Below are 69560 nucleotides of genomic sequence, written 5' to 3' on the forward strand. Positions count from 1 at the left end.
ATTTCACGTTTGGAGGGGCCCCCAGCAGCATTTTTTGTTGGGGAGGCGGCAACCGGGTTCAGCCCTAAACATTTTCTCTGCTTCTCAAGTAAAGCTTCATTTCCCCCCCCCCCCAATTTGTCTCAGTAAACCTTCCAGCTAGCTGCAAGTGGGCTTCTCCCCTCCCCCAAAATGCCAACCTGAAGCCCCTACAGTAGCAATGCTGCTTGTTCAGAGCAGTGGTGAGCAAAGGGGGCGGCCCTCCAAAGGAGGTCTGAATGGAGGGGGCTGCCCCGCCCCCCCAGGGCTGCACTGTAGCTATGGGCCTGCCATGAGCTCTGCCGGGCACCAGCTCACACCCAAAAGCCACATGGGGATCCCCCCGCAGGAAGGCAGTTAAGCCCAGAATCCCGCCACAGCCAGAGAGGCTTCTGGGAAGCACCAGGTGGTCTGCATGGCGCTGGAAAGAACGGTGGAAAGTGTCAAGTCTGTCTATAACTCTGGCTCAACCGTTGAGCATTCTGGGTAAAACCAAAGTGTAACCAAATGCTGCTAGCACCCCCTCTCCCTCTCCCCTCCTTTCCTGTAGAGTGTAACTTTGCTTTGAAATGGAAATATGTGAAAGTCTTATCTGTGCCTTCTCAGGCCTGGCTCATGGAAGGCAGGCAAGAGCCTCCGGTGATCAAGGCCATGCAAGTCTAATCAACATGAGAACGAGTTTGTAACATCTATGTGTGAATGTTCCCTGCATAGTCCCCCCTCCTAAGGAATCCCTTTGAAGTGTCCCTTATATGCAATGTATCTACAGTATATTCTTTAGTCTTTTCAAACCCTGGCTCAGGCCACAAGTATCAGTATCAATAAAGTAGTTTCTTTGTATCAACAACGACTTGTTATTGAATCTGCCAACTTGACAGAAAGCACCTGGCCGGGAGAGGAGAGTTACAGACCCCCCTTCTCGCCCTCCAGCTACGTCAGCTGTGCTTTTCAGACAACAGAAGTGGCAGCCAGACAAACCTATAACCAAAGCCTTTTAATGTATATAAAAAAAGAAAGGGATGGGGGAGAATTACAGCTCTGCATGGGGGGGGGAGCATCAATTCTTGCTCCTTTTGCCCTTTGACCCTTCAGGGCTTCTGGGTGTCTGGCGGCTGAAAGCGGTTCAGCTTCTCAGGATTATTGGACGCCATTTGGGAAAAGTCACGGAAGATGTCCTGGTAGGTTTCATCTCCTGCAGGAGAAGAAAAAGAGGTTCAGGGAAGGCCATTCCCAGCAGCCGACCAGGAACACCCTGCCCCCCTCCCCTCCCCCCCCCACTGCACCCACACAGCAAATTCTGCCTGGCCTAGAAAATGCAGCCAGGTTTCACCTGCTGAAAACTCTTCTTCCCCCCCACCCCCGCCCATGCACTCTTTGTACTAAATGCTCTTCCCTTTCACAGCACTGCGGGAGGGAGAAATGCTTTAATTCCCCACAGCCTTCAGAAAAAGGACCATTTTGTTGCTGGGAGCTCCTCCCTCCACCACGCAGGCTCTCTTCCCTGCCCCCCCCCAGCCAATATAAAAGGGCAAGAGTCAGGAGACCCTAAGATTGTCCAGCGGCCAACAGTTCTAGCTCTTGTATGGTTATGCACCACTAGGTGGCGACCAAGACTTGTTTCTGAGGCAGGCGACCTTTTGAAGGCGGTTTTCCCTTGCCTGCCTCTGCCCCCCAGCCTGGGCCTTCCCTGGCAGCCGCCCACCCACAGACGAGAGCCAGCAGCTGGGCAGGGCAGGCAAGTGGCAAAAGGAGGGCACTCCCCACTGCCCATCCGTCAAGGGGAGGCTGCCAGGCCTGGCACCAACGACACGCACCCCATCCCCGACACGCACCCCATCCCCCCAGACAGTCCACGGGGTGGGGATGCCTGAGCTGCACGCAGCAGAGGGGAAACAAACCAGAGGCAGATTCTACCTGAAGAGAGCACCTCGAGGGCAGCCAGAGTTTGGGAAAGCTCAGAGTCAGAAAAACAGAAGGCAGAATTTCAGAGCAAGAATGAAGAGGTCCTTATCGACACACTGCAGGCAGAAGGGGGAGGGGAGAGGACAGGAGACAGAGAGAGGAGGCGGCTGTGGGGGGGGGGGCGGAAGGAGAGAGCAGCCTGCACTCCCAGCTCACAGGTCAAGCCCCTCCCATGACTCTACCCTCTCCCCTTCCCAGGGACACTCTTCCCCACTTATGAAAGAGCAGAGAGGCTGCAGTCTTTCCCCTTGGCCTTTAGAAGGAAGAGAGTTCCCAGAAGAAGCAAATCAACAACTGGGGCACAAGAGGGCTCCCCCCACCCCGCTCAGTCTCCAACCCCACCTCCCCGCTGTGTCTTCTTGCTTGCATCCCACTGCCCAGAAAGCCACTCTCTTCTCTCTGCAGCTGTTAATGCACTCAGGCGAAGTAGCCCAAGGCCCCTGCGGATGCCATGATCTGCTTTTCGCCTTCTTAGCAAGGGAGGGGAGAAAAACATTTATTTGAGCTGCTCAAAGTATTGAGCAGAATCCCTGCGAGAGAGAGAGAAGGGAGTCCCAGGAGTCTGCGTTCCCATCCCGTGTTCGAGGCACGCAAACGCTTCCTGTATGAGTTTGGATTGCAGGCTCCCCAAACAGTAGCTCAGTGCCTTCCCCTCCCCCCAACAGAAAAGGCTCAGCACAGCTTTGGAAGCCCCGGGGAAGGAAGAGGATGGGCCGGGCAGACCCAGGAGGGGAGACTCCAGGCAGCAGCCTCCCCCCATGGCAGCCCCTCCATCTCGCCCCTTCCCAAACCATGGCCAGCTCTGCAATGGGGCTGGCAGCAGGGCCCCAACCCCCCCCCCCCCGCCTCCTCCTGGCCCAGAGAGGGGGGGCTGCTGTGGAGGAGCCGACAGGTCCATTCCTCTTGGCCTGGAAGACGGAGCCTTTCTCCAGCTTGGGCGGGAAGCCCCAACCCAGCTCTTCAGGGCTCTGCAGAGGGCGCCACCACCTCTGCCAGCAACGCCTCATGAAGTCTGGAGCAAGGCGCATGTGGAAGCGCCAGTACAACCTGCGCACGGGGGGGGGGGGGAGGGGGGCGCCTTCAGTGTGCAGACGCAGGTAAGTTGTGTCGAGGTGCTTCTTGGCATCATCCATGCAGCCTTTCTGCGCTCAAAAGAGAGAGCTGACCGGGCTGTTCTGATGCGAATAATCCCTCCCTCAGATACCTCACATAGCAGCCCCATCCCCCCAGCCTCCCCTTCCCGCCTCTTGTGCCCCACACTCCCTGCCCGGAGAAGCAGAGCGGAGGGGAGGATGGGGCTCCTGCAGAGGTCGCTCGGGGGCGGGGGAGCCCAGCCCTTCCTGGCTGCCCACCAAGGGCTCCTACCGACTGGCCTGCTGGCCCTGCCTTTATAGGCAGTCCTCAGCGGCCCCTGGGGCCTGCCGGAACTGCGGCGGAGAAGCCTGCTCTGAGCTCCAAGCACTAGGCCTCCCTGAGCTGCAAGCAGATGAACTCCTGGATGCATTTCCTGTACTGCATCTCCGTGTGGCTGTCGGCAGCAGGTTGACCTGGCTGGCCGTAGAGTCCTTCGGATTCCCGCATCTCTTCATTCATCCTTGCCAAGCGCAGCCTGCGAGGGGAAGGCGGGAGAGGACACAAACGTCACAGGAGCCCAGTGGCCCCGCTCTGTCTCCTGCCCCACAAAGACCCACCAGGCCTTCGGAGGGGATGCCCACATCTCTGCTGGCCTGCCTGGAACATTTCATGCCATCTGGGCCAGCCCAAGGAGTTAAGCTAGCCACTGTGTAAATGGCTGGGGGGGGGGGGGGGGGAGGGAAATGCAGCTCAGAAGGGAGCTCAGAGTCCCACAGAGACATCCTATCAAATTGGGGAGTGAAGCATCTTTTGACCAAAGGAGAAAAATCCTTGGCTGCTTTCTGGCTGTTCCTCTGAACTCTTATGGAAAGAAACAGGCATGGATGGATGGATGGATGGCCAGCCCTTGGCCTGAGCAGGAGCCTCCTCACCTGCATCCGGCCAAAGGCGGTCCATGTGCCAAGGGAAGGGAAGCACCCATCAGCGTTTGACCCCCTCCTGGGAGCCTCAGAAGCCAGAAAGCAGCCATGCCATCATCTAGTGCAGCTCCCTCTTCCCAAGAGGGGCTGGTCGGCTCGTCAACCAGACATAAAGGCCCCAGCTTTGCCCCAGCCCTGGCCCGAGGGGCACCCAGGGAAGGGCAGGCCGCCCAGACCCTCCTCTTCTGAGACCTTTCCGGGGCAGAGGATTTCAGGACAAGAAGTGGGTTCTGAGCAGCCACTGCAAAGTAAATTCTATGGGGCGTGTGGGGAGGGGAGGGGTGCATCTAGAACCACAGGGCTCTCCAGGTCAGACTTCAGCTGAAGGCATGGAACATGAAGCTGCAAGATCCAGACCAGCCTTCCGGCCTCCGAGAAAGGAGAGCAGAGCACTGGCCGCCCACCCCAGATGGCCCTGAAGCCGAAGGAGAGCGAGTGTAGCACTCACAACGTCACGATATCTGCATTGGCTGCTTCCACTGCGACGCTCAGGGGGTCTTTCCCTTCTTCATCGGTGGCGTGTTGGTTGGCCCCTCGTTTCAGGAACAGACACACTTGCCTGCCCAAAAGAAACCACACAGCTGCAAGGTCTCCACCACTCATTTCCCACAATCCCTGCTCACCCAGCCCTGCCATACATACCCCAAATAGATCCCTGCACATGCAACTTCCTAGGCAAATATGAGCAACTCCTTCCTTGGGCAAAACGCAAGACCCGCTGCCTGCTCTCACACAAACAAGCATGCCGCCACCTACCCAGTGTGGCCCAGCACCGTGGCGTGGTGCAGGGGCCCCCTGCCGTGGGCATCCCGGAGATTCACGTTGGCCCCGTTCTGGAGCAGGAACTCACAGCTGACCAGAGAGCCCTGGGGAACAGAGACACAAGACCACTGCAACACGGCAGCAGCCTTCAGGCCAGCCCCCCACCTGTCCCGGGGGCTCCAGTTGCCTGGAGGACGGGCCCGACCCCTGCAGCCACGCTCACCCCACGGACGGCCTGGATTAGAGGCGTGGACCCGTTCTCCTCCACGTTGACCCAGTTCACGGCTGCCCCGTGGGCCAGGGCCTTTGCCATCTGAGGGAGGCTCTTCTCATAGGAGGCCCAGGACAGCTGCAGCCCGGCGATGGACTCTCTGCTGGAGTTAGCAGCGGCAGCAGCCTCCTCCTGCTTCTCACCTTCTGAAAGAAGACAGATGGTCAGAAGAGCACCGCTAGATCCAGCCAAGAATGTCTTCAGGACCAGATGAAGTGTATCCATAGGCACTAAAATAACTTCTGGACATCATTTCTGAGCCTGTAGCCATTATTTCTGAGAATTCTTGGAGAACAGGAGAGGTGCCAGAAGACTGGAGGCAGGCAAATGTTGTCTCCATCTTCAAGAAGGGGAAAAAGGAGGAACTGGGTAACTATCAACCCATCAGCTTAACATCTATGCCTGGAAAGTTATAGAATAATCAGACAGTCCGTCCTTGAGCATTTAAAAAGGACAGCTGTGATTGCTAAGACCCAGTATGGGTTTCTGAAGAACAAGTCATGTCAGACTAACCTCTCTCTCTCTTTTTTAGAAAGTTATTACCTTGCTGGATCAGGGAGCAAGTTTATCTTGATTTCAGTAAGGGTTTTATTATTAATGAATTTTAAGAGGACAAATGTAAAGTTCTGTATTTAGGTAGGAAAATCAAATCTTCCCTTGGGGAAGCTTGGAGGCTATTTAAAACTACAATCCTAGAAGCTCAGATAAAATATATACCACAAGTTAGGAAAGGCACAAGTATCCCTTATATGCAATGTATCTACTGTATGTACCTTAGTCTTTTCAAGCCTTGGCCTAGGCCACAAGTAACAGTATCAATAAAATAGTTTCTTTGTACCTACATCGACTCATCATTGAATCTGCAGACTTGACATTTTGAAAAGACTACATTTGGAGCTCAACTGCCCTGGCAACTTTGTAACCTGATGGCCGAAGAAATTCCAGGAGACAGAGAACACCCCACCTTGGAGGAAGAGCCAGCGGCACCTTGGCACGTCCTAGACGCCAGGCGAGCCGCGGTTTCCCCTCTGCAATTCCAGCTCGTGGTAACCCCCCGGCAGTGGCAACCGCGGACCTCAACCACCACCATGGACGAGGCACCCGCCCACAGGGAAGCGATTATGACTCGCCATATGAGGAGGGTGCGGATGACCGAGACGGAGCCCGACAACCCGGGCACCCTGGAGCCGGGCGAGGCCGATGCCACCCTCGAGGTCTGAAAGGCAGGGGAACGCGAATGCGAGGAGAAGGGCCGCTGCCGAAGGACATGAATGAGGAAGACGCCCGCATGTTTCGGACCATGGTCTGAAAAGAAATAGATGGAGCGATCAAGGGCCTGAAGGACGAGATGCAGGCTATGACCGCCCAGATCTCCCGCGCCCTGGGACTAGCTGGACCCCAGCAACCCCCACAACCTCCACCAGCCCCACCACCCACGGCCCCACCGCCAGCTCCGGCTGTCAGCTTGTGTTCAATTGCATCCTATTGATCCTAACCACATTGCCTATACTGTTTATTTGCTTAGAACTAACCCTAGGGCCCTTTGATAGAATGCTAGGTATGCCAACCAGGGGGAGGGAAGAGCAGGGCGCCAGAGGCCATAAACGGCGGGAAGACCAGAGGGAGGCGCCGCCGCTTCCCAGCCGCTGCAAGGACATCGGCCGAAAGGGGGAGGCTGGATGGCCCAGGAAGGGAGATAGCCAGCGTGTGAATCAAACACCTTAGAGAGGGAAAATAACTTTGTTTTGAGAATGATTTAGAGGCCCCCGTCTTTGATGTGCCCCCATAAATGCTAGTGCCTTTTCAATGTATGTTATCACTCTCAAAGACCTTCTGCAGCAGTAACATTGTATATTCAATAAAAGAAACTTATTTCAAAAGAAAGAGTTCTATTATTTTGAAGAATCAATGAAGCCTGCGCTGACACCGGCAGCACAGCGGCAGGCGCTGCCGGCCGCCCCACGGGATGGAGGACGAGGCTGGGAGTTGGACGCCACCTTTGACGGGGATCCGGAGGAGGTGGAATACTTTGCCATCCAGGTGAACAGCTACATGTATTACTGGGGGAACACCTTCCCCGATGAGTTCAGCTGAGTGGACTACTTGGGGCTGAAGTTGAAGGGGGCTGCAAAGAGATGGTATGTGAGCCTATATGAAGCCATGAGCCCGGAACTTTCTCCAGGCTCTGTTGGCCCAGTATGAGGACCCGCTCCAGGAGACTCGAGCTCTAGCCGCCCTGAGAGACATGCAGCAAGATTCCCGAACCATAAGGGAATACGCGCAGACTTCCGGACCAACGCAGCCAAAGTCCGGGGATGGAGTGAGCTGATGAAGATCGAGCACTTCACCAGGGGCCTGAACGCCGGCGCCCTGGATCGGGCCCTTACCCAGGCCAGACCTACCACATTGGTGGTGTGGATACAATTGGCCGGAGAGGTCAAGACCAACATGAAGCGAGTGGCGATGCAGCTCCAGCACCAGTCCGGGAAAGGGCCACAGAAAGCCCCCCCTCCCAAGGCTGAGCCCAAGAAAGCTGTCAGGGGAGGGGCGCCTGCGGGACCCCGCAAGTGCTTCCGCTGTGGAGACCCGAACCACCTCGCCTCCAACTGCCCAGCCCCCCCAAGGCCCCCTCAGTGGGGCCGAAGACAAGCACCCCGACACCCAAGAAACCGATCGGCCGCCCTAAGGAAGTGGTGAAGAGCAGCCTCACTGCGGTGGAGGAGCCGGAGGAGGACGTGCTGCTGTCAGCGGAGCTGAGTGACCTAACTTGGGCGTCCGAGCCGGCGGGAAACGAGAACGACCTGCTCTGAATGGTGCCAACCAGCAGGTCGAGGAGGAGCCGGCACCGCTAAGGGTGAGAGTAACGGGACGTTTGTATTTTGCAGTAGTAAGACTGCTGAACACTAAACTGAAAAGGTTCATGCAGGTCCGGGCCCTAATAGAGTGCAATCGGGAACTGATCACCCCCAACTTGGTGGAAGCTCTGGGACTCGAGAGCTCACCTTTACCTTGCCCGATGCAATTCGAGCAGATGGATGGGTCAGTGATGCAAGGGGAGCCGTGCAGACTAGAGACCCAGTTCTTGCCCATGGGGATTGAGGAGCACTGGGATCAGGAGTCCATCATTGCCACCTTGTGCTCCTACCCGGTAGTACTGGGGGTGGGCTGATTGGCGAAGCACGAACCCCGCATAAGGTGGGGGGCAAAGACTATCAGGTTCATAGATCCCCTCTGCAAAAACCACCTCTGGGATCCGGCCTGGGGTCCACAAGCTCCGGTGGCTAAGGAGAGGGCCTGCATGTTGGTGGAGGAGATCCACACAGTCCCGCAAGCGTACCGGGACTTAATGGCGGTGTTTAGTGAGCAAGGAGTGAACCAGTTGCCTCCCCATCGGGACACCGACTGTGCCATAGAGCTAATCCCGGGGGAAACCCTGCCCAGAGCCAAGCTGTACCCCATGGGGTGGGCGGAGAAGGAACTCCGCAAATTCTTAGACCATAATCTGGAGAGAGGATTTATCAGACCAGCAACGGCCCCCCCACGCCGCCCCGGACTTATTTAGGAAGAAGAAGGACGGCTCGCTTAGACTTTGCACGGATTTTCACGGATCTTTACCAAATTGGACTTGAGAGATGCATACTTCCGAGTGCGCATCAAGGAGGGGAATGAACTTTATAAATGATGTACGGTACTTCGAAAGTTTTTGTTTAAGTGGGTAGTGGTGTACCTGGATGACATCATCATTTATTTACAAGACGAGCAGTCTCATGTGAAGTTAGTGAGAGAGGTGCTCAGCACTCTGCTGAAGCACCAGTTCTACGCCAAGCTGTCTAAATATGAATTCCATAAGACCGAACTGGATTATTTGGGATTCCAGGTGTCGGGAAAGGGGTTGGCGATGGACCCGGCCAAAGTGCAGGCGGTGCTGGAATGGGCTCCCCCGAGGACACGTAGACAATTCCAATCATTCCTCGGGTTTGCAAATTTCTATAGGACCTTCATAGAAGGGTTCGCTCAGATTGCCCTCCCCCAACTGAGTTGTTAAATACCAAGGGGAAGGGCCCAGAGGCCAAACAGCCGGGAGCCCGTCTCAATTGGAGTCCGAAGTGCCAAGCGGCCTTCGATAAACTGAAACGCCTGTTCACCAGCGAGCCGGTCCTGAGCCACCCCGATGAGCAACGGCCCTTCATTGTGCAATGTGACGCGTCCGATGTGGCCGTCGGAGCCATACTCATGCAGAGGGATGGGGAAGGCCGACTGAAACCCTGCGCCTATATTTCTAGAAAATTCTCAGGCAAGCAAAGAAACTGGTCAGTCTGGGGCAAAGAGGCTTTTGCAGTAACTTTCGCCCTAAAAACGTGGCGGTCCTGGCTAGAGGGAGCCAAAGTGCCTTTTGAGATCTGGACCGACCACAAAAACCTCGAAGCCCTCATGGGCAAGAGGAAGCTGAACGAAAAGCAGATTAGGTGGGCGGGATTCTTCTCTAAATTTGATTTCACTTTAAGACACATCCCGGGAGCAAAAAACTTCTTGGCGGACGCTCTGTCGCGCCTCCCACAACACGAGAGGCTGATGGAGGAGGTAGTGGACTCTTTAGTTCCCCCCTCGCAGGTGGCCGCCGTAGTAAACACGCAGTCGCAAAAGAAAAGGGACCTAGAGGGACTAGGAACCGAGAAATTAGCCACGGAAAAGGAAAGAGAGGGAGATGACCGCCCAGGAGACATTCAAAAGAGGGGGGACGGACTGTGGTACAAAGGAGATAAAGTATACGTCCCCAAAAGCCTAAGGGCAGAAGTACTGCAGTTTTGTCATTCCAACAAACTGGCACGGCATTTTGGCTACATCAAAACGCTCTACCTAATTAGTAGGCAATTCTGGTGGCCGTCCCTGAAAAAAGACGTGTCGGAGTTCGTAGCCTTCTGCCCCATATGGCCAAGAGAAGGGGAGGTAAAGCCCCGGGACTTCTCAAGCCCCTAGAAACATCCAAACGCCCTTGGTCAGTGGTGTCCATGGATTTCATTGTGGAGCTACCGCCCTCTCATGGGAAAACAGTGATACTGGTGGTAGTAGACACTTTTTCCAAACAAGCCCATTTCATTCCCTGTGCCCAATTGCCCACTGCTAAGAAATTAGCCCTCCTCTTCTTCAATCACGTGGTCCGGCTCCACTCCTTCCCCAATAAGGTGATTAGTGACCGTGGCCCACAGTTCGTTGCTACCTTTTGGTGGGAGTTTTGCAAACTGGCCGGAATAGAAGAGGGATTGAGTTCTGCCTACCACCCACAGACGGACGGACAGACGGAACGCGTGAACGGGGTTTTAGAGTAATATTTACATTGTTTCATTAACCACTGACAATCTGATTGCGTAGATCTGCTGCCGTTTGCTGAATATGGGTACAATAACAGCATGCATAGCTCCACAAAGGCTTCCCCTTTTTCGACGGTAAATGGGTATGAGGGGAAACCAATTCCACTGCTACCAGGGGGAGATCCCTCCACAGACCCAACCTCCTTTGAACACTGGTGGCAGGGGCCGAGTGGAAGCTGGAAAACCATCCAAGAAAACTTGGAAGCAGCCAAAGAGACTTATAAAAAGCAATATGATAAGTCCCATGTTCCAGCTTGGGACTTTAAAGTGGGAGACTCGGTATTTGTGTCCACTAAGAACTTGCCTCTGAGCCAGCCTTCTAAGAAGCTGGCGTATAAGTTTCTGGGACCTTTCAAAATCAAGAGGGTTATCAACCAGGTGACTGTGGAGTTGGAGCTGCCCAAAATGTTTAGTAAAGTGCACCCTATATTTCATTGCAGCCTTCTCCGCCGAGACCCCGGGGCTTCAGTCTGGCATCCTCGAGCACCCGCCCTGCAGCCGGTCCTGATTGGGAACCAGAGTCACCACGAAGTCCAAGAAATCCTGGACTCTAGGGTCAAAAGGGGGATCATGTACTATCTGATCAAATGGAAACACTTTCCTTCGAGCGAAAATGAGTGGGTGGCTGAGAAAGATATATCAGCCCCAGACCTAATAAAAAGGTTTCATTTAAAACACTCCAACAGGGCGGTGGAGGCGGCTTAGGGGGGTCAGTGTGTCAAGTCTGTCTATAACTCTGGCTCAACCAAACAGCATGCTGGGTAAAACTAAAGTATAACCAAATGCTGCTAGCAAACTCTTTCCTATCCCCCCTCCCTTCCCGTAGAGAGTGTTCCTGCTTTGAAATGGAAATGTGTGAAAAGTCTTATCTGTGCCTTCTCAGCCCAGGCTCAGGGGGAGAGGAATGAGCCTAGAAACATCAAGGCCACTTGGGCCTCTAATCAACATGAGAATGTATTTGTAACATCTATGTGTGAACGTTCCCTACACAGTCCCCCATCCTGTAGGAATCCTTTTGAAGTATCCCTTATATGCAATGTATCTACTGTATGTACCTTAGTCTTTTCAAGCCTTGGCCTAGGCCACAAGTAACAGTATCAATAAAATAGTTTCTTTGTACCTGCATCGACTCATCATTGAATCTGCAGACTTGACATCAGATTGAGGTGACAAGAGAGGAGGTCCTACAACTAATAGACGAATTAAAAATTAATAAGTCACCGGGTCCGGATGGCATCCATCCAAGAGTTCTGAAAGAACTCAAAGTTGAACTTGTGGATCTTCTGACAAAAATATGTAATCTTTCATTGAAATCTGCCTCCGTTCCTGAGGACTGGAAGGTAGCAAATGTCACCCCCATCTTTAAAAAGGGTTCCAGAGGAGATCTGGGAAATTACAGGCCAGTCAGTCTGACTTCAATACTGGGAAAGTTGGTAGAAACCATTATCAAGGACAGAATGAGTGGGCACATTGATGAACACGGGTTACTGAGGAAGACTCAGCATGAGTTCTGTAAGGGAAGATCTTGCCTCACTAACCTGTTACATTTCTTTGAGGGGGTGAACAAACATGTGGACAAAGGAGACCCGATAGATGTTGTTTACCTTGACTTCCAGAAAGCTTTTGATAAAGTTCCTCATCAAAGGCTCCTTAGTAAGCTCGAGAGTCATGGAGTAAAAGGATAGGTCCTCTTGTGGATCAAAAATTGGCTAATTAATAGGAAGCAGAGAGTGAGTATAAATGCGCAGTCTTCGCAGTGGAGGATGGTAAGCAGTGGGGTGCCGCAGGGCTCAGTACTGGATCCCATGCTCTTTAACTTGTTCATAGATGATTTGGAGTTGGGAGAAAGCAGTGAAGTGGCCAAGTTTGCAGATGACACTAAATTGTTCAGGGTGGATTTTGAGGCACTCCAAAAGGATCTGTTGAGGCTGGGTGAGTGGGCATCAACGTGGCAGATGAGGTTCAGTGTGGCCAAGTGCAAAGTAATGCACATTGGGGCCAAAAATCTCAGCTACAAATACAAGTTGATGGGGTGTGAACTGGCAGAAACTGACCAAGAGAGAGATCTTGGGGTCATGGTAGATAACTCACTGAAAATGACAAGACAGTGTGTGTTTGCAATAAAAAAGGCCAACGCCATGCTGGGAATTATTAGGAAGGGAATTGAAAACAAATCACCCAGTATCATAATGCCCCTATATAAATTGATGGTGCGGTCTCATTTGGAATACTGTGTACAATTCTGGTCACCACACCTCAAAAGGATATTATAGCATTGGAAAAAGTCCAGAAAAGGACAACTAGAATTATTAAAGGGTTGGAACACTTTCCCTATGAAGAAAGGTTAAAACCCTTGGGGCTCTTTAGCTTGGAGAAATGTCGACTGCGGGGTGACATGACAGAGGTTTACAAGATTATGCATGGGATGGAGAAAGTAGAGAAAGAAGTCCTTTTCTCCCTTTCTCACAATACAAGAACTCGTGGGCATTTGATGAAATTGCTGGGCAGTCAGGTTAAAACGGATAAAAGGAAGTACTTCTTCACCCAAAGAGTGATTAACATGTGGAATTCACTGCTACAGGAAGTGGTGGTGGCTACAAGCATAGCCAGCTTCAAGAGGGGGTTAGATAAAAATATGGAGCAGAGGTCCATCAGTGGCTATTAGCCACAGAGAGAGAGAGCATGTGTGTGTGTATACATATATATATATATATATATATATATATATTTGGCCACTGTGTGACACGGAGTGTTGGACTGGATGGGCGATTGGCCTGATCCAACACGGCTTCTCTTATGTTCTTATGCTGGTTTAAAAATCCAATAAAATAAAATAATAAATACAATAAGCTGGAAGGATATCTGGAAAGAATTGGGCAGAGAACTACGAGATCACAGAAGAGTTGGAAGGGACCTCCAGGTTCACCTAATCCAGCCCCCTGCATAATGCAAGAAATTCACAAATACCCCACCCTAAGTTCACAGAATAAACATTGCTGTCAGATGACTATTTAACCTCCGTTTAAAAACCACCAAAAGAGGAGGGTCTACCATCTCTCCAGGAAGAAGCCTGTTTCACTGAGGAACCGCTCTAACGGTCAGGAAGTTCTTTCTAATGTTGAGCCGGAAACTTTTCTGATTTAATTTCAACCCATTGGTTCTGGTCCTATCTTCTGGGGCCACAGAAAACAATTCCACACCATCCTCTATATGACAGCTCTTCGAAAGTACTTGAAGATGGTGATCATATTACCTCTCAGCCACCTCTTCTCCAGGCTAAACATGCCCAGCTCCTTCAACCTTTCCTCATAGGACTTGGTGTCCAGACCTCTCACCACTTCACTGCCCTCCTCTGGACCCGTTTCAGCTTGTCTATATCCTTCTTAAAATGTGGTGCCCAGAAATGAACACAATACTCCAGGTGAGGTCTTACCAGAGCAGAGTAAAACGATACAATCACTTCACATGATCTGGACACTATACTTCTGTTGATACAGCCCAAAGTTGCATTCGCCTTTTTAGCCAACACATCACACTGTTGACTCATGTTCAGCGTATGATCCACTAAGACCCCGAGATCCTTTTCGCACAGACTACTGCTAAGACAAGTCTCCCACATCCTATAACCATGCATGGGATTTTTCCTACCTGAATGAAGAACTTTACATTTATCCGTGTTAAAATTCATTTTATCGATTTTAGCCCAGTTTTCCAGCCTGTCAAGGTCATCCTGGATCCTGATTCTGTCGTCTTCTGTATTTGCAACCCCTCCCAATTTAGTATCATCCCTCTATTCCTTCATCCAAATCATTGATAAAGATGTTGAACAAAACAGGTCCCAGGACAGATCCCTGAGGCCCTCCACTTGTCACTCCTCTCCAAGAGGATGAGGAACCATTCACAAGCACTCTTTAGGTGCGATCCGTCACCCAGTTGCAGATCCACCTAGCAGAAGCAGGATCCAAGCCCCATTTTGCCAACCTGTCAACAAGGACAGTATGTGGGACCTTCTCAAAAGCCTCACTGAAATCAAGATGAACGGTGTCTCCTGCCCCAGCAAGGGAGTCACTTCCTTGAGAAAGAAACAGGGAAGGTGGCCAAGCTGACGGACTCTGAAGTGGCCAGAGCAGGGCTTCCACTGGGAAACAGCTTGTCTTCAAGAAAGATGTCCGAGAACAACCAGCTGTATGCCTCAGTGTATCGTACAATTTTCTTGGCACGTCCTCTCTCATACAGCTAGTCATTTGTCACTTAAAAGGCCGCGCAGCCCCACCCACGAGCCAGGCGATCCCTCCCCCGCATTTCCTCCCTCGCCTGGCTCCTGGGCGAACTCACCTGCCTCGGCCTCGTGCAAAGTGTTGGCGGAGAGGGTGGAGGCCAGATGCTCCCTGCTGTCCTCGGAGCTATGCTGGAATCCGCTGTCATTACTCCGCACTGTGGGAATGAAGAGCCACTGTGAGAAAAGGACACCCAGAGGCCAGAGGAGTAGCCGCCTATTCCCTGACAGGCCAGGAGGCTCCTGAAAACTAGCTGGACTCCTTCCCAGGAACGAGACGGCCATCACCAAAACGAGCCCAAGGCTCCCTACCACCCCCCAAACTCCGCCAAAAGCAAGGCCAGCAAGTGAAGCAGAGGAGAAGCGAGAACACCTGACGGATTCCCTCACTCACCCAAGCACACAGCAGGCAGTGGTTAGAGGAGAGGAGGGAGCAGAGGGGGCCACCACCACGCGGGGGGAGTCACGAGAACAGCTCCAAGAGTGGTACTTACTACTACGCAGCTTGGAGGAGGTATCAAAGTAGGAGAAGAGTGAGTCTAGCTCATCGGGACAGAAGAGAGACTCCCGCCTGGCCTCGTCGCTACTTACACCAGCCACTGGGGACATGCAAGTTAGCAAAGCACAGGGCGGGCAGAAGGAGCAGAGGGGGGGAAGACGAGGAGGAGGAAACAAGCTGTTAGTACCCCGCAGAAGGCACGCACTCACACACTCGCTCTTCCAGCCCTGCCGGAACGATGACACTCCAAGGCTTTCCCCGAGCAGAGAAGCCTCTCCAAGCGCCACCCCAATGGAGGGCTCTCCCGGGGAAACGGAGCCTCCACTGCAAGCCCAGCCTTTCGCTCTCTCTCCAGCAGCTTCTGCTTCTTGCCACTCGGGGGACGGGGGCTGGCCACCCACCGCCTCAAATGCCACCCAAGGAGCACCCCACTCTGTTTGTGCCTCAGACAACATGGCGGTTGGGGCCAAGAGATGCACCCCCTCGGCTCCCGCCTGGGCCTGACAAGAACAGAAGGCCGAGGGGGACAGCGAGAACGCTCCCCTCCCCCTCCCCAGGCAGGAAGGAGGGAGGGGGAAGCCACTCAGCCCCCTTTGGCCGAGCCCTTGCAGCCCCCCCACCCCCTTCCAAGTGGATGCTTCAGCAACTGGTACCTTTAGGGGAGGCAGCCAGAGCCTCCGGGGCCCCGGGGGGCTTTTCCGGCCCGCTGTGCCTTTTTGCTTCCTGGCTGGGAGGCGGGGCTTTCACTCCGGGACCCTCAGAAGGGGCGGGGTCTCTTTCCACAAACCTCCTTTCCACATACTTGGCCCGGATATAGGCTTCCTTCTCCTGCCTGCAGAGAGGAAACAAGCCAAGTGGGCGATGTCATGCTGCCCCCCCCCTCCCCCAATACTGACAGCCCCTAAATGTTCTTCCATCTACCAAAGATGCAGCTTGCAGGCAGAAAGGGAGAAGGGCTGCATTTCCCCCCCCCACACACACACCCCTCTTAAAGATTTCACATCCCGCCCCCCACCTCTCCCTCCAAAGGAATATGGCAGTTGCTGTTTCCTGCCTTGTGACTCCTGCCGCAGCCTCCGCCTGCACCCACTTCAAGACAGCAAGCACCATTTTACCTCTGGCTCCCAGGTAGAGGCTTCTTCACTCCCATTTTTTCATTCTGTGCTTCATAAATTCTGTTTATGACATCGTTCCCCAATTCACACATGAGCTGCAAGAAAACCGGTGGAGGTTTCCACAAGAGCCGTGGGGGTGTGGTGTAGCCAGCCTCCCTGGAATCTTGCAGAGGGAGGAGAAGCTTCCCTGGGGGGGGGGGGGGCAGGGGAGCCCTCCCCCATGGCGTCACTGGAAGAGAGCTTGCTTCCTTGCTGAGGGGCCAGGGAGTCAGTACCAGTAGGACTTTGGAAGAGGGAAAGGAATGGGTATCTCCCTGGGGAAGAAAGCAGCACCTTCTGCATCTGCTCCACTGAGCGAGTGGCCTGGGGGGGGGGGAGTCCCCCCTCTCGGGGGCCCTGAGCCAGACCCCCCCCCCCCGAGGCATGGAGCCCGGTCCCTTTTGCCATCTGCTTCTGGGTGTGGCCACCATTGTCAGAGCCAGACCGGGCATCCACACTGGTAGCTGTTCCCCCTTAACGTATTTTGTTGTTCCCAGTACAGGTCCATCAGTGGCTATTAGCCACAGTGTATGTGTGTATATAAAATTTTTTGCCACTGTGTGACACAGAGTGTTGGACTTGATGGGCCGTTGGCCTGATCCAACATGGCTTCTCTTATGTTCTTATTCTGCGGCCCCCCAGGAAAGAGAGCAGCAGCCTCCTTCCCCCCGCCCCCAGCACCCTCAGGCCCTGTACCTTGAGGAGCTCTGGTTCCCACGAATCGAGGGTTAAGGACCGGACTTTGGAGAAATGGACCCCCAGGCTCCTACACAGAAGGAAACACGTTCATGAGCAGAAGGGAGGGCTCAGCTGGGGACACGGAGCCCCCCCCCCCCCCGGCCTCTCTGCCCACCTGTGGATGCCCGAGCACTCGATGCACAGCGTGATGCCCAGGTTGATGCTGGCCCAGCGAGGGTCCGCCAGGCCACAGTCGCAGCACACAGCGTTGCCAGGGATGCTCTGGACCCTCTGGAAGGCGCTCTCCCCTTTCAGCAGCCTCTCTCTGGCCTCCCCAGCAGACTCGGGGCTCCCTGCCGACGGGGCTGGCTTCCGCTCCACCTTGCGGGAGAGGCACGGAAAGGAGGCCATGACAACCCTTCCCTCTGCGACACCCTCCGCTTTCCCCTGCGGCCTGATCCTCCAGAACTCTCTGCCTGCCTGCCAAGTGAGCCCCTTTCTGCGGCCATGTGCCTGCCTGACCTGTGGCACACGCCCACCCAGGGGGCTGATGGGAAAAGCAGCCACACCAATGGCAGCACAAACACAACTTCTCTAGACCAGCGCTCCATTCAACTACTGCTTGCAGAGTTCATCGGAGTGCACCTCCTCCACCAGAAGGGAGGGTCACCAACTCCACCCCCTCCCCAGTGTGAGCTAGCTCACCGTTTTTTAGTCTCAGCTCTTATATTTTTGTCTTAAAAAGGTAGAGGGAGCCCCCCTGTGCAAGCACCAGTCGTTTTGGACTCTGGGGTGACGCTGCATCATGATGTTTTCATGGCAGACTTTTTACGGGGTGGTTTGCCATTGCCTTCTCCAGTCATCTACACTTTCCCCCCAGCAAGCTGGGTCCTCATTTTACCGACCTCGGAAGGATGGAAGGCTGAGTCCACCTGGAGTCGGCTACCTGAACCAGCTTCCGCCGGGATCTAACTTAGTTTGAGAGCAGAGTTTGGACTGCAGCTCAGGAAAACTGGCCCCAGAGCAAACTAGCTGATGCAGGAGCTCCCAACCGGGATGCCAGTAGCTCAGGAAGCAGACTTTTCGCCCCCAAGACTGCACAAGGAGCCTCGGAGGAAGCGAGCCCTGCAGCACTTGCCTCGGCCTCCTCCCCCTTCTCCCGGTAGGCAGTGGCGATGCTGGCTTGCACGGCCTGGATCCACGCCTGCCGCAGCTTCTCTGAGTCGGCCTGCAGGATGCAGCTCCTGCAAGAGAAAGCAGCGGGTGCGGATGCTGGTGCGGCTGGCTGGCTCCCCCCACGGCAACAATCCCCACCTGCCTGCCTGCCTGCCCACCACACACCCCAGGCGGCTCCCTTCAGGACCCAGCACAATCCAGGGGGAAAGGTGGAGATGGAGGACAAATGGAAAGCAGCAACTGAGCACCAACGGTCGTTTCCCTCCTTCCACCTCCAAGAGGCAAGTCAGCCCGACTGCTGGTCTGGAGCTCAGATCACGGGCACATCTCAGCCCAGCTCCCCACGGGGGAAGAGGGTCTGTTCTCAGCACTGGCTGCCACCAGCACTGCCACAAATGCTGACCGGGTGAGAGGAGGAGGAAGGGAAGGGGCCAGAGAGCGAACATTTAGGACAAGAGCCCCCGGCAGAGGGGAGAGGGGGGTCCAGTCCCTCCCCTGCCCCCAAGGTTGCTGCCGGCCCAGCAGGAGGAGGAGGGGCTTGAAGGGGCTCATGGATCAAGTGTCCCCCTCTCACTTAAGACTAAGGTGGCACTGATAGCTGTAAAATGGATATCAGAAACCATGTAGAGAAATGTATAATGTATAATAATAATAATAAAAATATACATTGAGAAGACTAAGGTGGCACTTAATTTCTAAGGGAAATAGGACTGCCATGGCTAACTTTAAAATATCTTGCGCTAATATCAGAAACTGGGTAACTCTTGCCTGTCCAGGCAGTGGAGAGTTTTGGCCTGGATTTCTGCAGTCTTGATCCTCTTACATTCCTGACTGGATGCTCCACCCCGTTGATTGCATTGATTTCCTACAGAATCCACCTTGAGTCTCACTAAGGCAGTCCATAAAGGCGGCAAATAAAAAGCAAGCAATGCATTTGCTTCTCAGCGCTCCACTGCAAGGGAGGCCAGGCGAACAAGTCTAGCAACCCACACCCCCAAAACCTCGGAGGCCCTTCCAGCAGCGCCTGAGCTCTGCACCCCAAACGCCACACTTCCAAAGGGCTTCTCCTTACTTTGTTGGAGAGACCACTTCGAAGCAGAAGCGCCTCTCAATGTCCTCGCAGGGCTTGACTGTGCACAGCCGCAGATCTTCCACCACAACCGTGGGGCTATCCTAGAGAGAGAGGAGACCAAGGACAGCGCTCAGATGGAATCTACTTGCTGCTTCCAGGCCCCCACCCCACCCCCGCCACCTCATACACGTTTCCTGGCATGCAGGGTCACCCCCCCCAAAAAAAGAGCCCACTTTCGGTAGGCCTTGCAAAGAAAATGGCTCCTCCCAATTGCTGCAATTGTTGCCTGCAGCCATTCCCAGAGTCCATGTTGGGATCTCTCTCAATCCCGCAGGGCCTGCAAGACCACGCCCTTCCTTCCGCCAAACCTTGGGTGGTTAAGAGCAGACGCTGTTCCACTGGAAAAAGCAACCTGACCACCTTAAAGCACAGACCTGGATCTCATCAAGCCTTTATGGAATATCTGGATGTAATCAGTCATGAAGATGTTTTCCACCATCACTATTGTGATACATCCAGGTCATTCTTGATATAGCACCTGTATTGTTTTTAACGTCTTTAGTGTTTTAAGGTTTCTTTCCTTCCAAGTTGTCTGTGCAGTCTTTTATATCCCGTCCTCCCTATCCTAAGCCTGCTTTGGCAGGGACAGCGGGATAGAAATCTAATAAACAAATAAGGTTAACCCCACAGCAGCAGCAGCAGTCTCCAGCAGGGCAGGCAGTGCCACAGCAGGGGGGCGGGGGGGGGGGACTATTTACACTGTAGATCGATCAAGACAGGTAGCTGTGCTAGAATCAGAGAGCTGAGAGGGACCCCCAGGGTCATCTAGTCCCACCCTCTGCACAATGCAAGGAACTCACAAACCCCTCCCCCTAAATCCACAGGATCCTCGTTGCTGTCAGGTGACCATGCAGCCTCTCCAAAGAAGTGAGTCTGTCTGTCTGTCTGTAGCAGCAGGAAGGGGCCAGAGCCCAGGAGCGCCTTCAAGACTAACCGGATTTGTGGCTGCAGGGGAGGAGCTGTGGGGAGCCACTGCAGTCCCTTCTGCAGAAACCTGGATTTCCCTTTTGTATGGTTCAATATGGTGAAAGGTCAAGATGGGCAGCCATCTTAGTCCACCTGCAGCAGCAGGAAAGGGGCAGTCCAGGGGCACCTCCAAGACTCCCCCTCCCCCACCACACATTGGGTTGGTCTTTCAGGGGCTCCTGGACTCTGCCTCTCTTCTGGTTTGTGTGCTCTCTCTCCCCTTCTAGATCGTGAAGACAGAGAGAAGCCCTGAACTCCAGAGGAGCACCTGCACTGGAAGCTGTGCTTCGGAGGAGAGGGGAGGAGATGCCCCTGACCTACGTCCCTGTTCTTGAAGCTTCCCAATCCCGGGCTCTGCAGAGAAAACAGGTTTCCTACCTGTAACTGATGATCTTCGAGTGGTCATCTGTGCAGTCACACTGATGGGATATAGGCGCCCGCGCCGATCTCGATCGGTATTCTTGAAAGCTGCGGATTTCCGCGCCCCAGGCCCAGTGCGCATGCGCAGAAGCCCCACCGCGCATGCTCACAGGGACCGGAGCGGACATCCCGCCAGTTCCTTCTGACCGCTGCGTAAGCCCTTAGAGATGGACCGGCAGCGGAGGGGAAGGAGGGCGGGTAGTGTGACTGCACAGATGACCACTCGAAGATCATCAGTTACAGGTAGGAAACCTGTTTATCTTCTTCGTGGTCTCTGTGCATCACACTGATGGGAGATTAGCAAGCCAGAGTCATACCTGGAGGAGGGTGCAACGGTCCATCAGCGAGAGGCCTCTTGAAGCACCGCACGGCCCACTGAAGAACGACTACGCCAGTGCAGGTCCAATGCATAATGTCTCACGAACGTATGAGACCCTGACCACGTGGCAGCGTCGCAAATGTCTTTCAGTGGTACCCCTCTCATGAAGGCTGCTGACGTTGCTAGGGCTCTAGTGGAATGAGCTCTAATTTGTCTCAGCAGAGGTTTTTTGTTGAGTAAGTAGCATAACTTTATGGTCTCAGTTATCCACTTCGAGATCCGTTGTGACGAAACTCTAACACCTCGCGGTGTAGTGGAATACGAAATAAAGAGCCTGGTGTCCTTGCGTTCCGGCCTTACTCTATGTAGGTAGAATGAGAGTGCCCTTTTCACATCGAGGGTATGCAGTCTTCATTCCAGGTCTGAACCTGGGTTAGGAAAGTATGTGGGTAGACATATTTCCGCATTCAGATGGAAGGGCGATGTCACCTTCGGCAGGAAGGTTACATCAGGTCGCAACCTTACTCCTTCAGCATTGAACTTCAGATATGGCTCGTCACAGCGTAGGGCTGCAAGTTCTCCCACCCTGCGAGCCGAAGTTACCGCTACTAGGAAGGCTGTCTTCCAGGATAACAGCTGTAAAGAACATGTTGCCATGGGTTCAAAGGGTTTCCCCGTTAGTGCTTGTAATACAGCTGGGAGGTCCCAGGCAGGGGCTGGGTCTCGCACCGCAGGGTATAACCTCGATAACCCTTTCAGGAACTTTTTGGCATTAGGGTGTGAAAACACCGAATAGCCTTCAACCTGATCGTGGTTGGCAGATATGGCTGCTAAATATACTCTCACTGACGTTACAGTTAGCCCTTTATCCAGAAGTGAGAGTAGGAAGTCCAATATTAGAGGAAGGCCTGCCTTCCTCGGTTCTTTGTTTGTTCCGGTTACAAATCGGACAAATGTCTTCCACTTGTACTCATATGACTTCCTAGTAGATAACTTTCTGCAGTTTTGTATAACCTGTAGAACCCTGTCAGAGAGACTTGTTACGCCAGCCTCCACGCCGTCAGTTTCAAGTGGGGCACATCGTGATGGATTACTTGCCCCTCGTGGGACAATAAAAGGTCCGAGCTCGTCGGGAATTGATGGAATCTCCCGTGAGACAGCGTCATTACAGGGGAGAACCACTGCTGCCTGGGCCACCATGGTGTGATGAGGATCCCTTTGGGGCGTTCGAGGTGGATCTTGTGGGCGACCCTCGTGATTAGCGGTACCGGTGGGAAGAGGTACACATGTAAGTGAGTCCATGTTATCAACAGCCCGTCTCCCAGTGCTAGGGGGTCCGCGCCTCCTCTGCAGCAAAACATGTTGCATTTCGAGGTGCTGCGTGTGGCGAAGACGTCTACTTCCGGTGTGCCCCATTTCTGGAACACGGGATGGAGAAACTTCCAATTGAGCTCCCACTCGTGGAGCGAAGCTCCCCCGCGGCTGAGATAGTCCGCACAGGTGTTTAGAGTGCCCGGAAGATGCGTGGCTATCAGGGTCGTGTCTGATTCTCTGCAAATTTCCCAGATTCTTAAGGCTAGGGAGCACAGCTTCCTCGAGACTGTGCCACCCTGTCTGTTTACGTAAGACATGGCAGTAGTGTTGTCTGTCAGAATCGCCACCGTTTTCCTCCCAATTAGATGTTTGAATGAGACAATGGCATGGTGTATGGCTAATAATTCTAGAAAATTGATGTGGTAGCGGAGGAGATCCTGGGGCCACTTGTCCCCCACACATATGTCGTTCATGTGGGCTCCCCAGCCCCATAGTGACGCATCTGTCGTTATGGTCACCGTGGGAGTCTGTCTGTGGAACGGGGCTCCTTGGAGGAGGTTCTCCTCTTCCTGCCACCAAGACAGGGTCTCGAGTACAGTCATCGGGACGGTCAGCTGGCATAAGGGTGGATCCCTTTGATGATTGAACACGCGCAGGAACCATAACTGCAATGTTCTCATGTGGAATCTGGCAAATTTGAGCACTGCTGTGGTCGATGCCATTAGGCCCAAGAGGCGTTGTATTTGGAACGCTGTAACCGTCGGGTTTGTAAGAAACACACGCGTCAGTGAGACGATGTCCTCCGCTCTTTGAGTCGGGAGGAAAGCTGTGCAGATTCGTGAGTCCAGTATGGCTCCTATGAATTGTACCCTTTGAGAGGGTTGTAGTGCTGATTTCCGAGGGTTGACCCGTAGGCCCAGATTTTCCAGAAGGGCTAGGGTGCGCTGTATGTGTTGTAGCAACAGAGGTTTGGAATTTGCCACTATCAGCCAATCGTCTATATAGGGAAAGATATTGATCCCTTGTAGACGCAAGTGAGCCGCCACCACCACCATAGTCTTTGTAAACACTCTCGGTGCCGTGGAGAGGCCAAAGGGTAGGGCCTTGTATTGGAAGTGGGTGTTTCCGATTGTAAACCTGAGGAACTTCCTGTGATCTGGGTGTATAGTTATGTGGAAATATGCATCCTGCAGGTCCAGGGTGGCCATCCAGTCCCCTTGATTTAGTAGGGGCAAGATGTTTTGTAGGGAGACCATTCTGAATTTTTGGGTTAGTATGAATTGGTTCAGGCCCCGGAGGTCCATAATGGGTCGAAGGCCACCATCCTTTTTGGGGATGGTGAAGTATCGGGAGTAGAAACCTTCCCCAATTTGGTTGATTGGTACTTGCTCGATAGCATCTTTTTGGAGGAGAGATTGGACCTCCATCTGCAGAGTGGTGGATGTTCTGGTGTGGATGACGGTGGGAACTATCGGACTTTCCTTGAATTCTAGCTGATAGCCCTTGAGTATTATACTTAAAACCCATTTGTCCGTAGTAATTGTGGACCAAGTGTGGAAATATGGGAAAAGTCTGGTATGGTCCGAGTGGAGGGGGGAAGGGGTAAAATAGGGGAGAAGGCAGTCAAAGGCCCTGTTTGGAGGGCCTATTCCCCTTTTGCCTGGCCGATTGTGAAGAAGTCGGCGAATATTTTGACTTGGGGTTGTAAGGTGGTTTGGAGTATGATGTGGAGCCCTTGGGCCTCCATTGTTGTTCAGCTGGTTGTTTGGGAAACTGCTTCTTGTTCCATGGCTTATTCCAACTGCGTTTGCCTTGGGACTTAGCCGAGATGGGAACCCCTAAATTGCGTGACGTTCTAATGCTTTTGTCCATTTCCTGTAATACAGAATCTGTATTGGAGCTGAACAATCCATTTCCATCAAAAGGGAGGTCCTCAACATAGGATTGAGTATCTGGCTGGAGTGCTGTTGATCTGAGCCAGGAATGACGTCTCAAAGTAATCGCTGAGGTGAGTGTTTTTGCTGCTATGTCACCTGCATGCTTGGCAGAATTGATTTGCTGTTTGGCAAGAGCGATACCTTCTTTTTGGATCTTCTTTATTGCCTGTTTAGCCTGTTCCGACAGGTCCGGGAGGGATGACAACTGGTCCCATAGGGCATACTGATAGCGACCCATACATGCACCATAATTTGCCACCTTCACGCCTAACGAACCTGCAGTGTAGAATCTTCTACCTAGGTTGTCCAGTTTCTTCCCTTCTTTATCTGGGGGAGTAGCGTGCGTTTTTCTGGCCTTTGAGGAGGATGCTACCACTACAGAGTTCGGTTTTGGATGGTTGAATAAAAATTCTGCTGTGGATTCCTGCACCCGATACATGTGGTCGAGTCTTCGGGAGCTTATCGGTGTTGAGGCTGGTCTATCCCATGAGGATTTGGTCGTATGAAGCATGACCGTCGTGAGCGGTAGGGCGATAGCCGTCGAGGTATCTAGCTGTACAACATCGAATACATTGTCCGTAACTATCGGCGTCGGTTGGACCGTCGGTAGCGATAGGGTCATCGCCATCCTCTTAACTAAGTCCCCATAGGATTTTAAATCCTCGGAAGGAGATATGGGTAATTCCTCACCTACTTTGCTCGATGGGGTAGGTTCGTCCGGGGAGGAGATATCCTGTTCTTCCCGAAGGGAACCTTCGTTAGATTCAGGAGAGGCGTCTCCTGATTCAGAACGTCCGGGAGAACGTTTGGGTGTCTCTGGGACCTTTGGTGAGTCAGGCGTCTTTCGGCGATCCGGGCTCCCCGTACGTGGAGGGGTTTTTTGTCTCTTTGGAGGCGTCGCGTCCGAAGATTTCGAAGCTGATGCAGATGCTTGTTTGGGCCGATACGACGTCCGCGATCTTACCGAAGCTTCGGACTGTTGGTCCCAGTCTAAATGTTTAGGAGGGAACCACGGGAACATGGAGGGCATGGCGCAGGACCCGTACAGATACTGCCACTGCCTCTGGTCCCATGACATGGGTGGTGGTGGTGGTCTGTGAAGGGGGGAACGATCCCTATCGTGGGATCTCTCCTCCGAGTCTCGGGATCGATGACGACCCCGAGGGCTGCGCTGATGTCTATGAGGACTGTCGGAAGAATCGCGCCCGACGCTTCTCCGTCTGGGTGAGGTAGGCCGGTCTCTTTTCGGGGTCCGGGCTCGTCGACGATCAGGGCTGACCGATGGGTCCCGAGTCGGTGTTCGGGTCCGAGCGGTGTCTTCGACAGTGTGGTCTGGCGGGCTGTCCTCCGTTCCCGATTGTTGAGTCAAGTCCAAGTCTCGATCGGAGTCCGAGGAGATGGCGATTTGTGTAGACATCGATGCCAATACCGGGGGGCTTGACCGGCGGCGTGGTGAAGCAAAGAGCTTCAGAGGTGGTATTTTCGCCAGCGACTTCGATGGCGACGTCGGAAGCGAGGTTGCGGATGATGTATGTCTGTCCGCTTTCTTCTTTTTCTTTGCTTCCGGCTGAAGTCCTTTCTCCTCCCTTATCCGTTTTACAGGAGTAGAGGAGTCGGACTTAGATGCCGAGCCCACCTTAGAAGGGCGATCGGCGTCGGGGGCGGTATTGTCGGTGCCGCTTTGTCCCGATGTCGACGGCTTATGTGTCTCCGCCGCCATTTTCTTGGACGAGAGTGCCTTCTCCATTAGTGCCGCTGCCAGACGGCCCGCGCGGTTTTTCTTCGTTTGGCGGGAAAACTTCGCGCAGTGGGTGCACGTCTCCGGGATGTGTGTTTCCCCTAGGCAGAAAAGGCAGAGATCGTGCCCGTCTGGAGGGGCGATTTTGCTTCCACAGTTCTTGCACCTTTTGAAAAATCCCCACCGCTTTTCCATGCGGGGAGGGTGAGGGAGGGAGCGGGGGGGGGGGGGGCTGAGGCGAATTCTGAGAAGATAAAACTGCTTACCCCCACGCTCTTTAGTCTTTAAAAAGACTGTTGTGTGGTCTTAGCCAAAGAAAAGTTTCAATAGAATCTAAAAAGTATAGCTCGCAACTTTCAAAAAGGATTTCTACCGACCGTGGCGAGAGATCGACTGATCCAAGCGGCGGTCAGAAGAGAACTGGCGGGATGTCCGCTCCGGTCCCTGTGAGCATGCGCGGTGGGGCTTCTGCGCATGCGCACTGGGCCTGGGGCGCGGAAATCCGCAGCTTTCAAGAATACCGATCGAGATCGGCGCGGGCGCCTATATCCCATCAGTGTGATGCACAGAGACCACGAAGAAGATCCACAAGTTCATCAAGGGCCGGAGCTCCTGAGCCCAAGAGGAAGAGCCATGAAGGCCCTGCAAGCTCCACAGCCCACATGCGGCCCACAGAAGCCACAGGCAGGCTCTCCTTCAGACACACACCTGCCTGTGCCTGGGGGGGGGGAGGGAGGGCAAGAAGCCAACAGAACCAACACAGGCAGGGCCCCCCTCAAGAGACTGAAGTGGCCCCCCAAAGCAGATGAGAGCATTTACTGCTGGGAAGCTCTGGAGGTGCGGGACTCACCTTGAACTTCTTCTGGTAGACCAGCTGGTTGTTCTGTATGGAGAACCAGCGCCTGTGGGAGGGAAGCAAAGACCATCACTCTTCTCCTCCTCCTCGCAAAGACCATCACTCTTCTCCTCCTCCTCAGTGAGAGGAGCACAGCCACAAGGGAAGGGGAGGGGAGGGGAGGGGGGCGGGAGGGAGGGAGAGTTTCTTGAGCAGAGACTCTGCTGCTCAGCAGGCTGCAGCCCCTACTGGATCCATCAGCACAGCAGTGGAAGTTTCCAGCACAGATTAAAATCTGAGCCCCTGGACAGCCGGGACAGCTGAGGGAGAGGCAGGCCAGAGCCCCAAGGACTCCTCCTCAGGAAAGCTCTTGGCAACTCCCTCCTGGCCCTTCCAAACGGGGGACACAAGGCAGGCCTGCCCCACACAAAGCAAGAGCTGAGCAAGTGCTTCACAGCTGCAAAATGCCAGAGGCTGGGAGTCGGAAGAGACACTCCTCCTCCCCTTGTTCAGATCACTCCGTGGGGCTGCGAAGAAGCCATTCCAGGGGGGCTCTTGGGAAGCCCACACTGCAGGAGTTGCCCGGGGAGGGAGGGGAGAGCATTTCCCAGGAGGCCCGCCCACCCTTCCTTCCTTCCTAGCAGAGCAGCTGCCTATCAAGGGGGGACCAGGACAGGCTCTATCCTGGGGAAAGGAGACAACGACAACATTGGATTTATATTCCACCCTCCACTCAGAGTGGCTCACGATCTCCTTTCCCTTCCTCCCCCACAACAGACACCCTGTGAGATGGGTGGGGCTGAGAGAGCTCTCACAGCAGCTGCCCTTTCAAGGACAACCTCTGCCAGGGCTATGGCTGACCCAAGGCCATGCCAGCAGGTGCAAGTGGAGGAGGGGGGAATCAAACCCAGTTCTCTCAGATAAGAGTCCGCACACTTCACCACTACACCAAACTGGCTCTCTCTAGTAGTAGGCCCAGGGTGGGGGATGCAAACCCACTGCTTTTCCTGAAGAACAGAGCCAAGAGGCGCTCCCTCCCTCCCTAGAAGCTGTCCCAAGGAGGCGGGGGCACCGTTTGGGCAAGGGCACCGTTTGGGCAAGGGCTGCATGTCTTGCACAACGCATTTACTCTCTGCACTGCTAATTAAGGAAAGCATCTGTGGAGAAATGCCATTTTGGCGGGAGTTTATTAAAGGAGCTCTGGGACCTAGTCTCCTCCTCCTCCTCCCCCCCTCCTGCCTGGAACCAGCAATTCTGAGGCCTCCTAGAGAGGCAGGAAGTCTTTCAAGCTGGTCTCCCAGAAGGCTGCAGGGGGGAAAACCAGTTCCTGGGCGGGAACTGAGTTTGATATTGGAGATTTTGGGCAGGAAGCCTGCAGTTTGAGTCCAGTGGAGCTGGTGAGTCTGGCCAGGGCAAGTATGGTATAAGAGGGAAAGAAGGAGCGTTTTCCCCTAGTTTGATTTATTTCTTCTGCTCACTATTTTAAAATGCCTGTATATAGCTGTAAATATTAATTAAATGTTTTGTCTTTTTAAAAGGTTGTGCCAGTTTCCCCAACCGCCTTAGAGCACGCTACTGCAAGAGGGGAGCCCAGGGAAAGGGGAAGGCATACAGTTGGCAAGGGTGCCAATCCTCCAGGGGTCTCCCAAAGAAGGACTTGGGTCTCTGCTTGAGGCCAGGGCTCAGAACTGGCAGAAGGGGGATTGGGAGTCCCGTTCCTCTCGGCCAGGAACCCCTACATTGAGCAGGTGGTGGGAAGATTAGCTCCCTCCAGGAGTTGGCAACCCAAAAGGGAGTTGACGGGACTGGGTCTGAAGGTTGAATCGGGCCGGTTCCGTCGCAGCATCACAAAACTCAACATTGCCTTTTCACGCCCTCCATTTTGAGCAAGATGCAGCCATCGCTGGGCAAAGAACATCAACACAGCACGCCTGTTGCCCCCTTTGCAGAGGGTCCCGCTTCCGCCACGCTGGGCTGGGTCAGTTCATGCAGCAGCTGCACTCAAGAAGTTAAAGCAGACGCTTCACCCGACTGCAAACGCTGCAAGGCACCCAAGGCAAAGGTGCAGGAGGACGCGGGGCCAGACCCAGGACTGAGGAGAGGGCAGCCGTGGTGCCCGCCCCAAACCAGGCTGCTGCTGCGCGGCCTCAGCCCACCCCCTTGCCTCTCAAGCACTGAGGACAGCTGTGACTTGACCCTCTTCCTGCTCCTCACACAGAGCATCAAATGCTGCCTGGAGGGAGGGAGGGAGGGGCCCACAAATCTGCTCACCACAGTGACCCCCCTACCTGGCAAATGGGAGGTGGGGGAAGCAGCACTCCGAGAGCCTGTGAGGCTCCCTGGGGAGGGGGCAGGGCTGAAGACCCCCACATCCTCATCGGCTGGCCTTCCCAAAAGGAACATCTGCTGGGGAACGGAGGGAGGGAAGCTGGCACCCACCGCCCCCCCCCTTGCCTTGGGGGCTTCCTTAGAGGGAGAGAGGGTCCTGCTGCTCCCGCCACCCCCTTGGCCAGGCCCTCCTCCAGGCTGGCTGCAGAGGAGAGGGGGAGAGGGGCTGCCTGCTAAGTCAAAGCCCAGGGTGTGCCTCTGAGCCAGGCTTACCCACTGCGTGTGGTGCTGACCCACTTCTGTAGGGACAGTTTCGGGGGGGGGGGGGCTGCAGCAGCAGAGCTCAATCCCAGTCTGGATTTTCAGGGCCTGAGCTTTCGAGAGTCGAAGCTCCCTTCACTCGAGACCTGATGAAGACCCCCCCCCCCCCCGTCCTGGAGATGCTGCTGCCAGGACTGAACCGGAGACCTTCCGCATGCCAAGCAGAGGCTCTTCTACTGAGCTGGAGCCCCTCCCAGCAAGACAGGCAGGCCTTTCCCAAACTTAACTATGGGGAAAAGGGAAGACATGAAACACGAGAAAAAGCGAGGTTCTCCGGGGAGGCTGGAGCTTTACCAAGCGAAGGATTGTTCTGACCACTTGAGAGATGCCGACCCCCTGAGCCAGTTCCCAAATGCACACACGCGCACACACACGCACACTCTCCAGCGCAGCCACATCCCCAGGGCCAGAAGCCAGGGCAGCTGGCCGCCTCTTCCTCTCCCACCCCCCGCCCCCGGTGCCCCTACAGCCATCACACCTGTTGCAGCCAGTCTGGAGGCAGAGGAGGGGGGGGGGGCAGTAGGGGCTTCTTTTTATCCACAAGTCACCCGAGTGGGAAGGGGGGGCAACATGCAGGGCTTGCATGCTGGGCCAAGGAACTGGAGCAGGGTTGGGGGGGAGACGAGAAGCTGGCAGGTACCTGGTGCGATCGGGCCTTTTCCTGTCATGTGGAAAAAATGGGGCAGGGTTAAACAAGAGGGGAGGGAAAGAAATGAAGGCAGAGAAAGCCCAAGCGACACAACCACAGAAGCCGCAGGATGTGAGGGCACGGCGGGCGGTGGGAGTCAGGCAAAAGAGGGAAGGGCGGGCTCAGCCGAGCAAAGGCAGCCTTGTTATCCCACCTGCAGGAGGCAGGCGCACTGCTGACGGCAGGAGGCACACAATTGCAGTGCGGTCCCAGCACAGCCCCAGTTCTGCACAACACACAGGTGTTCACAGAGAGAGAGAGAGCGCGCACACCGTGGTGGGTGAAACGTGCCAAGGCCCGCGGCTGCATCACTCAGCATCACCTCTAAGGGCCACGGAAGGCAGGCTGCACCACCTGCTCGCTGGGCGCCCCCCAGTGGTGGGAGGTCATCCGACCCACATGCAAGCAGCCCTGAGGCCCTTCTGTTGGTCTTCAAGGGCAGGGGACCAAGAGCCGGGAAACCAGGGGAGGCTGGTCCGTGGAAGCCTGCATCTCTCACTTCCCCATCCCTAGAGCCGGGCAGGCTTTCTGCAGGGCCCAACAGGAGCACCACTGGGGGCAGCCATGTTGATCCGCAACAGGTCAGACCACCCCCCCACACACACACACACGCACACACAGTCAGAATGACGGGGAAAGCCAACAGAGAAGAGCTGCTTTTTAAACCCCAACCTTTGCTACCCAAAGGAGTCTGGGAGCAGCTTCCAATCTCCTTCGCTTCCTCTCCCCACAACAGACACCCTGTGAGGTGAGTGGGGCTGAGAGAGCTCTGTGACTGAACCTAGGTTGCCCAGTTGGCTTTTATGAGGAGGAGTGGAGACACAAACGCTGCTCTTAAGCACGACACCACAGCTGGCCCTGAGCATGCCCACACCAGCTGCCCTTCCCTCCAAGAGGGACACACTGGACAAAGCGCAGGCCCCCTTGGCACTTTCCTTCCCATGTGTCCCTGTGGCTGAGGTGCTGGACTGCCAGAACTGGCATGCTGTGGAACGCCATCTCCTACCCCTTCCCGCCTGAGACAGCAAACCAGAGTGGGCAGAGATGCCCAACCCAGCCGGAGGCTGAGACCACCAGAGCTGACGGCCTGAAGGGGCAGCTGTCGGAGATGGACTGCAAAGGAGGCCCGGCCTCTGAGACTCCCCCCTCCCCCATCAGACCCTCATGACCTCATCTAGCCAACTATGCCCTCCACTCCAATGGTCAGCCGCAAGCAGTCGCTGACCTGGCTAGGATAAAGGGGGCTCTGCCCCAGGAGAGGAGTCTTCCCAGAACCTGTGCCGCGTCCTCCAGACTCCCGGCCTGACCGGCGACTGGCTCTGGGCCCCCAGACACAGCCAGGGCAGGAGGGGGCACAGCCCAGGCGTGGCAGGAAAGAGGAGGGCTTGTTACCTGTTCCAGGTCTTGAAGGCGTTGCTGGCTCGCTTGAAAAGGTACCCCTCCATAACAATGCCGTTGGCTGCATCCACATTGTATTCCAACTTGGTCTCATCGCTGGAGAAATCCTAGCAGCAGAGAAGCAGAGTCCTGGAGAGGGGGCGGGGGGAGACTTCCTGGGCCGAGGCCCTCTGCAATCCCCATCCTGCTCACCCTCACAAGAGGGGGGCTGGGCATGCGATATGGGACCAGGCAGGAGTCCAACTGGGGCTCCCAAGCCACTGGAACTGCCCCTCCACAAGGCACCACCCTAACACAGAGGCCCTCAGGGGAAGGGATTCCCCCCCCCCCAAAAGCCCCTCTGAGCGCAGAGGCTAGCTGGCCACGTGTTCCTGCCCTCCCACCCTGGGACTCGATGGGGGGAAGCCCCCTGGGAAGGGGCTCCAAGGGCATAGACCCCCACTTGCCCAGAGAGCCCCACGACTGACCTGGAGGAGGCAGGCCGGGACCAGCTGCCTGAGGAGCCCCTCCCCTCCCCCCACCTCACACACACACTTGGAGGCCCCCCGCAGAGGGGCACCAGGCAGGTCGTGGGAGATGTGGAAGAAGAGCTGCCAGTCAGAGCAGGACAGCCTGCCCTCGCCAGGCCAAGAAGGCAGCTTCAGATGTGCAGCTCCCACCCCCAAGCCCTCTGGCCCTCAGCCCGGGGGGGGGGTAGGGGGGGTAGTGAGCCCCGATGGGCTGGACTGGAGAGGCAGCCGGGGGAACTTCATGGATCCAAGCCCTGACCCAGCTGGAATCCTCCAATGCCCCAGAGTGAGCAAAATGCAACTCCCAGGGGCCGAGACTGACCCCTCCCTCGGGAACCCCAAGCGGCTGTCCCCCCCTCCAGCTGAATGGAAGGAAATGCCCCTTGGAGGGAAGGCCACGAGGGCGGGGGAGCTGCCAGCACAGGGGACTGGCCTCTCTCAAGCAGAGATCCCTGGTGCTGCAGGGCAAGAGAGAGGCCCCACCTCCTCTTCTCTGCCCTCCCAAGGTGCACCAGGAAGCCTGGCTTGGAACAGGCCAAGGGGCAGCAGGCACACCAGACACTGCTGCGAGCCAGACATGGGCAAGCGAGGCCTGAGGGGCAGTTCTTCGTCTGCTCCAGCACCGGCTTCCTCTCGCCCTGCAGCCTGAGAGAGCTCAGAGACGCTGCCCAGCTCAACACCTTTCAGGACAGCTGCTCCCTCTAAACACACCGGCCTGGGACAACCCTGAGCTCCAGGAAAGGCAGTGTGGAAAGAAAGCAGGGGTGACTGGGGCTGGGCCAATCTAGCCCTCCCCTCCTCTGACCGGCAGCAGCTGCTCTCCAGGGTCAGGCAGAGAATGGAGGACTCAGGGCAAGAGAGGCGCAGGACAGACCTGGAGGCCTTCTGCCTGCCAAGCAGATGCGCCGCCCAGAGCAGCAGCCTCGTCTGGCAGAAGAGCGTGGAGGCATCCACAGGGCCCCCTCTAGAAATCCAAGACGGTTCATGCCCGCCCCTTTCCTCCTCCTGCTTTCTGCAGCCCCACCACCAGGGCAGAGGGGCTGTTGTGTGTGAAGGGGCAGAGAGCCCTGGGCCTCTCAAGGAGGGCAGGCAGGCAGCCTCCTCTCCTCCCTGCGGCTGGGTCTGGGGTGGTCCGAGCCAGCTGAGGCCAGCAGCGAGTACCTTTTGCTGAATGGTGGAGTGCTTGTGCTCCATCTCCCTCTTCTCCTTCGCAGCATCCGTGGCCAGTCGGTCCAGCTGCAGCAAGGAAGAGGGAAAAGAACTGACGGGAGCCACCAGGGGGCTCATGCAGGCTGCCCCTGTCCCCACCCCCACAGATGTACCTGCCCCCCAACTGCCCTTCACTGCTCTCCCGCCAAGGAGCTTCCCTGGTCAAGAGGCCTGCCCACCTCCCTGCCTCCCCTCCAAGCAGCCGGCAGCTTCCAAGAACAGCAGTGGTGCTAGCGACATGTGGCTGGTGCATCGCGCTGGAGAAAAAGGATGACTCATGCCCCAGCAGCTCCTGCAGCAGCCGGCCGGCCGGCCGGCCAGCCCTCCCCTCCTCCCTCCCTCCCTCCCAGCCCTGAGCCACAGGGCTCTTCCACAGCAGAGGCAGGCGAGGGGACCAGCCAGAGCAGCACCCAGGCCTTGGGCCACACCACGTGGCTCAGCTGGACAGGAGGGGAGGGAGGGGCCCTGCTCAGTTTCCCCCCCTGCACACTCCTTACAAGGCAAGGGGGGACCTCTGCAGAGGGCAGGCAGCCGTGGCCCAGGGGCAGAGCACTTGCTGGACATCCGGAAGAGCTATCCCAGAGGCTGGCTGACCCCTCACGTGGAAAGGTTCCCACAGGGGCAGGCACTGGAAAGACCCTTCTCCAGCTGAGACGGAGCCACAGGTCTGGCTTTGTAGCAGGCAGCTTCATCTGAGATCAGGCCTTTCCACGCAGCACCACGTTCTCAGACTCTGGCCCCAGCAGTGCACCCGTGCCAGCCCCCCCGAGGGCCTGCTAGCTCTCCCCCATCCCGTGTGCGGCCGGGCCTTCCTCCTCCCCCCCCCCAGAGGCCTGCAGCATCCCTCACCTGAGCGCCGAGGTCTTTCATGTAGGGTCCGAGCTCGCTAAAAAGGTCATAGCCTTGATGGAAGAAGGCCAGGTGGGCATACATGAAGGACAGCATCTAAATGCACAGAAGGACAGATTTTGGAGGCACCCAGATCCAGGGGAGTCTGCACAGGATCTCACTATGTTAGCACACCTTTGTCCTGCGGGGGCTTCCCCACTGCACAGCACAGAGGTCTCTGGCACTGCCCCAGGCACTCTGCAGTTCCTTCCAAAAAACTGGCTGTGTGCCTGCCCAAGGAAATGCACTCAGCAGGGAGAATGGCCGAACTCAGGCGCAGATCCAAGCCCTAGCAAGTAAAGCGCTCTTCCCGGGCCTAGGAGCTTGGAAGATGGGGCCACAGTCCTTTCTGCACAACTGAAAAGGGGCCAGGAAAGCCACCACCCGCCAGGCAGACCCAACGGTGCCACAAGAACCACCACAGCCAAGTGGGCCCCTCTTCTTCCCCCCCAGTCCTCTGGGCCCAGGACAACAGCAAGCCCAGTCCAGATGATGTAGGAACTGCACCAGCAGATGGGCAACTGTGCCATGAACACCAGAGGCTTCATGCAGGCCAAGGCAGCCCAGTCAAGAGTGGGCAAGGCACGCTCCCCACTGGCAGGTCTGTGGTCTTTATCAGGGGAACAGCGGAGACACCCCCCAGTGGGAGAGCCACTTCCACTCCCAGTCTCTACCGAGCTCCAGTGCACCACCCGGGGCCAACTTACGAGTGGATTCCAACTCAGTAGCATCATTAAAAGAGGGGGGGGGAGGGCATAAAGAAACTTACTGATTTTAGGATCTCTGATCTCCTCTTTGACTGAAGCACATTGATCTAGGGAAAGCAAAAGTTTGGTTCCTTGTGGCCACAGAGTGCTTCAGGTTAAACCCAGGCCTTCCCAGGACAGCACAGACACACAGCCGGGCATCACATCAGCCGGCAACCGCAGGGTGCTCAAAGCCACCGTCTGTGGAGGCAGCCACCCAACCTCATCAAGCGACCAGCTCCCCCCCCCCCCCCGCTTGCCAGTCCATCGCCTTTGGCAGAGATTCCGCCACTGCTTGTTGCTCAAATGGCTTCCCTCGGCTTCTTTGGCTTCCCAGAACCTGCTCTGCCCCCACCCCCAAGTCCTTCGTGCCACCCCCACCTGCCCCTCCTGGAATGAAGATCCTGCGAATTTAGGGGGAGGCGTTTGTGAGTTTCCTTTATTGTGCAGGGGGTTGGACTAGACGACCCTGGAGGTCCCTTCCAGCTCTAGGATTCTGTGACTCTAAGTCTGGAGGTCGAAGGGAGGCTGCCCAGCTTCCGGGAAGTCCTTGGGAAGGGGCTTTCTCAACAATGGAGGTCAATGCAGGGCAGGAGCACCCACACAACCCACCACCCCCCTGACCCCTCCCACCACGGGCCACCAGAGCCAACGTTTCCCCTGAGCAACTGTGGTGCCTGCCCCCCTTCAGAGCACCTGACTCACGACCCAGCAAGGCTACAGGGATGGTCACTGGCCCAAGAAGCCAGCAGTTGGGTGCAGAAGCAGAGCTGGATCTCTCTGGATCCCTCAACTCCTCCTGCCTGCTTCCCGTGGGGGGGGGGGGTTGGGGAGGACAGAAAAGGCTGAGATAAGACTCGTCACCAGGGACCACCCAGCTAGCACACACTCCGCTCAGGCCCACCTCTGTGTTCTTGCTGCGTTTCAGCACCATTGGATCTCCATTCCCCAGCTCTGCCCCAAGGGTGGTCCTGGAGGCGCCACTGTCCGTCAGGCGGGCAATGGCCCTCAGCACGGCCCCCCCTTTCCTCCCTCCCATCCGAGGCTCTCCCCCACACAGAGTCCCTGGCAGACAAACACAAAACTCCATCCTTGAAAAGTGGTCGCTTCCAAGGGCCTGCAGCTGACCTGGAGAACGTAGTCGAGGGCGATGTGGCGGAAGCACTTCCGAGTGGCAGTCAGGATGTGAGTGGCTTCCTCGACCTCATGCTGCTTGGTTCTTGGGACCTGCGCATTCTTGGCTAGCGCGTTCTCTTTCTCTTCACTGACTTTCTCAAACTGCTTCTTGGCATCTTTAAATTTCCTGATATCTCTGGAACACAAAGGAAAGGGGCGTCACCTCTGGTCACAGAGCAGCCCTCGCAAAATGCAGCAAAGGGGCACTCGTCTCTCGTGTGGTTCCTACAGGAGTCACAGACACAAGCTGGGGGCTTCCCTTGCGCCTGAGCAGGGTGGGCAGGCGGGCACAAGGGCCCCCATCTTCACTCCAGCCCAGAGCTGGGAGAGCGGAATTCTGAGACCTGCTGGAGACATTTGTTTGCGTGAGCCTGCATCCCCCCAGCTCAACCCACTGGCCTGATTCTCTGTCTCCTAACCATGTTTCCACAATCAGATAGATAACAGCCAAGAGAAGCAAAAGTACCATTTTTAAAAATGTACCCCGAAAGACCAGATTCTAAAACTAAGAGCAGTATAGTATAAAAACCTAACTAACCTTATGCAACGAAAGCAGAACACCGCACAGCCTCTCTCCAAGGCCATAAGGGACTGAGGAGTGGGCGAACGTTTTGGCAAGCCTTCCCAAAGACAAAATGGAGTCAGCCAGTCAGCCAAGAAAAATGTAGTCAGGGGAATCAGAGTTGGAAGAGATGTCCAGGAGCCCCGGGAGAAGAGAAACTGCAGGCGACCTGGACTGGGCCATGAACAGGACTCCAGACTCAGTGTGAGAGGCAGATCATGCAGAGTAAGAATGTTTTAACTGGCAATGATGAAATTAATGGCCCGTGGAAACGTAGCCATGTGGTCCTAGAGGAGAAATGCCAGTTCCTAGGCAGAAAGCTAAAGGCCACAGCTTCAAAGGGAAAAGCCTTCTGAGAAGGGCTGCCGGTTCCATGCACAGGGCCAGCTGGACAGGCACAAATCAGGGGTCCCAATGGATGGAAGAGGAAGTGAGGCTGGAGGAAGAAGGGTTGAGATTTGTGGGGAACTTTCTGGGACAAGTCAAGCCTGCACAACAGAGATGGGCTTCACCTGAATCGAAAGCAAACCAGGCTGCTGGCAATTAATATCGAAAAGGCAGCAGTTAAACTAAACCAGGGTGGTGGTGGGGAGCTTCTCATGAGGAACAACTTAGTCCAAAGAGGCGATGGGTGTGAACACTCCGTGGTACTGTTTGGAGCCTTCAGGAAAGGGCAGAATAGAAATCTAACATATAAAGAAGAGGGCAGGGTGGCAAAGGAGAGCCCTGTGTGGAGACAGAACGAACCAAGGGAAGCAGGGGTTGCTGGAGGGGGAGATAAATCAGAGGCCTCTCTCTGCCCAGGCTGGAAGCCAAGGTGGGGAAGCTGAGGTGCCTGTGGAAAAGTCTAGAGGATGTGGTCATTCCGGAGAATCAGCTCTGCTGGCAGGCCAGGGAGCGAGGTGCTGAGGGAAGGGCTGCACAGGGCATCAAAGAGAGTATAGAGTCAAAGAAGACAGAGGAGGAGAGGGGAATCAGATCCCCAGCAGAAGTGGTGTGTTTGGAGATCGTGGCCCAAAGGGTTCCTTAAAGGTGGAGGTGTACCACTGCCCACCTGATCAGATCCTGGAGACTGGCCTCAAGATGGGACTAAAGCAGGTAAAGTTGTGCTACTGGGTGACCTCAATTGCTGTCACATTGACTGGCTAAAGACATGCTCACGTCATGCTGAAGAAATGAGATCCCTGGACATGGTAAATGACTGTGAACTGGAACAGTTGGCCACAGGGCCAAGAGGGGGGCGTGATGATCTTGGGCTTGGTTTGGAGTGAGGGTCAAAACCCCGTGGGAGATACAGAGGCTGTTGCATCAGCTGGGAACAGAGACTGCAGTGCTATTAAGATCAGCATTCACATCAATGGAAAGTTACTCCTAAAGTCCAAAACCGTAACATTTGATTCCAAAAGAGTGAACTTTACAAAAACAAGGGGAACAGCTAGAAGGAACCTGGAGGGGAAAGTCAAGAGAGCCGAATCCCTAGAGGAAGGCGGGCAGCTATCTGAAACCACTCTAATGGAAGCCCAGATAGAACACAGTCCCCAGATCACAAAAGGTAATGCCAAGTCTAAAAGAAGGCCTCCATTCTTAACAGCCTGTGCCAAGAAAGCCATAAAAAGCAAAAAGGCTTTTTGTTTTTACAAACGGAAAGGTCTCCCCAATGAAGTAAATGGAAGGGAGTGTAGGCTCTGGCAAAAAGGTGCATAAATTAATAACGAGGACTGCAAAGAGGGAATCTGAGGAGCCAATTTTTAAAAACACCAAGACAAACAAGAAGCATTTCTTGAAATGTATCCAAAGGAGGAAACCAGCCAGAGAAGCACTGGGTCTTTTGGATGACAATGGAATAAAGGAGCTGCTAAAGGAAGATGGGGAGCTGGCAGAGACGCTCAGCACATTTTTGGCTCCTGAGCTCACTGTGGGACATGCACAGCACAGACTCACACCATGGCCACCGCTTTCAAGGAGGGAGTCTGAAGCACTAACTCAAGCAGAGGTCACGAGAGACGAAGTTCTAGACCTACTGAGGAAACTAACACCCAGCAAGTCTGTGGGTGATGACGGCAGACACCCAAGAGTTCTTATGGAACTTAAACAGGAAATGGCTGATCTTAGTGACCAGTGTCTTTGACTCTCAAAGTTTCCACTCCAAAAATCTTGGCTGTCTGTAAGGTCCTACTAGACTTGAACCTCACTAACTAATACATGTAACTTGTCACTAAAATCAGCCACTGTACAGAGGACGGGGAAGAAGAAAATCTGGTTAAACTGCTGTGTCCAGAAGAAATTTCAGGCCAATTACCAAACGTCTGTCATCCCAGGCAAATTCTCAGAAGCTACAGGGATGATGAGCAGAGCCTGCTGAGGGGAAACCAGCATCTCTTCTGCAAAGGGAAGTTCTTCCTCACCAGCCTTTCGGAATGCTTTGAGAAAGTGCACAAGTATGCAGCCAATGGTGACCCAGAAGACATTATACTCTTGGACATTCAAATGACAAGATGCCTCACCAAAGACTCCCCAATAAGCTTCGCAGTCATGGGGTGAGAGGATGGGGTCTCTTACGATTAAAAATTGGCTAAACAACAGGAAGAGAGAATAGGAATAAACAGACAGTATTCTCAACAGAGGGAAGTAAGCAGTGGGGTCCCACATGGGTCAGTATCAGGGCTACTAATCTGTTCATTAGTGCCACAGAATCGGGAGTGAGCAGCGTAATGACCAAGCCTCCAGATGACACAACACTCTTCAGGAGAGTGAAAACCCAAGCTGACAGTGAAGAGCTCCAGGAGTATCTCCACAAGCTGGGTTCATGGGGAACCGCATGTCATCCGGTGATGTTGACAGACAGTCGATTCTGGACTGACAAAGAAAATCTGACTTTGCACAACAAAGGATTAAAATGTGAAATTTGCGATCAGAGGATGTAGTGATGGGCACAGGTGCAGATGGCTTTAAAAGGGGATTAGACAGATTCAAGAAGGAGAGGTCCATCGGTGGCTGCTACCCACGGGGACTAGTATCGGCCTCTTCAGATCTGTTGCTGGCCCACCAGAGCAAGCCCAGAGCCAGGCTGCTGAGTGAGATGCACCCGGCTCTGCCTCAGCAAGGCTCCTCTTCTGTTCATATGTAAGGTTCCACCAAGTTGGAAAAGGCTACTTCTAGGGCTACCCAGTTAAACAAGCTATGAAAGTCTTCCCTTCAGAGGTGGAAGGTTTTTGTTTTTACAAACAGGAGAGACAACCACAAACAACTACAGTAACGGCAAAGCAACAGTAATGAATCTTTGGCTGTGACCACACACTAAATAATGCACTTTCAATTCAATTTCATTTCACTTTCCAACTAGATTTTACCAGTTCATTCAGTAAATTCCAGTTGGAAAGTGCCCTGAAAGTGCATTATTGTGTGTGTGTGTGTGTGTGATCGCAGTCTGTGTCATTTTTTACTGCAGAAAATGTGGGCTCGTATCCATACCTGGCCCACTGCTTTAGGGAAGCATGTCTGAAGATGCCACTAAAATTGCAGTGACCAGAAGTTCAAAGGCTACTGGGCAAACAAAAAACAGGTGAATCTCCAGACAGCATGTGCCCAAGGCTGCTTAAGAAACACAAATATAAAACCACTGCTCTGCTATTTGTAAAACTTGTTGCTAAAAACTGCTCTCCCTGCCAGAGGATTAGAAAGTGACAAACATCACCCCTAATTTTTAAGAACATAAGAGAAGCCATGTTGGATCAGGCCAACGGCCCATCCAGTCCAACACTGTGTGTCACAGTGGCAAAATTTTTTATATATACACACACACTGTGGCTAATAGCCACTGATGGACCTGTGCTCCATATTTTTATCTAAACCCCTCTTGAAGGTGGCTATACTTGTGGCCGCCACCACCTCCTGTGGCAGTGAATTCCACATGTTAATCACCCTTTGGGTGAAGAAGTACTTCCTTTTATCCGTTTTAACCTGACTGCTCAGCAATTTCATCGAATGCCCATGAGTTCTTGTATTATGAGAAAGGGAGAAAAGTACTTCTTTCTCTACTTTCTCCATTCCATGCATTATCTTGTAAACCTCTATCATGTCACCCTGCAGTCGACGTTTCTCCAAGCTAAAGAGCCCCAAGCGTTTCAACCTTTCTTCATAGGGAAAGTGCTCCAGCCCTTTAATCATTCTAGTTGCCCTTTTCTGGACTTTCTCCAATGCTATAATATCCTTTTTGAGGTGCGGCGACCAGAACTGCACACAGTACTCCAAATGAGACCGCACCATCGATTTATACAGGGGCATTAAGATACTGGCTGATTTGTTTTCGATTTCCTTCCTAATAATTCCCAGCATGGCGTTGGCCTTTTTTATTGCAAACGCACACTGTCTTGACATTTTCAGTGAGTTATCTACCATGACCCCAAGATCTCTCTCTTGGTCAATCTCTGCCAGTTCACACCCCAACAACTTGTATTTGTAGCTGGGATTCTTGGCCCCAATGTGCATTACTTTGCACTTGGCCACATTGAACCGCATCTGCCACGTTGACGCCCACTCACCCAGCCTCAACAGATCCCTTTGGAGTTCCTCACAATCCTCTCTGGTTCTCACCACCCTGAACAATTTAGTGTCATCCGCAAACTTGGCCACTTCACTGCTCACTCCCAACTCTAAATCATTTATGAACAAGTTAAAGAGCATGGGACCCAGTACCAAGCCCTGCGGCACCCCACTGCTTACCGTCTTCCACCGCGAAGACTGCCCATTTATACTCACTCTCTGCTTCCTATTACTCAGCCAGTTTTTGATCCACAAAAGGACCTGTCCTTTTACTCCATGACTCTCAAGCTTTCTAAGGAGCCTTTGATGAGGAACTTTATCAAAAGCTTTCTGGAAGTCAAGGTAAACAACATCTATTGGGTCTCCTTTGTCCACATGTTTGTTCACCCCCTCAAAGAAATGTGAGGCAAGATCTTCCCTTGCAGAACCCATGCTGAGTCTTCCTCAATAACCCGTGTTCATCAATGTGCCTACTCATTCTGTCCTTGATAATGGTTTCTACCGACTTTCCCGGTATTGAAGTCAGACTGACTGGCCTGTAATTTCCCGGATCTCCTCTGGAACCCTTTTTAAAGATGGGGGTGACATTTGCTACCTTCCAGTCCTCAGGAACGGAGGCAGATTTCAATGAAAGATTACAGATTTTTGTTAGAAGATCCACAAGTTCAACTTTGAGTTCTTTCAGAACTCTTGGATGTATGCCATCCGGACCCGATGACTTATTAGTTTTTAATTTGTCTATCAATTGTAGGACCTCCTCTTTTGTCACCTCAATCTGACTCAGGTCTTTCAACACCCCTTCCAAAATTAGTGGTTCTGGGGCGGGCAAAAAGTTCTCGTCTTCCACAGTGAAGACGGAGGCAAAAAATTCATTCAGCTTCTCAGCCATTTCCCTATCCTCCTTCAGTAATCCTTTTACCCCATGGTCATCCAAGGGCCCCACTGCCTCCCTGGCTGGTTTCGTACTTCTAATATATTTGAAGACATTTTTATTGTTGGTCTTTATGTTTTTTGCAATATGCTCCTCATAGTCCCTTTTTGCCTGCCTGATCACAGTCTTGCATTTGATTTGCCACAGGCTGTGTTCTCTTTTACTAATCTCATTTGGACTGGTTTTCCACCTCTTAAAGGAGTCCTTTTTACCTTTTACAGCTTCCATTACTTTGTTTGTTAACCACGCAGGCCTTTTCTTATGCCTGTTTGTGCCTTTCCTAACTGTTTGTGCCTTTCCTAACCCTAAGAGGGTTTACATTTCATCCAGCACAAATTTCTGCAAAATAAATAAAGAAATTAAAGTGAACTTACTCTTTAACAAACGTCTGAAGCTGTGTTTTAATTGATCTCTGCGTTTGGTCAAACAGGATCTGAAATGTGAAAAACACTTGCTGAAGCAAAGCTCCAAGAAAGGAGAGAAACTGTACTGAACATAGCACAGCACATCACAAAAAGAGCTGGCCTTTAAACTCTCCCAGCCCCCCTCCCCGCTGCACTGTGCCGCCAGGACAAAGAGCTACCCACCCCTCAAGGAGGCACACAGAAGAGTCCTGCCTCTTCTGCCTCTGACAGGGCGGGCATCGCTTCACCAGGAAGAGTGGTCACGGTAGCCTCAAGCAAGCCCACCCCCCTCCCACGCAGTGCTCAAACAAGGAGAGAAGCCCCTCTGCCCGCCCTCTGGGCCCAGTCAGAAGAGCGCCAGGGAATTCAGGCAATTTAAAAGACTTTTTGGCCACCTGCTCCAGGTGGGCTACAGTAAGATCAAAACAGCACGAAAATGTGCTATAAAAATAACTAGAGTGAGCATCACAGTACCAGTGAAAAGTCACTGGAAGCAGCGAGAGGGAGCAGCAGCACAGCAGCCCAAAAGACCCTCAGTGTGCCTGGGCAAGCTGGCTCCGACAGCACAGCCGCTGTGGGGAGGGCGGGGGCCGCATTCCGCCACTTCTCCCCTTCGGCGGGTGATGAGCAACACCCATCTTGTCTGCCCCGTGCAACCCAGCCCCTCGGGAATGTGCCCGGGAGCCCTGTGAGTGCAGAACGCACCGGGTTCATCAGCACGGCAGCTCCACAGGCCAAGGCTGAACATCACCTTCTTGCCGGGAGAGGGGCAAGGGCTGTTGTGAGTGCAGACAAGGCCTAGGAGGGAAGAACGGATCAGGGCCCCCTGAGCTCTCCAGAGGGAGGGCAGGAGGAAGCAGCACCAGACGATAAAAGCCCACCTGAGAGGTGCTCCAAGTGGCCACGGAACACCCACCGGCAATGCCAAAGCTGCTGCCACCACCCCAAGCTGGCCAGCTGATCTTCCAGGAGCAACACAGCTCCACCCAGCACAGGGCCAGAAGCCCCACTCCAGCTTCCGTCCATCTTCCCGGCAACATCCACTGCCAAAGGTGGCCCAGCATGGATAGGGGATGCCCTCCCCATGCCAGTAACCTCTCACCCCGCACTGCATCACCAAACAGAGCCAGAATTCCAACACATCCACTGCCCAGCTGTGGTCCAAGTCCTGCTTCACAAGCACTTCTGCAGGGGGGAACCTCACCCACCCGCACTGCAGATCCTTCTCTGAGCAGGCCCCTCATTTCCATCTCCCAGGAAGCCGCGGTGGTGCACACAGAGGGTGCTATTTCAAATCCTCCCAACGGAGCATGTGAGAACCAGTGGGCACCTCAACATCCCCCAGAGATGGGGGGGGGGGGGCTGGAAACACTCAGAAGTGACTGTTTTTCTGCTCAAGGATCTGGAAATTATGGGGAGCACTGGGAAAAAACAAAGAAACGTTTTCCCCTAGAGTGTGAAATGCCAAATGTTCCTGACTCAACATGTGTTGCACTAAGATTTTGATATAAGGCAATCCACAGCATAAGAAAATGATCATTCCCATGTATCCCATACGCACAAGATATTTTCAAGATTAATTTTTGTTTCAGTGTCCTAATTCTGTGTGCAATTCATATGGCATAATGATAAGGCGCTCATGTTTAATGTTTTCAATGCTATGAAATTTGCTATCAAAATACGCCATGAGTCAGGTTGTGATGGCATCGTGCTGCAGCCGTCCAAACAACACACTCCCTGAGGTCTGTCACAAAACAAGTTGTCTACTCTCAAATTGCACTCAGAAATATGAGCTCAGGAAGCAGAAGATGCCAGAGTTTGAAGCTCTCTCCCCCTCATGCATTGGCAATCTTTGTAACTTTTGCTTGCAGAAAACGGAGGTGTTTCTACTCTAAAATGACATAAACATGACAAACAAATATGCCACATTCCACACAAGGCTCATGAGAGGTTGGCTCCGGAGAGCTGTTCATGTAGGTAGGGGCTCACAGGCCCTCCCTGCTTTCCAGCCCTGGGAAACCTACACCCAACGGGGGGGGGGGGGGGGGACAGGGTGGAAGAGAAGCACCTTCCCCCCATCCTCCAAAACAGGGAAGCTGCCGAGTTTTCGGACAAGGACAACCCATCCGGCACAAGGCCAGTCTTGGAAGGATGGAGCCACCCAGGGAGGACACACTGACTCCTCCCCCACCCCCAGAGATAGGCGGGGTTGGGAGGGGGGAAATGGGACAACTGGGGGATGTTCTCCTCCTTTCTTTCCTCCCCATCCACCCCCCCGGGGAACTTGGAACATCTGAGGAAACGCTGAAAAAACCTATTTTCTCTTTTAGTGTAAAATTCTTCTTGAAGCAAGTTTTTTCACACTATAAATGTATAGCATGAGAAAAAATCTGAGGACTGGGGAAAAAACTGGGCAATGTGAGGTAGCACTGGAGGAAAAAGATCTCCCATGAAATATTTTCTCTTTTTGAGTGAGTAAACCTTGTCTTTACAAAGCATTTAAGAGATTCCACAAGTGCAGCATGAAAAACTCTAAGGACTTGACCAGTCAAAGGAGTCTCAGAGCGGCATACAATCTCCCCCTCCCCACAACAGACACCCAGGGAGAGAGGTGCCGCTGAGAGAGCTCTGAGAGAACTTGTGGCTGACCCAAGGTCACATCAGCAGGTGCATGTGAAGGAGCAGGGAATGATAAGAGTCTGTGCACTGAACCACCACACCCAACTGGCTCCCTAGATGCATGGGGTAGGCGTTTGTGGGTTTCCTGCATTGTGCAGGGGGTTGGACTAGATGACCCTGGAGGTCCCTTCCAACTCTAGGATTCTATTAGGCCCACCAGTGGCTCCTAGCCCGGGTGACCAAGGAGAACCTCCCCATCCAGAGGTCGTCAACCTCAGAACCCCAGAGCCAGGAGGCCTTGGCCTCTCTGCCCTGCTTATTTGATACTCCAGAGGAGCTGGTTGGCCCCGTGTGAGAAGACAGGGATGCTGCCCTGACCCAGCAGGGCTCTTCTGATGTCCTCCAACCCTGCCCATCTCCCCAGAGACCGTCCTCCACAAAGGCCTACATGCTTCCCCTTCTGCCCCCAGCCAGCCCCCACGGCAAAGCAGGGATTTGAGCCTGGGCCTCCCAGATAGACCCTCCTCTGGCCTCCTAGCCCCTGCCTCTCTCTGTGACGGAGATCCCAGGACAGCATCTTTGGGGTGGGGACAACGCTGGCAGCTCCTTGACCTCTCTCAGCCAATGTCCTGGGGCCACTTCCAGACTGTGCGTATCACTCTTTTCCGTATGTCTTTGTTCAGCAGCAGGCGCTCGCTGCTCGCTAGGTGGATCCTGCCCTTTCGGCAGCCGGCGGCTTTACTTACAACTTAAGCATTTCTATTTAAGAGGGGCAACATGCCGTTCTGCCCCCCATAAGGAGCCTCAACCGAGCAAGAGTCTACAGGACAGTCTGGATTCCTAAGACAGGCCCTGGCTCAGAAGCCGGGGAACAGCCTGGGACCAGCCCCGGAAGGAACGTTTGAGGGTTGCAGAAGGCGTGCAAAGTGGCTCTCCACAGGCTCCTTCCTGCAGGATCTCATTCCTGCTGAACACACATGAAGCCACCCTCTACTGAGTCAGGCCCATCGAGGGTGGGCGGCATTGCCTGCTCTGACTGGCAGTGGCCCTCGAGGGTCTCACGCAGAGCAAGGTCTTTCTCAGCACCTCCTGCCTGGTCCTCCAGCAGATGCTCTGCCACTAAGCCACAGCCCCCTTCCCCTGCAGAAGGCAAGATTTGGGTGCCTGAGGGATGAGCCACTCCTTTGGGGAATCTGGAGGCCCCTGCTGAGGTCACCGCCCAGCTCTGCAGCTCCCTCCTCCTCAAGGCACAGCAGGGGCTCCGTGGGAGGCAGCACAAGGCTGGAGGGCCACCCAGCCCAGCCCAGCCGGCATCTCCACCCAGCCCAGTCCCTGGAAAGCCACTGCCCGTCAGAGGACACAAAGCGGAGCAGCCAGATTCTGCACACAGCAGCTTCTGATGTTTATCAGCTGCCTTTCTAAGCTCCTTCCCCTGTTCTGCTTGCACTGCCAGGCACTGATCTGCTCAAGGCCTCCCAGCTGGGCCTCTTCCTCTCACCCGGCTTATCTTTCCTCCTCCTTCCCTCTGCGCATCTTGTTCTGGCGTGTGCTGACCCCCCCCTCCCTCTCCAAGCCGGCACTTCCTCCTTTTCCTGTGCTCAACACCATCTGCCACACAGACAGAAAAGAGGCTCAAAGCCAGCTGAGATGCAACAGGGAAGACTCAACCCCTGGCACAGCCCCCACATTAAGAAGTCTGGAAACTAAAAGGAAAAAAGGGAGAGGGGGAGCAACCTATAAACTCTGCCTGCAGATTCCCATGAAGCTGATCCCGAGGGAGGGAGTCACAGCTCTGACTTCCCAGAGACACGCCCCAGGCCACAGGGAGCCTGCCAGGCCAACCCTCCAGGAAGCCCCGGAAAACTGAGCCACATGCATTCTTTCCTCCCCCCCCCCCCCCCCAGCTCCGCTGACTCAGCTTCTGAAAAACAAAATCCGTAGCATCGAAAGGAGCGACCCAGACGTCTAAAGGAAGAAAGCAGCAGCCCCAGATGCAGTCAGGCCAGTCCCCCAAACTTACGGTGTGATAATCGACCATCTCTTGGAGGCTGTCGGAGAACTTGGTCAGGCTGGTCTGCAAAGGAAGAAGAGCAGGAGGGAAAGCAGCGGTCCTTTCTGCTCTGTGGACATCACAGGGAAGTTGCCCCCCCCAAGAGCACTGAAGCAACAAACACAAATCAGCACCTCGCAGAGGATGGGGGGGGGGGGGCTGTGCTGTTCTGCATGCCCTCTGATTTCCCCCCTGGAGCAGCTGCTTCCTCATCCCCACCCCCACCCACCCCCCTCTCGTGCCCTCCGGCAGGCACAATCCCTTTGCTGTGCACAGTTCTGAAATACCCGGGGGAAAGCCTGCTTTTAGAAATTGTATCTGAAAATGCCTAGAACTGCATCCTAAATACTGTGGTCGATGCCACTGCTGACCCTACCCCCCATTTGGCCAAGAAGACATTTCAGAAGAAAACAAACATTTTGGCCCACAGGAAAGGGAAGGCAGCTTACAAAAGAGCTCCTCTCTTTCTTGGCCAAGAAAGTTTTGGTCAATTTCATTTCCCCTGCTGCACCAGAGTAAGCAGCCTAGGGAACTGAGGACACCCCCCCCCCCCGGTTTTCTTTGCACCTTGCTGTACCCAGAACCAAGAGACGGACCCCCCTCCCCTGCAAGGCCAAGGCCCAGCTCCGGAACCCAGCAGTTCCCCACCAGCTGCCTGGCCAAGCCCCCACTGCAGGGGAACTGCAAAGCAACCTCAGAGGGGCTGAGCCCAGAGAGCCAGCCAGCCACACACTTACCTCCACTAGAGCATCTTGACTGGAGTAGTGGGCAAGGTCTCGAATGCCATTCATGAACTGCTTGTTGGCCAAGCAGAAGGCTTTCCCCGTGTCAATCATAGCAATGCAAAGCTTCACCAGCTGAAACAAGGAAGGACCTGGTGAAAGACCCGCCCAGCGCAGGCAGCAGGATGCTGAGGGCAGCCCCCCACCCCCGGGCACGGCAAGGGCACAACAGACACACCTCTGGCCGGCCTCTCCCAGAAACTGGCCTCCCTCCGACTGATGCAGAAAGCCCCCCAGAAGACAAACCTGACGGCTTCCCACCTAAGCAGCACCAAGGAGAAGGGGGAAGCAGACGGGAAATGCTACAAGCACCAAGCCACAGCAGGCAAAATAACTTCAAGTTAAAGGTTTATGTGGTGTACACAACAGGCAAATGCAGAACACGGGGCCTGAATATCAGGTTGCATTAAAAGTCAGAACAAGCTTTACAGAAGCTGTAATGATTTCCCATACAAAGTGGATGAACATGTCAAATGAGCAACACAAGACCAGACGCACTGCAGCCTCAAGGCCCTTTCTTTTCTCTTTTGCTTGCTGCTTGATGACACCCACCCACATCCAGGAACACTGGAAACTTTATACCAGCTTATAACATCAACGACGTTTCACGCGTGACAGCAGTTACCACGTGAAGGGTCCCACAGCCTGACGCAGCAGATGACAACACCTGGTCAGGGTTGATCGATATCAGGGACGGCCAAACTGCAGCTCTGGAGTCACACGTGACTTTTCCAAACACACTGTGTGGCTCTCGAAGCCACCACCCCATCGGCCGGCTTGGAGAAGGCATTTGTCTCTAAATCACTTATCCAAGCCAAGACAGCTGGCAGCTTGGAGAATGCATTTAAAGTTCTTTCTTTTCACCCCTCCCTCCCTCAATTTGGAGGATGGGTGGAGGAGATCCTGCTAAAGACTCCTGGCGAGTTTAACACCTCCTGACTCAAACAAACCATGAACCAGGTAAGAAATCAAACAAATCATGAAATGAAACAAACCACCATTCCCCCGTACGTTAAGCAAGTTTAGCCACCCCCGATCTATATTGTTTTCTGGATTTATTTTTTTTAAAGTATGTATTAGTGACAACTGAGAAAGGCCTTGAGCATTTTAAAACACAGGAAGGAAACCACCAGCTTGGTGAGGTTCCAAGTGCCATGATGTGCACATGAGACCACGTCTCCTTCTTCCCTAAGGCCGGACTGCATCTGCCAGGACGCTCAGAGGGCTCTGAACACAGAGGGCCACCCCCCTCCTGTTCTGCTCTCAGGTCTGCACTGCTGCCCGTTTAGAACCACCGGCCTGGCCAGCAAGCCCACCTTCCGTGGCTCTTCGCCCCACAGGAGACAGGCCCCACCCCAGTCTTCTCCTTCCTGGCTGGGGACACCCAAACATCGAAGGCTGCAGAGCACGGAGGAGGGAGCAGGAAGCTCTTCCATCAGCACAAGCTGCTCCCCCTGGCTCAGGACTCTTTTCCAAAGCACACCAAGTGGAGGAGAAGCAGTCCAGAGCACTCACCTTCTCCAGCTTCAGTTCCAGCTCCGTCACATCTCCTTCTACTTCTTCTAGAGCAGCCCTGCAAAGGAAAGCACGGAGCACAGTGAGGACTCGCACAACACAACATGTGCGCAGCCCACCTTGGTGCAAAAGCTGCAGATAATCTAATATCAAAACCACATTCTCAATTACCAGAGCAGGATGGCTTATAATAGAGGGATCACAACCTCATCATACGTACAGAGGGGAATGCACTGTGCTGTTGCAGAAAATAAGGCACTTGGACCTGAAAGGTCTACCTGGAAGTCACAGCCGTTTCATGGTAACTTGTTTCCATGCTAAGTATTCTGGCAACTTGACACAGTTTGTGCACTAATGTTCAAAAGCCAACAGCAAGGGCATGCTAAGTCCACCTGTCAATGTCATGAATCAATTCCATCTAACACAGCTGGCTTGCTAGCTCCTGCCCGCCCACTTTGACAAGGGAGCAAACGAAATCCATGGAAATAAGCAAGCGGAGAGCTCCACAATCTACTCAGAGAAAGAGACGCTCCAGAGACCATCTTTCTGTGGCTGCCTGTTGGCAGTGCTTAGGCTGCCTTCCTTTGGAGCCACAGCAAGGTGGAAGGCAATTCCGGTACAGCTCAGGCGGGTGGGGGCGGGGGAGGAAATGTTGCAGGGCTCTTCCCCCCACCCCCACCCTGGCCATTTGCACCCAGCTGCTCCAGCCACCAGCTACGGAGGTCAACAACCAGGGAAAGGGGTCCCACACTACAGCGCAGACCCAAGTCATTCCAAGCGTCTAGTTGTCCAATTGTCACAGGAGTGCAGCTGTTAAGCACCGCCTAGGATGCTGAGCCCCAGTGGCAGCAGCACCACCAGGAGACACAGAACTCAGTGAGATCTGATCAGACTGCAATTCAACAAGGATTAGTGCAGAGTTCTACATCAGGCATACTGGATGGCGGGACACGCTTCTGGAGGGCGGCTTGTGTGAGCAAGGCCTTGGGGCACAGGCAGACTGCAAGCTAAATGCGAGCATGCGAAGGCCGGCTTGGCGTGCATCAGTGAAGGCATAGCATTCAAATGACAGGATGTCACTTCTGCATACCACACACCTGAAGTCCTGTGGGACTCGCAATGATGGGTTTAAATTTTAGGTGGAAAGGTCTCCCCCCCCCCCCGCTGGACATTAGGAAGAAGTCTTTTTACGGTCCGGAGTTGTTCAACAACAGGGAATCAGCTCTCGAGGGAGGCGGTGAGCTCCCCTCCCTCCCTGGCAGCCTTCGAAGCAGCGGCTGGACAAACCCTTGCCAGGGGTGCTCTAGGCTGAGGCTGAACTAGATGGCCTCTAAGGCCCCTGCGATCCCAACTGCTGCAGCCCCCTTCAAGGGACGACTGTTCTGCACAGCTCTCTCATCAGCCCCCACCTTGCCTGGCACCATAGCAACAGTAAGCAGCGACTAAAGGCTTTGTCGAGCTCCTAGGCTGTGAGCCAGCATGACACAGCAGTTCGAATGTCAGACGAGGATCTGGAAGACACGGATTCAAATCCCTGCTCTGCCATGGAGGTTCCCTGCATGACCTCGTGCCCGTCTCAGCCTCACCTACCTTGCAGGGTTGCTCTGAGGATGAAAAATGGAGGCGAGGAAAATGATGTCAGCCCCTTTGAGCCCCCAGAGAAAGAACAGTGGGACTTTCATTAAATAAGAGAAATAACTCTGTTGCCAGCTTGACTGAGACAACTTGGCATTCAAAGCACCTGCCCATGTGACCCCTTGCCCAGAGCTCAGAGTCCCCTCCCCTCCTCGCACCTGGCATTTCACCTGTCAGAGGCCCCACAATCTGCAAAAACCCCCACCACCACACACACACCCTTGGATTCCTGCACCAGCTTCTTGCCTCCTCCTGGATCCAGAATGTGCTACCTCCCTCCTCACATCTACCCGTGACCCCGGCCTTCCCTTTCTGTCCCCCCTCCGACGACCCTGCCCACCTTCCACTCCTTCCACAAAGTAAAACTCCCGGAAATTTAGGTGTGGTAGAGATAAAACCCTCCCCTCCCCGCCCCCCCCCCCTTGGGCAAACAAACCAAAATGTCTGCAATCCTGAGAGAGCCACTGCAGTCAGGCCCAGCCAGAGCCCAACTCAGGTCTATTCAACGGCGCCTGCTCCCCATTGCTCACTGATCACACAGCATAAAGCGTATCATTTGTAATCTGGATATCCTAGAAGACCATTTGGCATATTTGTAGAATTTAGAAATAGAAATGTCTTTGTTTCCTATAAGAACAACTCAAAATACATCCAATACTTAAGAGCTGCAAACAGGAGCCCCCCACGCTCCCACAGCCCAGATTATGCTCAGATTATTTTACATCACGACTCCATACAACAGTATTTTATTTCACTCATTCCAAATTGGGGGGGGGGGGGGGGAATCATAGGGGTTTCCTTTCTCAGTGTTCCCCAGGTTGCGACAGTTTTTCTACTGGAGACATTAATGCAAGTTGCACAGGGGGAGTCTTCTAATCTCTACGCCTGTCTGAAAAGCCACCTTCCTCATGAAGCCCCTTCCCTTCCCCCCCCCCCCCCAACACACACAACTGGGATGAACACAAGTCCTTGTGCTCTCCATGCCTGCCCCCGCTACACCTGGCCATCTCCCCAGGTCCAGTCTCAGGATGCATGATCCTCAGGCCAGAGACTTGCTGCCGTATGCTGGGAGGCCAACTTCTGCCTTCTCAGCCAGGAGAGAGAGGGCTCCCAGACGCAAACCATGAGCTGAGGAAAGAAAGCCACAAAACCAGTCAGCGCTGCTCACTGTGACATTCCCCTGATGGGTCTGTCTGTCTGTTTGTTTGGGCACTGGGGCTGGCAAGGCAGTTCTCGTGTTAGAAGCACGTTAGTGTTAACTGCCTTAACTGTACCCAGGGATCAGCTTGGCAGCTGCTGTTAGCCAGCCTGAGCCTTGGGCGGGGGGGAGGGGAGGGGATACAAGTGCTACAGAATGCACCAAAGCAGACCAACATACAGTGCGAAATTAAAAGTCATGTTCCTAGCCTTAGCCTGGGCTTCAGCCACCGTCCTGCACTCTTCAGAAGGATGTTCTCCTTTATGACTTATTTCCTCAAACCATCTCCTGATTCTGCAACAACGAAGACCCCCCCCCACCTGACAGCACTTCCAAGAGGGCAGCTCCCCTCAGGGGGGCCACAGGCTGCAAGCCCACCCCTCAGCTCCGCCACAGGCATGTCCGATGCCCTCCTCAAAGGCCTCCTCCATCCTAGGCCAGAGCTCTCAGACTCATACACGCCATGCTTGCTCAGCATCCAGATTCAGCATTTGGCAGTGGCCCCCCACACAGAGAACAACAGTGGGGAACTCAGGGAGGGGCGAATGGGTTCTGCATCACTGTGAGCCAGCCCCCCCCCGCCACCCTCCAGCCGAGCGCGGGGGGAGGGAGGGGGAGATCAGCAGAAGGTGGAAGAGAGCTGCTCTTTGCAGAACAGAGGCTCAGCATCCACGCCTGAGCCCATCAGCACCCCCTCTAGGGCTGTGAGAACCCCCAACCCCAGAGCCAGCCAGCCAGCCAGTCTCCTTTGAGACTTGTGGGCAAGGTCAGCCCGAGGAAACCAAGCTCTCTGGTTCTTTCTGCCACTCCAGGTGCGCTTAACAGAGCCTTCCTCCCCAGCTGTCAGAGAAGAGCCCACTACTCTCTGGAACCTTTGGGTGGTACAAACGACACAGCTGTGGACCAGCGTGCACCTATCAAGCCAACCGTTTTGAGCATGGGCCACTTCTCAGTTTCTAGGCTCTGTTCAGGCCAGGGCTCTTACCTTGGAAGCCCTGGGACACAAAGGCCTGAAGGACTCCATCTCCCGACAGAGACCCACCTCGTTATAGAGGCTCAGGGCCTCTGTAACGAGGACTTCCCAGCAGGAGTTCCAGTCTGCTGGGAAAGGCTCCGGCAGCACCACTGGGTAGGGCTTCTGCCCTTGCCGCCTGCAGAGGCTGAGGAAGTCTGGCCTGCGTGCTGCTTCCAGGCTGCTGAACTGAGGCTTTCCTGTTTGAAGTGGTCTCTCTGAATGGGGTATTAGTGATGACATCACTGCAGAAGCCACCCCCTTGAACGCAGGAGACAGCAGCAGCAGCAGCAGTCCGCAAAGGGCCCCAGTGGAGTGAGCCTCCCGGCTGAGCAGAGGTTTGAGCCCAGGTGCCTCCAGGCCTGGGCTGACCATTGCACTACATCACAAGATGGTGTTCACCTGTCGAACTGGGACGATCCCTTCAGACAGGAATGCACACCTCACAGGAGAGCTCACCAAGGAGCATATTACAAACCGCTTGGCTGGGGTCAGCAAATCAAAGCAAAGCAAAGCAGGCAGCTATGCACAGCACTGGATTTTGGAGACAAGAGAGGAAAGGGAACCAACCAGCCATCCATTCCAGGTCACAGGCAGAGTCCACCCGTCCCCAACATCCCTGATTGGCTGTGCTGCAGTTCAGAGGTCAGGAAGCAGCCCCTTGTTGCATCCTGCTGAAAACCCAGACCTTGCTCCAAGGGACACAACCAACCCGCAGGCTCAGAGCAGCATCTCAAAAGCATAGAGCTGGAAGGGACCTCCTGGGTCATCTAGTCCAACCCCTGCACAATGCAGGAAACTCACAAAGACCTCCCCCCACATGCTCCCAGTGACCCCTGCTGCACACTCAGACAGCAAAAAAAAACCCCTCTCTAGAACTGGCCTGGGGGAAAATTGCTTCCTGACCCCCAAAGTGGTGAGCAGCAATTCCCTGGGTGTGTCAGGAAGGGCCGTGAGAACTAAGCACTGATGCAGCCCATCAGCATCCTCTCTCAGCACCCTGGGAAGGCAAAACATGTTTCCTGGGAAACCATTCAGCAGTCCTGTGGCATCTGCCAAGCATTCCTGCCACCGGCAGGGGCTTTTCCTTCCCCAAAATGTCGTCTTTGGCTGCTGGGCAGGTGGCCAAAGCAGGCGGTGTGCTCTGCCAGACAGCCCGCAGCCCCTGGCCTGGCAGAGGGGGAAGGTTCAACACTGTGCCCTGCTTCTGGCTGGTCTTGGGGGGCGGGGGAAGAGGAGAACTGCCAATTCTCCACACTTCACTGAAGTAAACACACAACACACCTTGCAGGGGTTCATCCCTCACAAGTCAGGCCTTGCTCAGCACCCCTCAGGAGTGCAACTTCTTCATTTGGTCTCTGCCGTTTGCACAACGGGGGGAATCTGAGGCCGGTTTCCTTGTTAGGTTCCCCTGGCCTTTCTCAGGAGGAAGTAGGCGTTGGCCAAGGCCTGCAAGCCCCACGGTGAATTCTGCCCCAAACTCCCGGGGGCCAGAATGGAGACTTCTGAACTGGCATTCTCCAGCCTCCTCAATGCACTGCAAGACTGACAGATGCCCAGCAGTGCCCGTCTCAGACGACTTGGCACAGCCCTCCAACCTCTCGCACAGGAGTGGCCAAACTGTGGCTCTTTCACCCATATTGTGCGGCTCTTGAAGCCCCCCCCCCCCCCGTTGGCTGGCTTGGAGAAGGCATTTCTCTTTAAATCACTTTTCCAAGTCAGCTGGCAGCTTGGTGAATGCATTTAAAGTTGCTTTCTTTCCACTTCTATTTTCCTTCGTTCCTCGCAGCTCTCAAACATCTGGTGCTTATTCCAGGTGGCTCTTGTGTTAAGCAAGTCTGGCCCCCCCTGGATTCATGCCTCTCTGGTTTGCCTTCTGCCCCACTTCCCAATGACCCCCAGCCTGGGAAGACAGACGACATTGTGCGTTGTGACAAGGGATGGGTGCAGACCAGAAAAACTGAAGTCTACGGAGGGTTGTGAATTTCCCAAACCACAAACTTCCCGTGAGGCCTGTGGGGACCTGGAAGTGGCCTCCCTCCTCAGTGCACTGGTGCTGTGCTGCCGGAAGGAAGTGGACTCTGGAGGCACTTGAATGCCTCTGCAGCTCCCTCCCCTCTCGGCCTGGCTTCGCGAACGAAGACTTAAGAAGGGTGCAACAGTCCACGTTTGCTGCAGGCTCGCCGGTGGCCGACAAGACCAATGTGGGGCAGGCAGGTCCGGCCACAGCGGCTGCAGGGAAAAGTCTGACCTAGGGCCGGCCCTGCAGCAGCGCGATTCTTCCTCAATCTCCCTTTGTCCTCAAGACCAGCTATGCGTGTGTTCTCAAAGGAAGAGACAGCCTGGTGGATGGTGTGCCTCCATGCTTTGCGATCTGAGGCTAGGTCAGACCACTGGTGATGGTTGATGTGACAGGTGCTAAGGGATTTCTTCAAGGAGTCCTTGTACCTCTTCTTTGGTGCCCCTCTATTTCGATGGCCGGTGGAGAGTTCGCCATACAGGGCAATCTTGGGAAGGCGGTGGTTTTCCATCCTAGAAATATGCCCTGCCCAGCGCAGCTGCGTCTTCAACAGCAGTGCCTCGATGCTGGTAACCTCTGCCCGCTTGAGGACTTCAGTGTTGGTCACAAAGTCACTCCAGTGGATGTTGAGGATGGTGCGAAGGCAGCGCTGATGAAAGCGCTCAAGGAGTCGCAGGTGATGACGGTATAAAACCCACGATTCGGAGCCATAGATGAGGGTTGTCATCACAACCGCTTTGTAAACATTGATCTTTGTGCCTTTTTTCAGATGCTTGTTGCTCCACACTCTTTTGTGCAGTCGGCCAAATGCACGGTTTGCCTTTGCCAGCCTGTTGTCAATCTCCTTGTCGATCTTGGCATCTGAGGAGATGATGCACCCCAGGTAGCTGAACTGCTGGACTGTCTTCAGAACTGATTCACCCACAGTGATGCAGGGAGGGTGATAATCTTCCTGGGGTGCAGGCTGGTGGAGAACTTCTGTCTTCTTCAGACTAACTTCTAGGCCGAATAGCTTGGCAGCCTCTGCAAAGCAGGACGTCATATGCTGCAGAGCTGATACCGAGTGGGAGACGAGTGCAGCATCATCAGCAAACAGTAGCTCTCGGATGAGTTTTTCCATTGTCTTGGAGTGTGCCTTTAGTCGCCTCAGGTTGAACAGGCTGCCATCGGTGCGATAGCGGATGTAGACACCATCGTCCTCATCTAGATCTACTGCGGCTCTTTGAAGCATCATGCTAAAGAAGATCGTAAAGAGAGTTGGCGCGAGAACGCAGCCTTGCTTTACACCTGTGCCTATTGGGAAGGGCTCCGAGAGGTCGTTGCAGTGTCTGACTTGGCCTCGCTGGTCTTCGTGTAGCTGGATGATCATGCTGAGGAACCTTGGGGGACATCCTAAACGTTCCAAGATTTGCCACAGGCCTTTCCTGCTAACGGTATCGAAAGCTTTGGTAAGGTCGACAAAAGTCACATACAGACCCTTGTTCTGTTCCCTGCATTTCTCTTGGAGCTGCCTGAGAACAAATACCATGTCGGTGGTGCTCCTGTTAGCTCTGAAGCCGCACTGGCTCTCTGGGAGGAGTTCTTCTGCAATGGTGGGCACCAGTCTGTTCAGGAGTATTCTGGCAAGGATTTTGCCTGCGATGGAGAGCAGGGTTATCCCCCGGTAGTTGGAGCAGTCTGACTTTTCCCCTTTGTTCTTGTATAGGGTGATGATGATTGCATCGCGAAAGTCCTGTGGTAATTTGCCTTGTTCCCAGCAGGTGACAAGTACTTTGTGAAGTGAGCTATGTAGTACTGTGCCCCCATGCTTCCAGATCTCTGGTGGAATTCCATCAACTCCTGCTGCCTTGCCACTTTTCAGTTGCTTGATGGCTTTAACAGTCTCTTCTAGGGTGGGGATCTCATCCAACTCTGTTTTCACGGTTGAAGTGGGGTGAGGTGGATTGCTGAATCTTGAACTACGCGGTTGGCACTGAAGAGAACCTGAAAATACTCTGACCACCGGTTCAGTATGGATGCCTTGTCTGTGAGGAGCACTTGGCCGTCTGCACTATGCAAGGGACTCTGAGCCTGATATGATGGACCATATACTGCCTTCAGGGCTTCGTAGAACCCTCTTAAATCACCAGTGTCTGCACACAGCTGGGTTCTCTCTGCAAGCTTGGTCCACCACTCGTTCTGAATGTCTCGAAGCTTGCGCTGGAGGTTGCTACATGCAGCGCGAAAGGTTGCTTTTTTCCCAGGACAGGAGGGCTGAGCAAGATGTGCTTGGTAGGCAGATCTCTTTTTTGCCAGTAATTCTTGGATCTCTTGATTGTTCTCATCAAACCAGTCCTTGTTCTTCCTTGTGGAGAACCCGAGGACTTCTTCAGAGATCTGCAGGACGGTAGTTTTTAGGTGTTCCCAGAGTGCTTCTGGAGAAGGGTCTGTGGGGCAACTGAGGTCCTCAATTCTTGACTGGAGTTTTGCCTGGAAGGCAGCTTTAACTTCGGCTGACTGGAGGCTGCCAACCTGAAACTTCCTCCGAGGGATACCTCCTCTCCTGGTGTGGGTTTAAAGTGAAGACGGAGATTGCAGCGTACAAGACGATGATCCGTATGACATTCTGCGCTGGGCATTACTCGGGTGTGTAAGACATCTCGAACGTCTCTCTGGCGCACCAGAATGTAGTCGATAAGGTGCCAATGCTTGGACCGTGGGTGCATCCAGGTTGTCTTCAGACTGTTCTTCTGCTGGAAAATAGTGTTGGTGATGGTGAGCTGGTGCTCCATGCAGAATTCTAGCAGGAGGCGCCCGTTGTCATTGCAGTTGCCAATGCCGTGTTTGCCAAGTACTCCTTTCCAGGCTTCCGAGTCTTTACCTACTCTGGCATTGAAGTCGCCAAGGATGATCACCTTGTCCTCTGTAGGGGTTTTCCGTACGAGGTTGCGTAGATCAGCATAGAACTTGTTCTTTTCTGCAGGATCTGCTTGAAGGGTTGGGGCATACACACTGAAGAGTGTTGCATGCTGCTTGTTTTGAAGTGGGAGGCGCTATGGACATGATGCGATCTGAGTGACCTGAGCTCCCTCCCATGGACCACCTAAAAACCCTGCAATCTGTGGGCTGTTGCCATGGCCTGGGCAAGCAGTCTGTGAAGAAAGCAGTGGGTGGTCAGTGCCCATCCCTAGTCGGGACAAGCCCCCTGGGAAGCCAGTTTCTCAGCAGGCCGTATTTCAGCAGCAGCTGCTCATTGCTGGGAGGAGGAGGAGGAGGAGGACTTCCTGCTCAGCTAGGCTTCCTCGGAGCGTCAGGGCAGCCAGCCTCTCCTGCCCCAGGCAGGCCAGAGGAGCCCCTGGGAAGCAGGCTTGGAGGCTCCGGAGAGGCAGGGGGTCAGCCAGGGTGCCGGAAGGGCCTGGGCTCCGTGACTCCGTCTCCCACAGGGCGAAGGCAATGGGGGGGGGGGGGAGGCTGAGGCTGCTCTACGGGGGGGGGCCTGAGCTCTGCTGGCCTCCCCCTCCCCCCCCGCCCTCTGGGGCCTCAGGAGGGGGCGGGGCGTGAGGGTCCTCTGCTCAGGCGGGGGGGGGGGCCTGAGCTCAGCCTTGCAAGGGAGCGAGGGAGGGATCTTGCTTGCTGCCCCCCCACCCCCCGGCCGGCCAGGGGGAGGGGCGTGGCGTGAGGCTCCTCCTCCCTCTGCGGGGGGGCGTTGGGGGGAGGCTGCTGCCCCCTGCCACGGGGGGAGGAGAGGGGGTGTGGCGTGAGGCCCCTCCCCACGGGGGCGGGCGCTGCTCCTCCCTCTGCGGGGGGGCGTTGGGGGGGAGGGAGGCTGCTGCCCCCTGCCACGGGGGGAGGGGAGGGGGCGTGGCGTGAGGGTCCTCTGCTCAGGCGGGGGAGGGGGGCGGGGGGGCCTGAGCTCAGCCTTGCAAGGGAGGGGGCGGGGCGTGGCGTGAGGCTCCTCCTCCCCCTGCAGGGGGGGCGTTGGGGGGAGGGGGGAGGCTGCTGCCCCCCCACGAAGGGGCGTGGCGTGAGGCTGCTCAGACCTGAAGCGGGGCGAGTCCTTGAGGCACTCCTCGAAGTCGACGGCCACCCTCATCTCTCCTGCGCATCGCCGCCCAGACGAGCCTTCCTTTTCTCGCCTCAGGGCCGCGGCGGCGGCTTCGGGGCGGGGCTTCCCGGCAGGGGAGGAGCCCGACGATTGCCATTCCCGCCAGCCAATGGGAGGAAGCGAGGTCGTCCCGCCTCTTCCGCGGACCGCCCCTCCAGGCGCCCCATCCCGGCTTCCGGCCGGCCCAGGAGAGAGAGCGGCGGCCGCCTCCGCCAATGGCCGCCCACCAGCCTCCTCCCCGCCTCCCGGCGGGCCAATCCGAGGGAAGGAAGGGGTCACGTGGCACCTCCCCGCCTATCCCAGCCCCCTTGAGCCGCGCCTGCCCGTCGCCGGAGCCCGATGACGTGTGAGGGGCGGCAGAAGAAAGGGCGGGGTCTGGCCGCGCCCCACCGGGCGGCGTCCCAGGACTCGACACGCGTGTGCACGTGTGAATGCGCAGCCCGGCCTTCTGGGCTCTCCGGCCCGCCTGCTTCTGAATTCCCGGGCCTGGTCTCTGTGCCGGCGGGGGACTCGGGCTCTGGGATGCCAGGAGATCTCCAGCCACTCCCTGGAGGAGGTTGGCAGCCAGCGGCCCCTGCATCAGAGCGCCCGGCCGCCCCTTCTGCACTGCTGCTCAGACAGACCCGCCGGGAAGGGAAGGGAAGAGAGCCTCTGCTGCAGCCAGGGAAGGGCCCGGCCCCAGGGGCTCTGCTCCCAGCCACAGCCCTCGAACCCCGAGAATGGCAGGCACCACCCCCGTCGTGGAAGGAGCTCCTCCCTCCGCCCAGAGAACAGCCCCCCTGCCTCCTGGCTTTGGGGCAGAGGCAGAGCCCCGCCACGGGGCGACTCCTGGGCTGGTCCCGCCAAAGGCTGCACGTGGCCTGCGGGTCTGGCGTTCCAGACGGCTGTTGGTTGGCATGGCAGCTGGCCTCGGCCGAACCAGAGGGGAAGGTGACATCTGGCCGAGGGTGCAAAGAGCCAGAGGGTGTGAATGCGGTGGGCGATGCCGCCAGCCTCCTGTGGCTTCAGGCCTTGTTGCAACACCCTCGGGGGCTCTCCAGCCAGGCCTCCTGCCCTTCCTCCCAAGAGGAGGCTTCAGTCCGCAGAGACAGAGTTTGGGGGCTTCCCCCGTCTGCTGAAGAGTTCTAGAGAACAGAGAAGCTTGCCCACTGGCTGTATTAGGAGCGCAGTGCAACAGCAGACACAGCCAGGCTGTCCTTCAGCATGGTGTGGCTCCACTGCCCCTCCTCTCATTTTAATTTCCCGTTATTCTCCCTCCTCCCTAGCATTCCTTCTTATTCCTCTCCTCTAAAAAGAAACAAGCCTCTGTCATTTTTTTAACAGGGAAAAGTTTTTAAAGCAGCCCCCCTGGGGAGGTTATTCCTGTAGGAGGCCCAAGAGAAATGCAAGTGACACAAGCAGCCTCCTGTGGCAGCCACTGGGGACCAATCACCAGCCACTCTCCAAGTTCCGAAATTTCCAGTCGGCTCAAAAAGCTGAGGAGCCCAGGATCTAGGTGACTCGTGTGACCGCGGGCATGCCTGCAAGAGCTCTGTGTATGCCACACAAGAGGGGGACAGGGACAACCTCTAGGTCATCGCAGCCTGGCAGGGCTCTGAGACTGGAGGCAGGCGAGGGGCTGGGCAGCTCCTTCCCGGAGAGCCAGTTTGGTGTAGCGGTTAAGTGTGCGGACTCTTATCTGGGAGGACCGGGTTGATTCCCCACTCCTCCACTTGCAGCTGCTGGAATGGCCTTGGGTCAGCCATAGCTCTGGCAGAGGTTGTCCTTGAAAGGGCAGCTGCTGTGAGAGCCCTCTCAGCCCCACCCACCTCATGGGGTGTCTGTTGTGGGGGAGGAAGGGAAAGGAGATTGTGAGCCGCTCTGAGACTCTTCGGAGTGGAGGGCGGGATATAAATCCAATATCATCATCATCTTCTTCCCTAGGACTAGCCGGCTGTGAAAGAGCCCAGGGAGGCCCATTCTGCTTCCTCCTGCCCCGCCAAGAGGCACGACCCCCAGCAGCAGCATTCGTGGCCTCCTGACCCAGCAACCCTCATGGTGTGCCACCCCAGAGACCAAGAGCAAGCACCCCAGAGGCCAAAAGTGCCTGCAGGGGAAAGGAGGAGGCACCTTCCGGAAGCAAGCCCATCCCAGACTACTGGTGGTTGTCTTGAGCGCCCTGGGCCTGGGGAGGCTGAGGTGGGCAGAGGTCAACGGTACCTCCAGTCCCAGGGATGAGGCCTCCACTGACAATGACAACATGCTTTATGTGGTCTGGTCTTTCTACCGGAGAAAAGCGGTGAGCTCAGAACAGCATCCTTTCTTTGGCTTGCATGTCAGTATTAAAGACGCCTCCAGAAAGGCAGGCAGCTCCCTTGCTTGGTCCAACTTGCACAGACAGGATGATGATTAGGGAAAAGATCAGCTTGCTGCAATACTCTCATGTTCTATTCTAGGAGGAAAGAGCTGGTTTGTATCCCTTGCTTTTCTCTACCTTCAAGACTCAGAGCAGTTTACAATCTCCTCCTCCTCCTCCTCCTTTCCCCACAACAGTCCCTCTTCCAAGGCAGGTGGGCCTGAGAGAGCTCTGAGAGAACCGTAGCTGGCCCAAGATCACTCAGCAGGCTTCACCTGGAACAGGAGGGGGGAATCACCCACCCCCGGATTCTCAACAAGATTAGTGCCTGCCACTCTTAACCACACAACGCCACACGGGGGGGGGGGGGCTTTGTATGAATGCCCCACACAAAACTCAGTAAATATATAAAAAGTTTCAGTATTTTATTCAGACTTTGCACGCACACACACGGTAGACAATGTCACCTTAAATTAGATCCATAGAACCGTATGGAGCTGTCAACATACCACATTCCAATCAAATCTACAGAACAAAGAGGCAAAGCAGAGCTTTCTACACTTGGGAGTGTCATCTGCACGTGTGCGTCATTAGAAGGAGCGTGAAAACCAACCCTCCGCTCTCCTTTGTGGCCTCCCCTCCCTGGGGTCTGCAACAGGAAGCCCTTCAGGCCTCCTGGCCCCCTCCCCCCACTGCCCATCCTCCAGCCCAGGAGGAGAGAGAGAAGAGAGGCCGCCAGTCCAGGGGAGGCTCCCAGACAGCGTTCTTCCGTATGGATTGTCACTGCTGCCTTTCCTCCAGAGGCCTTGCTGCCCATGTGGCAGAGTGCAAACCCCAGGGATTCTCGAGCTGCACACGGGCTGGATGGAGAAGCAGGATGAAAAAGCCACCAAGCAGAAGCCCAAACCCAAGCCCACCACAGACAGACAGACAGAAGAGAGGGACAAGGCAGAAGCTGCATGTGGAAGTCTTCCCACCATTCTCAGACTTGGATTATCCCACACCAGGGCCTGGGAAGCAGTGAAATCATGCAAAAAACACTCTCCCTCCTTAGACACAAACATGAATGCAGCGCCCTCTCATGAAGGCAGCTGAGCAGAATACCTTTGGGGCATACTGTCTGGCTTGATGGGGGGGAAAGGTGTGCTAGAAAACTACCAGAAAAATAACTATTCTACTAATTAATCCCTTCTTTAGTAGATTTTGCAAACTGCCGAGAAGTTCCATACATGTGCAATTATTCTTGGCTGAATAGTTTGGCACATCGATGCCACAAGCCCTTCCAAGTCATGCAACCACTTAAAAAAGAACAGAACACCGGAGCGACCGTTTTGCATGTTTCAAAACCAGAAAGAGGAGCGACATGGATGTGCCAAGGCCACCAACATTACGCCACATTCTTCTGCAGGTGACAAATGACAGACGCAGTCTTCCTCGCGACAATAAACCAGCTCAGCAGAGTTTCCACCTGCCCAACAGACAAGCTCCAACAGTCCCCACCATTCGCGGCAACACAAAAGGCAGTGTGGAGCCGGCCCTCAGTCCTTGAGCCATAACTGCAGAGCAGTGAAGCAGTGAATACCGAGGTACAGCCCGAGGAGCCATTAAAGTCCTGAGCAGACTTCTTCTCGGCCATGTGCAACGTTCTCCAGTGGATCAGTAGGCGCTGCAGAAAAGAGAAGAGCAGACATGGTTTCTCAGGAGGCAGCGCTGGCTCAGCCCACAAAGCAGCAGCATCCGTCGCCTCTTGGGGGCCCGGCAGGCCATGCCGGAAGCAGATCCATCAAGTCTCATTTGAACACAACAGAAGGGAAACCCAACATTTCAAAAGCTTGAAAAAGAGGCATGTGGATCTTGCTCTCCCTGGGATCCAGATGCCCCAGGAATATGCTTGGCTTGGGAGGAACCACAGCCCAGTCCTCCTCCTATACCTCAGGCAGATTCCATCACTAAACCCACACAAGCTCTGAGCAGCACTGAATGAAGCCTTCCAAGAAACTCCACGCCTGCTGAACAGGAAGAAGTTCTGAGTCCTCCTTCTTCCCACGACCTTCCCTGACAGCACCTGCATCCCAGCCAAGCTCAAGGGCACCAACCCCCAGCCCAGACAGCTTGCACCAGAGGTCTGGAAGGCCACAGCCAAACACGGGGGACCAGCATCAGACACCTCCTTTGGTTTGTAAAAGGTGGCGTATCTTGCTGCATTGGCTACTCCTCAGTTCCTCACCCAGACACCAACCCCACTCCCTCCCACCCCAGCAAGACACGACAGCCTTCTCCAGGAGCTTTCAACGGTTATTCATTCACCCAGGAACTGCGTGCATGCAACAGTGCACTCCTACGGCCTCAAGACTGGAGTCGCTGGGCACAGGGTTGCACTGTGACTGCAGGCACTATCTGAACCGAAAGCACTTGAGGACGAGGCCCTCAAGAGCAGCAGAAGAGGGAGCTCCTCGTGGCCGGGCAGCAGAGCAGCACAGCCATCCTAGAAGAGGCAGCCAGAAGCAGGAAGGAGAAAGAAGGCGGGTTCACACCAAAAGACTGCATCCTTCACACATGAGAAGTACACACGCTCCACGGGTTGTCAACCGGAGCAAGGGTGTCCTTGGTCAGTGGCCCCCGCCCTGTGGACCCAGCTGCCTGAAGAGGGACCCCCCCCCGGGGCACACAAGACAGTACTTTCTGGGGTGGCCTCTGGGTGCCTGCGACCCACCAGGCAGCCGCTAAATTATGCTCTAGCTGTGTGTCTTCACCATCCAGGCATCTGACTTGCTTGACAGCTGATTGGTTTTTAATAGTAACCGATTTCTAATAATTTTACATTTTTAAAACTTTCTTTATTGTATCCTCTTTTGTCTGATGCATTTTGCATGTTGTTAGTTGAGGCAGACGGTCCCAGGTTCAATCCCCGTCATCTCCAAAAAAGGGTCCAGGCAAAGAGGTGTGAAAAACCTCAGCTGGAGGCCCTGGAAAAGAGCCGCTGCCAGGCTGAGTAGGCAAGACTGACTTTGATGCACCCAGCGGGGGTCTGATTCAGCATAACGCATCTTCATATGTTCATATGTCCCAAGTCCCATTCAGGGAAGAGGGATATAAATGGGATAAATAAACACGTGGCTCATGAAAAGCTTTACGGCCTTGAGTCAGCACGCTCCACTGCATTTCAAACAAACAGGCAACCGAGAGCAACAACCTGAAATCAGCAGGATGCGGCCAGTCCTTGCTATGAGCCACGTTTGACCCTCATTGAAGTTTCCAAGCTATCTTTAAGGGCAGCCCTCCACTGAGAGCATAGCAGTAGTCCAGCAGAAGTTTCCAGTAGCATGGATTCGCACAGGCAGCCTGGCTGCACCTAGAACCAAAAATGATTTCTGCACAAGATGCAGCTGAAAGGAAGGGCTCCTGACACAACCACCTCAAGCTGCTTCTCAAGAACAAGACAGACCTAAATCAAGGAGCACTCCTAACATTCCGCTAACTGGGAGAACAAGGGAATCCCCCCAGGACACCCGTCTTCCAGCCCCTCATGGCCTCCGTATGGTCCAGATCCAGCTGCCGCACTTTTCTCCCTCTGCCGTTTGACCACCCCACCCCCAGACTCTGGCTCAGAACCCAGAGGGCCACTTCTGGAGGCTCAGACAGCAGCACATGGATGACCTCCCCTCCTCCTTCTCCTCCTCCCCCAACACCCCAAAGACGGCTGATTTCATTCCTAAATGTTGAACGCCACTGAGCAGAGCACAGAATCCTGAGGACAAGGCCTCGGCTGCCAACTCAGCAGCTCCAAAGACTGCTTTCTAAGTCATTCCCCAACAAAAATGCCGCCCCCGGTTGACTCCACGCACCTCAGCAGCATTCAGGAGCCAGCCATTCAGACACTGGCACAGGACCAAAGGGCACACCTCACCCTCACCAGCTGAGACCTCCGCCCCCAGCCTGAGAGGCATCCCAGGGAGGTCTGGAGCAGCTCAGCAGCCCCTCCTCCCAGCACCAAGCAGAGCCTGACCTTCCCCTCCGCTCCCAGCAAAGGCCTGGCTACTGGGAAATCTCAGCCTCTGCTGATCGAGGACCCCAAACCTGCCCACCTGACAAGAGCCTCTGCTCCTGGCTCCTCCAGCACACAACCGAGCTGGCTATGGACAGGTTAAACTGACAGCCCACATTGCTTGGGCATGGAATGAAGATCCAAGAGACAGCAAGCAAGCGCCCAGGAGTCCTCTCCTCCTCCCCCCCATGGGGGCTTTTTCATAGACGTCCTTCTTCAGCCCAATGCAGCCTTAGTCCACCGAGCTTTTCCCCACATGTCCAGAAAGCTGGGCTGCCCCCTTCTCTAGCTGAAGTCCTGCCAAAGTGACAGCCAGGAGGCCCCCGCTGTGCCTCTGCAGCCACTGGCCAGCTGAGAGGAATGACCAGCAGGCCACAGCGGAGCCGCTCCCCCTCTGGCCAGCTGGAACCTCCCTCCCTCCCACCCACCATGCTGCTCTGGGCATCTGTGTGGTTTCCACAGGCCTTTTCATCAATGCCAACTCCAGCCCAGCTTCCCGACTCATGTTCACTTCTGACGAACAAAATGCATCCATTTCCAGGCTCAGAAGGGTGCAGTGCCAAGGCCAGGCCATGCAAAGGCAATGCAGCACAATCCCCCCCCCCAAGCGCAGCTTCCCCTCCCTCTGTGCCGAGCAGCAGGGCTGGATCACGAGGCCGTGGGCTGGAGGCCAGAGCTCAGCCCCGGCTAGTCTTTGGGTGGGAGGCTGCCGAGACATACCAGGCCGTGGCGTGGAGGCAGCCAATGGCCTCCCTTGCCTTGGAAGCCCCGCCCCCACCAGCCACCGCCAGAAGCAGCAGCAGCAGCAACAAACAGAGGTCCACCCATCAACTGGTCCAGAGAAAGTGCTCCATTTATTCATGCCAGGGATGTGCTCCCAGCCAGGGTGAGGGGAGGGCTGGCAACAAGGGAGGGGCTCGCAAGAAAACGAGCACTAGAGACACAAGAGGCTCAATTAAAGGTGAAGCAGAAGGATACATTCCGGTTGCGGGGTGCTGCATCTGGAACGCAAATACAAACGTGAAAGGGGGGAGGTGTCAGGAAGCAGCCGCCAGCCAGGCTCAGGTGTGCACATGCTGCCTCCGAGCTGCAGGGAGGGACTTCTGTGCATTCTGCCCAACTCCACAAACCCTCGGTCTGCCTTCCAGGGGAAATAGCAGGGAATGCCGAAGGTTTAGCTCTCACCTCCAGCTCAGAGGGAAAGGGGCAAAGCAGGCTAGAACAGACAGCTCAGTTGCCCAGAGAGTGGGTGTGTATTGATGGAACTCTCTGTCTGGGGCAGTGGTGCTCTGTATTCTTGGTGCTGGGGGGGACACAGTGGGAGGGCTTCTAGTATCCTGGCCCTGCTGGTGGACCTCCTGATGGTCCCTGAGTGACCCAGAGTGTTGGACTGGAAGGGCCACTGGCCAGATCCAACAGGGCTTCTCATGTTCTTATGATGCAAAGACCTGGTTGGATGCCAACTCCTGCTCCGGCAGAACCAAAAGCGATGCCCAGACACTTGGGCAACACAGGCTGAGAGAGGCTGGAAGAATCTGGGCCAGGAGCTCAACAGGATTCTGCCAGCCCCGAGCAGCCTGGAAATGAGTCCCTGCCAGCCAGCCAGCCTCGGGGGAATTCTCTCTGGGCCTGACCAATTGCACACGCTTAGAGGAAAAGAGCTCACCAAGTCCTGGGCTCCTTCGCTCTGAGCCTGCTGCATCCGCCATCTCTTCATCCTCCTCTTCCTCCTCACCTTCATTGGCTGAATCCCCCCGCAGCTCCTTCTCGATCAGCTGCCTGGCCAGCTTGATGTTCTGAGCCTCGTTGTAGTGCATCTTCCTCTTCATTTCAAACTGCCTCTTTTTTTCTGCAGACACAAATATTCAATCATGGCGTCTCCTAGCCGACTAACACCCCCCCCAAAGCCATGGCTGACCCTCTAAGAGGAGGCAGAGCTATTCACAGCTCCCCCCCCCCACACACACACCCAGTTCATGTCCCCTTCCAGCTGCCTGCTGAGCCCTGAGCTGGAGGAGAAAGAGAGGTGGCTAGAGGGGGCCTTCAACAGGTGGGCATCTGGGCACGCCCTTCTAGCTCTCAGCTCTTCCTCCCCAAAGGCCAAGGACAATGCAACCCGAAGCAAACAGTCGTCAAGTCAAAAGGAGGCTCAGACGTCCATTTCCCCAGGCTTTGCGGGCTGTAACAGCTCCAGAGCCAGCCCCACAGAGAGGCTCTGCGATGCTTCTGAAAGGAACTCCGATCATTAAGGTGAAGCTGGAGACCCTGCCTCCGCTCACTGCCTCTCCGCCTCACCTGTGCCCCCCTCCAGGGCTCTCTTGAGAACAGCATGAGGAGGGAACTCCCAGGGACACAGCTCCAGACTTTGTGGAGGGGAAAGACAACAACGGAAGCCAGACTCTGCCAGGTGTGCAGTGCGAATGCGTGAACAACACAATCATGTGCACCGACAGGCCCCACTCCCGCGCAGAACCACTTTGGGAACTGGCTGGCCAATTTTCTGCTCAGATGTGCAGGAGTGAGGCAACGAGCACATGTCGGTCTAAGCCTTTGGGACTCCCAAAAGAGCCACGCTTCAGCCACATGCTGCTGAACCTGCAGAGCTCCATATCCTCACAGCACAGACCCCGCCCCTCCCCAGCCCTGCCTGCTCTCCAAGAGCACTAGCACCAACCCTGCCGTTCTTTCCGGAAGGGCCTGCATGGGTCTGCCTTCCCCATTCTATCCTCAAAACAATCCTCTGAGGTAGGCCAGGCAGGAAGGATCTGAACCCAGGCTGCCCAGACGCTATACGACAGGAAGATGGCTGGAAACTGGACAAGGAGGCAAGTGTGAATTCACATGCCAAAGACTGACCACAATTTCCCAATTTGCCTCTCACCATCCTTGTTGTGAATGTTAAGGGAAGGCTGTTCTGCATGCAACCTGCCTCCTCATGTTCTTAGCTAAAAGAAAAGCCAGCTGTGAAAAAGCAAAATACTGCAAATGACATCACAAGCAAGAGTTCAGACTGTTTGGAAAGGTGTCAGGGAAGAGCTGGAGCGACCCCAAGTTCCTGCATCTTTTGTCTCCAGAACACACGGTGCATTCTAGGCCCCTGCTTGCTGTCTCCCTCCTGCCCTCGCACAGCAGCCAACAAGAAGGCAAGACCTACCGAGCTCTTCTGGAGTCAGCTCTTCCTCATCTTCCTCCTCATCACTGCTCTCTTGTTGAGCAAAGATCTTCGGTCCCTTCCCATCTGCTGCAGCTGCTAACCTGCACAAACACATCACAAGACGGACACAGCTCCTGGCACAATGCAGGCCGAGGGAAGAAGCAGGCCATTCCAGCTGGACCCCAATCCCACCCCAAGGGCCAAAGGAGCTGCCCAGACCACACGAGGGCAGCGACTCTCTCTCTCTTCCACACACACAAGCGCAGACACACAATCAAGCAGCTTCCAATCAGAAACCAGAAGCAAAGCAGTTGTTATGCAAGACAGTGATATCGGTGTCCTTTGGATTTGTTTATACTAGATTTTTTTTGAAAAATCAATTACAGTAAGGTGGGGGTTTTTTCAGCACAAGCTTAACCTCTTAAAGCGAATCCCAAGCCCTTAAGAAGGCAGAGATGGTGTTCGAGGCTCCCGGCGAGAGGGAGAGCAGGGAGGGGGGAGGCCTTTCTTGCATGCCCATTTGGGGGGC

General features: G+C 54.8%; 2 protein-coding genes across 2 annotated transcripts in view; both read right to left on the bottom strand.

The window, feature by feature from the left end:
• Nucleotides 1-999: 999 nt before the first annotated feature.
• On the bottom strand, nucleotides 1000-59553 carry ACAP2 (ArfGAP with coiled-coil, ankyrin repeat and PH domains 2). The gene is made up of 24 exons (XM_060242873.1): nucleotides 59433-59553; nucleotides 49549-49606; nucleotides 47989-48108; nucleotides 47222-47275; nucleotides 42553-42611; nucleotides 36096-36279; nucleotides 34991-35035; nucleotides 34183-34278; nucleotides 33286-33360; nucleotides 31610-31722; nucleotides 30170-30190; nucleotides 26896-26947; nucleotides 19292-19392; nucleotides 18173-18287; nucleotides 17219-17418; nucleotides 17062-17131; nucleotides 16327-16421; nucleotides 15865-16043; nucleotides 14772-14870; nucleotides 5020-5210; nucleotides 4791-4900; nucleotides 4483-4593; nucleotides 3528-3589; nucleotides 1000-1210 (listed from the first exon to the last, which is right to left on the bottom strand). Exons 1-24 carry the CDS (start codon nucleotides 59483-59485, stop codon nucleotides 1107-1109), a joined length of 2367 nt encoding a protein of 788 aa, XP_060098856.1. The 5' UTR covers nucleotides 59486-59553; the 3' UTR covers nucleotides 1000-1106.
• A 7156-nt stretch (nucleotides 59554-66709) lies between these two features.
• PPP1R2 (protein phosphatase 1 regulatory inhibitor subunit 2) overlaps nucleotides 66710-69560 on the bottom strand; it is a 10487-nt gene continuing 7636 nt past the window's right edge. The window contains exons 3-5 of the mRNA XM_060240947.1: nucleotides 69032-69132; nucleotides 67544-67726; nucleotides 66710-66878 (exon numbers count right to left, since the gene is read on the bottom strand). Coding sequence (XP_060096930.1) covers nucleotides 66829-66878; nucleotides 67544-67726; nucleotides 69032-69132 — 334 coding nt within the window. The 3' untranslated portion in view covers nucleotides 66710-66828. The remainder of the gene's footprint in view (nucleotides 66879-67543; nucleotides 67727-69031; nucleotides 69133-69560) is intronic.

This window comes from Heteronotia binoei, chromosome 6, assembly GCF_032191835.1.
Source record: "Heteronotia binoei isolate CCM8104 ecotype False Entrance Well chromosome 6, APGP_CSIRO_Hbin_v1, whole genome shotgun sequence".
NCBI classification, from domain to species: Eukaryota; Metazoa; Chordata; class Lepidosauria; order Squamata; family Gekkonidae; genus Heteronotia; species Heteronotia binoei.

What these genes read in the sequence shown, in the direction of transcription:
- ACAP2 (XM_060242873.1), bottom strand. Translation starts at nt 59,485, where the DNA reads ATGAGGGTGGCCGTCGACTTCGAGGAGTGCCTCAAGGACTCGCCCCGC. An exon ending in CTTCAGACGTTTGTTAAAGA is followed by an intron (nt 36,280 to 42,552) that starts GTAAGTTCACTT and finishes TTTGTGTTCCAG; the next exon opens with AGATATCAGGAAATTTAAAG. An exon ending in CCTCTACCTGGGAGCCAGAG is followed by an intron (nt 16,044 to 16,326) that starts GTAAAATGGTGC and finishes TCCTCTCTGCAG; the next exon opens with GCAGGAGAAGGAAGCCTATA.